Source organism: Panicum virgatum, chromosome 4N (genome assembly GCF_016808335.1).
Source record: "Panicum virgatum strain AP13 chromosome 4N, P.virgatum_v5, whole genome shotgun sequence".
In the NCBI taxonomy this organism is placed as follows: Eukaryota; Viridiplantae; Streptophyta; class Magnoliopsida; order Poales; family Poaceae; genus Panicum; species Panicum virgatum.
This window is the reverse complement of record NC_053148.1, coordinates 18,125,826-18,196,279: the sequence shown is the minus strand read 5'-3', so window position 1 is coordinate 18,196,279 and position 70,454 is coordinate 18,125,826. Positions and strand designations below refer to the sequence as shown.

The following is a 70,454-nucleotide window of genomic DNA, read 5'->3' as shown; positions in this document are numbered from 1 at the left end:
TAAAATTGCTTTCTGTAGTAGTGATAAGCGACTAGCTACCATCAATATCGGATCTAACTTTGGTATGTATATACATGGTGGGTGGACGGAAGGATATTTCTCCAGTAGTAACCTTCTTATTAATTAGCAGGTGGACATAGGTACCGTCATATCAACCAGGTGTTAATTAAACCACCAAATCTCTAGACATTATTACCCTCTCACAAGCCATAGTATGTTGGAGGCGCCGAAGCATTATTATTGGCGCGTATTCTACATCGCCATCACACGTATGCTTTCGGGCCATACAATTTCCGTAATAATGATTCATCGAACAACAACGACCAGTGACCTACGCGATCGATGCTGTCGTTGACCGAAACTGACGATAATCCTAGCTGTACAGTGTAAGCGTTGCTGTTTGGCCCTATAAATAGCCACCTGCCGGGCACGAATAGGGAGACACAAAGCTAGTCCAAACTGGTACGGCGCGATGCACAAGCTCAACATGGATGCCATGGCGTCACTCGTTATAGTGCTCCTCCTGGTGAGTGTGTATATTTATGCATATTTGTAGCGGCGAGAGTACCGCAAAATGGTACCATTTTTCGCAACCGCGCCTGAGCACGTTTTTTATTGATAAAAGGAGAAAATATAGTACAAAAGACAGGTTGGTTTCATGATGAAACCAGCCCATGTATTCATATATACATCCCTGCATTACGGGTGACCGTTCCGTTCCGTTCCATTTTCATTTTCGAATTCAAACGGTCCGTGCCATATACCTATTGGCAGTAGATCGAGAAAGGCTTGTTCTAACCAGGTAAATACATTTCATTATTTTAATTATTATACTAATGTATATGGATGCCGCATGCGTGCAGGTTACTGGAGCAGGAGCAAGCAAAGATGTAGATCGCCCGGCTGCTGCGGCTGCGGCTGCCGTGACGTCGTCGTCTAGAACGATGGCGCCAATGGAGTATTGGCGAGCAGTGCTTCCCCTGACTCCGATACCCCAAGCCATACACGACCTGTTGACCCATTCTACAGGTATATGTTAATACTTCCTCCGTTCTAAATTATAAGTCATTCCAAGAATCTTGGAGGATCAAACCATCTCAAAGTTTGACTAAAATTATAGAGAGAAACACAAAGATTTATGACATCAAATAGGTATACTATGAAAATATAGCTAACAAAGAATCTAATGATATTTAATTGGTATCATAAATGTTATTATGTTGTCATATAAATTTGGTCAAATTTGAAAAACTTTGACTTTTTAAGATTTTTGGAATGACTTATAATTTAGAACGGAGGGAGTATGTAATATGAGCCTCTCTCTCTCTCACACACACATCGAGTGACTAAAATAATCTTTGCTACCTCTAGCTATCTTAGTTTACTTCTGCAAACTGGGTCATGTCAGACAATAAGCTATGCCTTGTTCCAGCAATAGTTTCCTGAACTATATATGGACATGATAACATGGGTTTGCATATGCGGACGACTATATATCGCCAGCTACACTTGTGACGCCAGAAGAGTCTTCCATGTAGGCCAACTAAGGGAACTAGCCAGGTTGGCACGCTATGCGCATCTATACCAAAAAAAAATTGGTCTAAAGTAAAATAGGAAACTACTATTCATTTAAAGCAACATCATATGGATGTATTGAATCAAATCTAAAAGTTACAGTAAATAGGCATACTAGTTTAGAGTCTGAGAGCGCGCTAATTCCAAACTTTTAGTACAGAGGTACATATAATTTTTGTAGAAATTCACTACTTTTTAGTGTCAGTAGGTATAGTTTATGGATTGGATTACATTGGTTATTGAGTTTAGTAGAAAAAAATTAGATTAGCAATGAATGAATAATTCAATTATATTTTATATAAAAATAGAGGGCTACCACGTGTGAATATGGTATACAAAATCTAGTTATTATTTTTATATAGAGAGAATAATTAAATATATTTATATTTTCAAATAATGGAAGAATCACAATAGAACCGTGGATCCCACCAATCAATGTGCGTGGATCCCATTTGAATAGTATATGAGTCCCACGTAAAATAGTACGTGGGTCTCATATAAATAGTACGTGAGTGCCACGTTAACAGTTTGTGTGGATCCCACGTGGAGCCACAGCGTGAGCCGTTACTTCAAATCTTGGAGCTTTAGTATATACAGTAAAATTCAGCCTGAAGAATGAACTTGTGCTCATCACATGTTCGGCCCAATCTGGCTGGCTGATAGGCCACCGGACCAATCTGTTAATGGGCCAAATTTTCTTTCTACAAGTAAACATTAACATTAATACTCAGACATCAATATCATTACATTACAGCAAAAAAAATTACACTATCTTGGTCTTGGGTGAAGTGCATGGGTACGTTGATCTATCCTTCGTTGGCGTAAAGTATTTCTTCGTTTTCCTTTCTTTCTTCTTTTCCTTTTATTTTCTTATTGGTTCTTGATTATTCCTGTTTATTTTTTATTTCACATGAGATGGTATCATTAATTTCCTTAGGTTACATATCAATCTTGAGATTCGTTGTGATTTGTGAATCCCAACCCAACAATGGGCTGGCTGGTGGACACTAGGCCTACAGCAAACTATTATGAGCGGCCTGAGTAAAGCATGTGGACCAGCGGGCTAGCTGGGATGCACACTTCCGCAGGACGGAAACTTTTTTTTTTTGTCACAGAAGTGATGCATAATCGCACCCTTTACATGTACCCATATTTTGCTAATAACAGAATCTTTTTCTAGTGCACTGTCATAGAAGGAGACTAGAAAGGGCTGCCCCGTTATGATTTTAGAAGGTAGCAGGCTAGCAGCCGTTATGATTTTAGAAGGTAGCAGGGGTCCAACCAGCTTTGCTGGCCGAGAGCAAACTCCGATCGCAAGTAGCTTGCAAGAGCATCTGCATTGAGTATGGTTAAGGAAAAGTTTTAATGGATATGAAAGTACTTTCTCCAATCATGGAATAGTGATCAATAACAGGGGTAAAATTTAGGTTATTTATAAAAAATTATCTATCATTTACAAAAATTAAATTCAAATTATTTTTGAATGAATTTCAATTCTGCACTGTCCAAAACTTTTCTAGGTCAACTATTTCTATAACATATTACTACTATTAAAATTACATTCATTAGGAAGTTGCTTTGAAAATGAATCCAATTTATTTCATGGCATGCAAATGGGTGCCTGGATGTAGTGATTAGGTGGTCTCAGTAGCACTCCTTAGGTCCTAGGTTCGACTCTCCGTCGAAGCGAATTTAAGGATGAGGTTAAAAAATCCCCTCGCATGTCCTCGCACCAAAGCACATGGAGGCAGTGGCCCGAAGGACGGCCTATTCTCACGAGGGCAATGACAAGCGGTTTGTGTAAGGGTGGGGGCAGGAGTTCGTGGGTTCATGGATTTTCTCGGCCTGCGTGAGAAGGCCTCTTATTACATGTAATGCCCGGGGGTGCTTACCCCTCGCACGACGAGTTTTTTTATCAATTTCATGACACATATATAATTTACATATTGTGAACCAATTATTAGTAAAACTATAGGATCAGATAGTAACAAACTATCATAAAGGTGTATTGTATAGTTATCCATGCTTCATTTAAATACTAGAAATTCTCCAAATTTCATAATAATGCACTCCATCCAGTATATCTATATTTGTCTGATTTAGTTTTCTATGTACAAAGCTTTCTATTTGCATTTGTCGTTAGTTTTCTATGTACAAAGCTTTCTATTTGCATTTGTCCGGGTTTATTTTTTGTTTCCATTATAGTTGGCTTATTTTTCAACATTATATTCAAATTGATGGTAGCTAGGTTAGTGTTATTACAATTTGGTTTTCTAGTTTCATAGGTCATGACTGATAGTAACATGTTTGATATAAGGATTTAAATGGAATTCGTAACAAAAAGTTTCATATTTCATATTCCTAACTATAAGTTGTGTTCAAATTTGTATTATGCCCACTAATCCAACTATTTTAATTTTCATGGGACAAAAGCCAAAGAGGACTTAAGGAAGATTTCAACATCATATACCTCCCAAATTCAGAAGGATCCAAGAAAGACCATAGAATCCTATGGATATCAAGGTAATGAAGATGATCTAAGAAAGGCCACCATATCATACAGATCTAAAGGTGAGGACAACCTAAGATCGATAAGCACATCATATGGTTCCCAAGGTGAGGACATAAGAACGATCAGCACATCATATGAGTCCCAAGGTGATGGCTTAATAAAGATCAGCACATCATATGGGCCCCAAGGTGAGGATGACTTAAGAACGATAAGCACATCATATGGGTCGCAAGGTGAGGACATAAGAACGATTAGCACATCATATGGGTCTCAAGGTGATGACTTAAGAAAAATCAGCACATCATATGGGTCCCAAGGTGAGGACTTAAAGAAGATCAGCACATCATATGGGTCCCAAGGTGAGGACTTAAGGAAGATTAGCACATTATATGGGTCCCAAGGTGAGGACATAAGAACGATCAGCACATCATATGGATCCCAAGGTGACGACTTAAGAAAGATCAGCACATCATATGGGTCCCAAGGTGAGGACTTAAGGAAGATCAGCACATCATATGGGTCCCAAGGTGAGGACTTAAAAAAGATCAACACATCATATGGGTCCCAAGGTGAGGACATAAGAACGATCAGCACATCATATGGGTCCCAAGGTGATGATGTAAGAAAGATCAGCACATCATATGGGTCCCAAGGTGAGAACTTAAGGAAGATCAGCACATCTTATGGGTCCCAAGGTAAGGATTTAAGGAAGATTAGCACATCATATGGGTCCCAAGGTGAGGACTTCAGAACAATCAGCACAACATATGGGTCACAAGATGAGGACATAAGAACGATTAGCACATCATATGGATCCCAAGGTGATGATTTAAGGAAGATTAGCACATCATATGGGTCCCAAGGTAAGGACTTAAGAACTATTAGCACATCATATGGGTCCCAAGGTAAGGACATAAGAACGATCAGCACATCATATGAATCTCAAGGTGATGATTTAAGGAAGATCAGCACATCGTATGAGTCCCAAGGTGAGGATTTAAGAAAGATCAGCACATCATATGATTCTCAAAAAGAGGACCCTTCATCAATGGTCACCGCATGTGACCACAAACGGGGTGTAAGTGAGAAAGGTGAAGCAAGCAAAGGTGAGTCCCTTTTTTGGAAAATGGTCATTTACTTTATTATTGTTTTATTCACTTCGTACTAGCTAGCAAGTGCGTATAAAACCATTCCAGGTCTAAATTTTTATGTAATGTCAATATTATTTTGAGTTAAGCATGCTATGATATATATGACACCATAAAACAAGTAACTTGTTGTTTGTGTCCAACAAAGATGACAAAATGACACCTAACTCTTTTGGGCGAGCATTTGTTGTACATATAGGGGAATGCTTTTTAATCCAAAGTCAATTTTGACTAAATTCTTAATTATACACTTTTAGTATATATCATCATATTAAGTAGAGGAATACTCCAATAACAGTTAATTGCATGATGATGTTGTAGGTCTGTAATTTAGTGCTTTACAAATGTTATGTAAATTGGTACTTCTGAAATGGGATACAATTTATGCCCTCAAACTTGTTTCAGGGGATAGGCATGCCCATGAGCACGTTCACAACCACAACAACGTCAACAGGCTAGCAGACGTGTTTTTCTTCCAGGACGTCCTACGGCCAGGGTCCGTGGTCACGCCGACCATCCCAGTGACTACCACCCTGCCATCGCTGCTACCGCGCCGTGAGGCCGACTCCCTCCCATTCTCCACGGCGCGATTGCGCGACATCCTTGCCATGTTCGCTCCGGCATCCCTCGCCATGGCAGATGAGATACGGTCGACTCTCGACTCCTGCGAGCACCCACGTCCACTCCCAGGCGAGAAGGCCGGCTGCGCCACCTCCCTCGAGTCCCTCGCCAAGCTCCCTGCTGCCCTCCTCGGCACACGCAACGTTCGCGCTTTCTCCGGCGACATGCCCGTCGACCCGGCGGGCACGGCGGCTCGACGGGGGAGGTACAACGTCACGGCCGTGCGGAAGCTATCCGAGTCGCCGGTCGCCGCGACGTGCCATGACCTGACCTACCCCTATGCGGTGTTCTACTGCCACACGACCAACCAGGTGGCGACGTACCAGGTGACGCTGGCGGCCGAGGACGGCAGGGCGCCGGCGATGGAGGCGCTGGCAGTGTGCCACCTCGACACATCACAATGGACCCCCAGGCAACCGTTCTTAGTGGCGCATAACCTAAAGCCAGGTGATGTGGCGGTTTGCCATTTTCTTTCTAAGCTCAGCATCACCTGGGTCCCGGCCGGCGAGCAAGGAGGCGCACGTGAAGCCTGGTAGAACACGGAGTACCCGAGAGCATTTGTGTGAGCTCTGATCTGTGGCTTTTGTTTATAACGCGTATGGAACACAACGTGGCTCCAGTACTAAATAAAAGCCGCGTGAACACGTATTGTAATTGTGATTTGTTTAATAAGAAACAGGTTGTGATTGTGGTTTGGCTAAACAATTAGTCATATCAGTTTGTATTTACCTAAGCAAGTGGAGGTTAAGATTTCAGACTTCTCTTCAGGTATAGCCGTAGGAATTCCGATGCCATACCAATAAAGTATTAAATAATAACGTAAGAAATCATGGGCTACGAGCTTAGCGGAGGCCATCCAAAACTACTAGTGCGCTCTAGCGTCCCCTATTGCGTCGCTACGACGTAGCAGAACAAACGTGAGACTTAACATCAACCTTTTGTCTTCTCCCGTCCTTATCCTGATCTCACGTTGGCTCCTACCCCACGACATAAGGGCGAGTGTGAAGGGTCGGGTCCGACTTAAGGTGGGTCCCATGTCAGATTGAGGCCAGCTATGTTATGTATAATAAGGCCACTGTAGCTCTTAAGGTGAATCCCGCTTCAAAGTTAAAATAGTCTATCCATCCTGTCTCATCTGTCTCAGTCTGCACTCTCCTGCTGGTTGTTGCTCCACACGAGCTGAACTCCCGTGAGCATATCATGGCCCCACAACTATCCTTTCTTTGATTCCTTTTCAGCTTAAGATCGGACCTCAAGCTTGAGGTGGGGTTCTAAACATTTTGGGCTTAAGACCTCCTTGGGACCCCTCTCTTATGCATAAGGTTGACCTTATTAATCGTCTAGTCGTACCTTATCTCCGTGCTGCCCGATGTTTCTGCTGCTGCACAAGCTCCCGTGAGTTGTGACGTGAGGCAGGAGGCAGGAGGCAGGAGGCAGGAGGCAGAGCAAACAAGTGGTGGTGGCGGCGGAGGGCCTGATGTCCTGCGCTGGCTGGGATACTTGCGCCACAGCCCGTGACAACAACTCGGTCCTCATGTGGCACTTCTCAGGCAACGTCTATCGGAAAGTCGTCTCCTATAATAGAAGGTGTATTTCTATATTACGCCTCAGTTACCTATATTTACTTGCTGTAACGGTTAAACTGTAACCGCTTAATTCGCGTTGACTTGCTGTAAAAACAAACCGGAAGTAGCAAGGATTTTAAGTCCTAGTGCGCCGGGGAGGGAACGCAAGAAGCAGATCTACCAACTATAATTATTGTTCTTCCTGCATAGGTGTAGCTTTTATTGCATTTTCTTTTGGATTTACTTTTAATCCATAGAATTAGTTCCAGTTGGATCGATCGGATCCTAACAAGGGTATGAGAGCTCCATCGTTATCCTCAGAAGCAAATCTTAGAGAAAATTTGGGAGTGGGGCAGTTCAGGCTTACCTGGTGAAATCCCACCCTACCCTCTCTCTCCGATCCCCCCTTTTCTTCTTTGTCGACCAATCTTTTAGGGATCGGCGATTCAAGCTTACCCTGCAGGAATCCCGTCCGTTCTTCCCCAAATTTTTCGTCGGTCGCGAGATTCTTGTCCCACAATCATTGTACACAACGATCAGTGTGGCTAGGGTTGTGTGGCATCTATTCGTGCGCAAAATTCCGAGTGCCAATCTGGTCATTGTTCCGGAGGTGTTGGAAGGGAAGCACATCTAGATTTGGGTTACGAAGCTAGTAGAAATTCGTTTTTGCCTAATTCCTCCCATTGATCGTCTTCCTCAATACAACGTGGAGGAGCTGCCACGGTGCGTCAGCCACCACCCAATCTAGCGTGACGCCCATGCTACGAGGACCAAATGACTCAGCCGCCTCCCCCTGTGTCGCTCTTTACTCAGTCGGGTCCCCATACAGGACTCTGCAAAATTCTAAAGTATGATCTAGTAAACTATCGAAATAGAACAATCAAATATTGAATATAATACAATATATTATATAAGAATGGAACATGCAAAGAATTGTACCTATTTATCTTAGTTGCACAATCTTTACTTAATTTTTTTTTATTTTTATTGTATTTCTTAAAATAAAATATTCAATGATATATAATCAATCTTCTCCAACATCTCTGAAGTGCCATCATGATCAAATCATTAAGTATGATTTGTTGGAATCATATTTTCTAGAACACTTTGCAAAAAATATGACATCAAGCGATCTTTATATCACAAAAGATGAATGTGTGAGCATGAGTGGTGATGTCGTGATTGCGTAAAGATGAATCGGCGGCTGCCAAGACTCGGAGTAGCATTTTGGCCAGCGTAGCCTCAAAATTTAGCCTGGATAATCTAAAGGCTGGGCACTAAACGGGTTGGTCCCTAAAAGGATTGGGCTCTATTATTATATAATTTTGATCTAAAAATATTTAAGAGCCAAATTGGATTGTGAAAGGCTACCAAAGATATGATCCGTTACCACACCCCTAGTTATATTTGGGCTGCCAAGTTAGGAACAATGTATCTAGTTAATAATTATTGGACTAATGAGCATAAACATGATAGACTACGTAAAAATTTTGGCGCCCAAGAAAATGGGGCCTGTGCGGCCGCACGGCCGCACACCCTTCCGCCCGGCTCTAAATTCAATGGCAAGGCATGATCAGAGTTCCCGGAGCTCCCCATAGCACTCCAACGGCTGCGGGTAGGAATATGAGATAGGGACGCTAAAAATCTGATGCCGCTACAACATTTAGCAGATAAAAGTGGTGCAATAGCGGCTTTAGCTCCAGCAGCCACGAGTACAGAAAATATCTTTAGTTCTAGTCGGGAAAATCTGTAGTCCTGATTTCTCAACCGGAATTACCAATCCGTCCTGCACTTCCCGGATAATCAGCAACAGGTTGTGACTCCTTCCATTTCAGGCAGTTGTTCTTGTGGTGGCCCATTACATTGCAGATGAAACACACTTTATCTTTTGGGTATATCCCCACAAAGTGGCCTGACTCCCCGCAATTGAAGCAAGCTCCTATACATATGAGACCTTTACGACGTGGAATAGAAAAAGCATCGAACGGCGGTTTACCAAGTCTGATAATCGGACGGCAGCCCTTGATAGATGGCGATACAAAGATCGCACGCGGGGTCACTCGCGCGACGAGGCACCATCGTCTCCTCTAATTTATTAGTTGTATACTAGATGTGTGCCCGGGCGGGTGAAATAATTTTTCTCCATGAGCATCAATGTGTATGAAAGCATATATTTAGCTTTCCTACAAGATTGGAAGAATAAAGTGTACAATACCACTTACAAAAAATGAAACTTGGTAACACTGATGGACCTTCGCATGGACCTTTCTTGTCCCCTCCACCTTTAGTCAGTCCACCCAACAACTCCCCTCTAGGCACCTCTGCATGTACTTATAGTATATATCGCAAGGTGAACCAAACAATTAATGAACTAATCAAACTATCAAATAAACACCAGAAAAGAGGTAGATAGCAACTGCAGCAGCTTCTTGCAAAAATTTCATCAATTACCCTGTAATCAGATTGTGACAAAATTTGAAATAAAAGGAGAAACATGGAACATCTTTATCTGAAACAGTAAACCAAAGGAAATATGACGATTATTTATCTGCAAAATTACACCATGAGATTATTAAGTGAGTGTTCCAATTGATGCTAGAGCTTGCCATCAGTTCAAAGATCTGTTGGTTAATTCATCTTCCCCTTCTTTTGCACATCTGCAAATGTCACAGAATAAATCAATTATAATCTAAATTGAACCTAAAACGCAATTATTAATCTACAGTTTATTTCTGACCGATTGCACTCACAGCTTGGTGCCAAACATACATCCAGTAAACTTTTGCATATTCGATTGCGTAATATGGAGACCTCTTTGACAACAGGGTAGAAACCTGAAATGCAAGGACAGGAAAATAATCCATGAAAACTATTTGGAGAACTAAAATACGCACTGTCAAATATTTAGCTAGCTTGACACCATCATTTGATCACATGCCTGCAGTGCCTGGTTTGCATAGTATCTTACATCCACATCAGAATCCTCGCTGAGCTCACCAAGGCATGGCCTCACGGTCTTCTCCACAACCTGCAGTGTAACCATTGATGATACTCCCCAATAACAGGAACTTCAAGTATTGCACCTTAAATTAGGATGGTATAGAAACCATAAGAACTCACGGATTGATCGAGGATCGATATAAGCGACTGCAGTACTTTTGCAACATTGAACTTGATGTTAGGAACCCTGAAAATTTAGACCGTGTTAGTGAGACATTGAAGAGATGTGAATCTCTCTCAGAATGCTATGGTCACTCACATGTCCTTTGAGAAATTAATGATGACTGGAAGCAGCTTTTGACAGGTGATTTCTGCACCCATTACAGGGGCCAGCAATGAGATAGCTTGCAGAATTGTCATGCAATACCGGTAGTGCGGGTTGTTGATCTTTTCCAGCAATTGAAATATCCAACAAATGAGTTTTTTTTACTGGCAGAAATTCCATGCAACGCAACAAAGTGAATGCGAATCCAACACGTGTTCAGATAGTAGATAAATAACCTGAGGAATTATATGCTGCATCGCCCACTAAGGATCCAACTCCTCTGCAAGCCGCTTCAAGTTGTTAGCAACATCTCTGATTGAGAAGACCTGGAAATTCAAATTGTTGTTAGTTAATCACACTGATCCAACCATCAGTCAATACATTACAATGTCGTATATGCACTAAGGGATATAAGTAGAGATGCAAGAGAAATCCCCATGGAACTATAGTTATGATATCGAGCACATCCATAGCTGTAATAATACAAATCTTATCTTCCAACCATTGCATGCAGAGTGCACCCCACCCAACTTGTCATCAAGATACCCCACACCTAACTGACTTGCCAACAATGGGATGTACTCAATTGTTGCAAGCCAGACTCTCCGGTGCCTATCCTCTGCAAGTTGTACAATGGCTAGTAGCAATGATTAAGACAGCAAATCAATTTCAATAACCTGAAAGATCAAACAAATAAAATTCACCAATCATCATCCAATTTGAAAAGTGTACGCAAGGAACCCAACATACTTGTAGCTGGTAAAAGAACAGCGAACTTAAAGATACACGGAAAGAAAGCAAAACAAAAGTAATAAATATTTTTTGATTAGCGACATCAGGGCGCGCGGCGATGGAAGGCGTGCGTGCGACTGTAGGGAGAGCAGCCGCCGTCGGACGCGGAGGTATGCCGGCGATCTCACGTGGAGGCGGCTTTCAAGGCAGAACACCCGGAGATCTAGACGCGAAGAACATTTGACGCAACCAGATCAAGTGATGAGGGAAACACATCTAACCCGTACCTGGAGCTGCTTGGCCTTGACGAGCAGGTCCTTGGTGACGGCGAAGGCCTTGGCGACAAGCTTGGTGGCGTCGAGCACCTTCCCGCCCATCTTCTCGGCGGCGACCGTGAGCCGCTCGACTGCCTCCGCGACGAACTCCTCATAAGCCACGATGGCTGGATCAGCGGCCGCCGGAAGCCGATGAACCCGGAGGGGAGCGCCCGTGCTGGTTTCCTCCTCGCCAATGATGGACGGCGTCGTGGTGGGTGCTGTTGGTGGAAGCGGCGGCGGATGAACTCCGCCAGCTTGATCTGCCCACGGCTCACGCCCAGGCAGGGGCGGGCCCAGGATTTAAAAGGTGGGTATTCAAAATTTCAAATGACGTAAAAAATTTTGACAACCCAAAGTTATTTCAGACTGGGTACCGACAATATAAATTGTTCTTCTCTCCTGCTTCAAACGTTCCGAGCGATTCTTCACACGTTGTTGCGTCATACCGTTTTGTAAAAACATCATCGATTAATCAGCAGCCTCGCCGGGAGTCGTCGACCAGCAGCGTTGTCACTAGCGTCGAGCAGGTGACCTCGTGGCTATGTTTACCAACACATCTAGGCTTCAGGTCGCACGTATATACAAATTTTGGTTCAGTGACGCTCTTTATTTCAGATGTATAGCGATCTGTGCATCAGTCCCATGCATGCCTCCAAATTTCCTAGCATAGTTCATCACTCATCGGTTATACTCCTATTCTCGATTGTCAGGATAATGAAATTGCTAGATGAATGGCTTGTCACTTGTTTTTGTGATGTTTCAGACTGAGTTGTTTCTATGTTGTTTAACTGTTTCAGCACAAGAGATTGCAGTCAAATTCTAGGAGTTTTAGGCAGTGGCATATGAATATCATCGTCAGTTCGACACTTCTGTTTCAGTTAATATATGGAACTCGTGGGCACTCACCTTGCCGCTTGTTTCTCTGTTTTTTAACTAACCAATTTTCTTATCTTGTAACTGGACTTCCTAGCACCACGTACTGTGAAGAGTCTTTGGCCCTCAGCAGGCCTGGCCCTCACCCTTATAATGTTACTAAAACTTACAGAACCTATGCTTGTTAGTTACCATGAAGAGCATTTAATTTCCGAATTTTATGTCATATATGCTATTTCTCATCTCATGATCCTCTTCACTGAACTGGATCTTTGGCTTACCATGAAGAGCATTTAATTTCCGAATTTTATGTCATATATGCTATTTCTCATCTCATGATCCTCTTCACTGAACTGGATCTTTGGCTTCACCAAGCAACTATCATGAATTGCAATGACAGTGTTCAGAAAAAAATGGGCGAATTATCACTAACCTTGATGTTTGCCGGCTTGGCCCTTGCTTGAAATCTTTGAATGCTTGCGCGTTGCGCCTGTTGCTGCCGCGGTGCTGCCTCCGGCCTGCCTGCTAGATGCGGCGCTGCGCCGCTGCCACCGCCAGCCTGCAGCCTGCGCCTGGCCGCCGCCCGCAGCCAAGCCGAGGTGCTGAGCAGCCGTCGCACGTGCCCCGTGGCCCCTTCGCGGCCGCCACGGCCGCGCGCATGCGCCCAGCACGCCCCGGTCTACGCTTGCCTTCAAGTCGCGGCCTCGTGGCTTGCCGCGCTTGGCGCTTGAGCATCCGCCGCCGAGCGTCCGCCCGGCCGCCGCGACGCTAGGGTTAGCTGCTGCTGCTCGGCTGCTCGCGCCGCGCGGGTGTCGACCTGACGCCGAGGGAGAGGGCGTGGGAGGAGGGGGCGTCGGGGGATAGGGATGGGCCGGTGAAAGGGCCTGGGGGATAAGATGGCAGGCCAATTGGGCTGTTTTTTGGGTTGCTCGGCCCATTTCTAGAAAGAATACTAAGATCCATAAGATTTTCTCTGTTTTCTCATTTCTTTTGAATATACATACATGTATACACTATATATACTTGATTTTTTTTAAAAAATAATAGGTATTCAGTTGAATACCCTTGAATTCAATGGGGCCCGCCCCTGCGCCCAGGCGGCGCGGCGGAGGAGGAGCAGGCCCGCGGCCACGGAGGAGGAGGCGGGGGTGCCGAGCGAGCGCGGTTGGTGGCGGCGGGCGTTGCAGACGGGAGTGTTTTACCGTATGCCCTTATGTAAATTTCACTTGACCCCTATACCCATAAAATGTTTGGTGTTACTTCTATGTCCTGCCACCAAATTTTTTTTACCTCTGTAGCCTTTTGGATGGAATGGCATGTTATGGAGACTAACGGACTTGCAAAAAGACCATTTTACCCTTAGCTTAGATGAGAGAGCTGCTGTACAGGGAGGGAAGAGGCGCACGGGTCTGTGAGGCGCAGAGTCTGTTCGCAGGGCTGTTTGGCATGCCCAGTACTTAGGGTCTCACATGAGGGAGCCAAACTAGGTTGTTTTGATTTTATTTATTTAATTTCAGAGGTAATGAAAAATAAGGAAAACAATGGAATTAAATTAAAAATAAAAAACACATAACAGCAATCATGAGGAGTCCGTGAGGAAGATGAGCCTGTCATATTGTGCTATTTTTTTAAGAGTTTCAAATATAACAGCAATAAGGCCATACCAAATACTTGTTCATTTCACCAACATATCACTAACATAAGTACTAGGTATGCAAGCCAGAAGTGCCTTAAAGTACATGACCATGACATGAGACATCATAACAAAAGAAATAGTTCCTCCAGACCATAAGTACTGCACATGCCAAAAGAAACTCATAAAAGTACTCTCAAAATAACACTGAGGAATCACACTTTATTCAAGCTGAAGTTGCTTCTTGCTTCTGGTATTTGAAGCTGGGCTGGATGGGCTGGGTACTACAACTAGAGCCCTCCTTGGTGTAAGCTTTTTCTTAACAGCACATTTCTTCTTTGGTGTATGCACTGTCTGTTATATGACTTCAGGGCACCCAATGTCATGAAGAAGAGGTGCAGGGTACACCACTTGGACAGGAAGAGGGTCATTGGATCCAGTTCCAGATCTTGTATACAAAGTAAGAAACATGTATCGGTGAGGTGATTGTAAAGGACAAAGTAGTGAAAAGCAAGAACAGATTAAGCCCACACCTGGTAGACCTGGTATCGGCAGTAATTGTTGAAGTAGTGGTTGCTGGCCCCTTCTTTTTTGTGACACCTGTTTTTGTAGATGATTTTCTCTTCCTTATCTTGTGGGTAGCATTGGCCACTGCCTCATTGTGTGGGAAGACCATCCCTGAAGCAGGAGTGGGCAGTGGGCACAACAATACTAGACTCTGTGTGTACAAGTAGTTGCTTTCTTGAGCTTTTTCTTTGGTGGACCCCTGAAATAAAAAATTTATTTGATATACAGGTGTAGTTATTAAAGCTAGAGAGGTAAAGTGAAGTAATGTATATGAAGTTTACCTCACAGCCTCCATTGCAGCTATATCTTCTGGGTTCCCATTCTTACATTTGTACCAGTGGTGCCCAAAGTCATGGCATATTGGACACTTCTTTCTCTTCTTGCTGGTACTACCTCCCTCCAAAGCTGACTTCATCCTATTCTTTCTCCTTCCTCCAGCAGTTGACTTGAGCAATGGAGGATGCATGAAGAAGCCATGTGCGCCTTTGGGCCACATGGACTTGTCTGGAATACTAGGGATAGAACCTTCATATGCAACTCTGAATTTCTCAACTGAGTAATACTCATCGACATAGTCTTCTAAGTGAGCCCCAGAAATTGATGTGATGTAGGCAATGGCATGTTTGCATGGTATTCCTGACCCTTGCCAAGCTCTGCAGGTGCATGTCCTCTCAACTAAGTTGACTACAAATCTGTATGCAGTGGCCTCACGCTCCATAGCACAAATTTCAGCAATGCCATCAGGTGAGCTTGTAATCACTTCAATGTCAAGGTTGTAGCTGTCATCCCTCAACTTTTGGACTATATGAGGCAAAATCTTGCCTTCAAATTTTTGGACAATCCTTTTCCTTTGATTCCATTTAATCAATATCATCTGTCTAATTGTATCCATCAGATCATCCAGGTTCTTGCTCTTGTGCTCCTTTACCTGCGAATATAGCAATCAATGGTTAGCAATTAATGCAAAAGATCTATTGCAACAGAAAGTGATCTAAAATTGAACTTATTGCTTACCCATTTGTTGAAGGCCTCAGCCAAGTTATTGGTAATATAATCCACCTTTGACAGGGTGGAAAACTGGCTCCTGGTCCACAGTTTCTTGTGAGTTTCCTGAAGATATTTCATTGACTCTGGATTGTGTGCAGCCATTGCTTGATAATGTTTCTCAAACATGTAAGGATTCCAAGAATATGCAGATTGCCACAAATGCTTATAAAAAATCTCACCACTGTACCTCTTCTTGAAATTCTGAACTAGGTGGTACATACACTCTCTATGTTCAGCTTGTGGAAAAACCTCACTGACCCCATTCATCACTGCCTGCCCACAATCAGTGCTGAATGTTAGGCCAACAGGGGTGCCTATAGCTTCCTTCAACCTCTCCATGAACCATACCCAATTTTCATTCGTTTCTGAGTCAATGACACCAATAGCTACTGGGTACATCCAGTTATGCCCATCAACTGCACAAGTTACGCACAACTGGCCTTTGAACCTCCCATTCAAAAATGTACTATCTACAGCAAGATATGGCCTACAACCTCTTAGGAAGCCATCAACACAGGGTTTCAAAGCAAAAAAGAGCCTATTGAATCTTATTTTGTTGTCGATGGTTTGGTGATCAATTACAACAAAGGATTCAGGACTGCTTTTCTCTATCCCAGCCTTAAATCTATAAAGGTTGTCAAAATTCTTGTTCCAAGGGCCATAAATTTTATCCATAGCAAGATGTTTACCTAGGTACACTTTCCTGTAGGTGATGTCAACTTTGTGAGTTTCCTTCAGCTTCTTTCTCAGCTCTGTGGGTCCCAAATTTCCATCTTCCTTTAGCCAATCAATCACTTGGTCACAAACCCAAAACTTTGTCACCCCTACACATGTGCCTGCCCTTCTAGTGCTATGACACTCCTCATGAGGGTATGGGTTCCTCCTCACCTGCCAATAAATCAAATCAATGGTTATTTAAGAAAAAAATATCAATCCATGCAAAATATGGACAATATAAAAATTACCTTTACTGTTACCCTGTCGCCTAGTGTAGAGGCATGAAGTCTCCACCTGCAGCCCACATCTCTACCACTGCAGTATACAGTGTGCCGAGTTTTATCACTCTTTTCAATATTATAATGAAACTCATATTTGGTAGCATGGGAAGCTAAAGCCAGCTTAAAAGCATCCATGTTCGAATACAAAGTGCCCACAATCATAGGAGGATCACTTTTGTCATAATTAGCATCAGGATTCTCTGGTGGCAAACTGTCTGTGATAACCTCATCTATGTCATCTAATTCATCTTCCTCATCAGACGAAGATTCATCATCACCCTCTGAATCATGGCTTCTGTCTGACTGGGATGTTTAAGGCTCTTTTTGGCTGTGAGGATTGGCAGGTTTTGGATTTTGGGGACCAATGTCAATATACAACTGTAACACCCTAAAAACTCACTAATTTAAATCGTGTGCTAAAACCATTTCTCGTCGTTGAGCTCGACTCGTCCTAAAACCCCGAACCCTAATTCCCAGGGTTTCTCCTGAACAACCCGACACCCGAATTCAATTCACGTCCCATCTTTATCCCATCCAACGCGACGCGTCGCGTCCGGCCGCCGCGAATCTCGCCCCCTCTTTTTCCCTCTCTCCTTTTTCCTCCCTCCCCTCCTGGCCGTGTGCCCCATCTCCCGTGGCCCGCGCTCGCGTGGCGACGCCATGCGTGGCCGACCGCGGCCGCAGTCGCCGCTGGCGCGCACCGCCCCTCCCCTCTCCTTTTCCTTTCCCTCTTTCCCTTTTCCCCATTTTCTTCATTTATTTTTCCTTTCCTTTTTTTTCCTCCCCCTTTTCTCTTTTCTTTTCTCCCTTTCTTCTTCCCCGGTCGCACAGCTCGGCCGCGCCCCCCTCCAAGCGCTGCTCAGTCGCGCCGCTCTGCTCCCGTGCGCACGCCCCGGTTCCCGCACGCGCGCGCACGCCGCGACACGCGCACGAGCTCACCACGCCGAGCTGTGCCACGCCCCGGCCCGGCCTCGTCCTCACTCGCGTGCCACGCACACACGAGCTCGCTCGGCTCGCTCCCCGTTCACGCGCACGCCACGACGTCGCGGCCTCCCGGTTCGCGCCCGAGCCGCGCACGCCCCGAGCCCGCACCGCGTGCGCGCACACCCGCGCGTGCCCCGCGTGCCCGCACCCCGCCGCTGCCACCCCGCGTGGCCACGCTGCGCGCCGAGCTGCAGCGACGCGAGCTCCGCCGAGCCACGTGCGCCGCCCTGCCACCATTGCTGCCGCCTCCCTGTGCCGCACAGCGCCACCGGCCCCGCTCGCCGCCTGCCCGAGCAGTCAAATCGCCGCTGTGCCACCTCGCCAGTCGCGCCGCCGCGTCCCGACGCCAGCAAGCGGCCGGAGCGCCATAACTTCGCCCTGCACCGCTCGCCGGACGCCCCCCTGGCCACACCTACCTGCCATCACCGCGCTCGACCTCCCCGACCGCCTTAGCTCGGCTATAAAAGGGCCCCCGAGCTCCACGGCCATCCCCACAACCTCACCCGCCGGCCCTAGCCCCCCCTCCTAACCTGCAGCGCCGCCGCCGCAGCCATTCCCGCCCGCCGCCGCCGGCTCACGTCACCCCGCCTCTGCGCACCACCCCAGCCTAAGGTGAGGTCGGGATCCCCACCAGAGCACCTCCCTTCCCCTTTCCCCCTCGTTCCCGGCCGCCGCCCAAGCCCAGCGCGCCCGAATCGGGCCGCCACCGGCAAACCGGCGCCCTTCCCCTATTCTGCAACGGGAGGAAGGGGTTGAGTGTCCGTTTTGCGTTTAGGCCCTCCCTCTCCTCCCATTCTATTAAAGAACCCTTTCCCTTATAACCCTTTTTCCAAAAAGAACCCTGCCCTTTGTTCTAATTTCAAGTAAACCCTTCCATATAAAAACATAATTCCAAGTATACCCTTGACCCTTCCAGTTTAGTCCAAAGGTTTCTAGAAATTACAAATAGGCCCCTGCCTTCTCAAGAAATAATTACCACTAGATCCCTGATTCCTGATTTAGCCCCTGAACCCTTACAAAACCTATTATTTCATGCGCCAAAACAACTTCGATCGACCCCAAACTTTACCATACCATTTCTAATATAATTTTGGTCCGTACCTTTAGCAAACCACTCAAAGATGTTACTTCTATCTCCATATTTTATGTGTTCCCGATTCGAGCTCAACGATAGATCTTTGTTTCCTGTGTATTGATTGGGTGCTTGTTTGTGTGCGCTGTAGACCGCGGAGTGAACGAAGGAGAGCCTGCTAACGAGCAGTACTGCGAGCAAGGGAACGAGGACCAGTTCCGCGACCCCGAGCCCGAAGGACAGGACTTCCCCGAAGGCTACGAAGTCGGCAAGTTCAATCCCATCCTTTGATGCATGTTTCTGTCCTAGTTTTTATAAACACAACCCAATGGCCTGTTTTTATAAAATTGCATATGTTTTGCTTGCATGAAAACACGGTTGGATAGCCACCCCTTGATTGTGATGACCATTCCTTGACCACCTAGATTAATGTCTGATTTTGCTGGGACGTTAATCGATATTAGAAGGCTTAGGACTTTTCTCATAATACTATTTTATAAAGAAAATGTGTGCGTGTGGGATGGGATAAATGTGGTGTTTTGTAAAGAAAGTGTAGACGGGATGGATGGCATTTCTACGGATTTGCCTTTTGGCGTGCTCGTGCCAATGTGGCAGGGCAAAGAAGGGAGATATCCATCTTGTCGTGTCTAAGGACCGAGTTGATGTGTCATCTCACCTAACTCCACTATCGTGCAAACCACTCGACCGTTGAATGGGCAACGGCGTAGCATAAATCCCACTAGTTGGTGTGATAGCCATCAGGAGGGCTGAGAGCAACGGGTGACCAAGGAGAAGGGATATACTCAGTGTGACTTATACCCCGGTTATACCTCAGAGATAGGTCGATGACCCCTTGGTGAATCCCGTGATGGCTAGTCAGGCTTAGCTAAGGTGGGTAATGGCTATGTTGGGATCTACACCGACACGACGGTGTTCGAGTTGTGGTATCCTACTTGTGGGTAAAGTTGCACACCTCTGCAGAGTTAAAAAGCTATTCGAATAGCCGTGCCCACGGTATTGGGCGAGTTACGGTGTGGTCACATAACTAGTGTTTCATTGAGATGGGCTGGTGTGAGTTGTTTTGGAATTGTGTCCGGCAGTTGTGCCGTGTGCTACGACGGACGGGGAGTCCGGTAGCAGTTTAAAACCTGAACTCCGTGTTACTCAATACAAAAACTGGTTTTCTGAAATATTTTCTACCAAACAAACCCCTGCATCAAAATTTAGCTTTCTGCAAACTAAACCGTAACCTTATCCTTGATTTACCCGTGCATGTTGTTCTGATGTAACCCCTCCGTGGGTGTGGTTGGACTTGCTGAGTACGTTTGTACTCACCCCATTCTTACTTTTTACAGAGGAAGACCCAGACTTCGTACCTGACGACGCTGAGTAGGGTTATCGTTCTGCACCCAACCTTGCCTGTGGAACCGGCCTTGTCGAGATGCCTTCGCTGTCGCAGTACTCTGAGCCCGCGCTAGACCCCATGTGGTTTGCGGTCTGGTGTTATGTCGTAGCTTGGCTACTTATTATTATTATCTGTATCGAGTGTCCTCCAAGGTTTGTACGGTTTTGAACCATCTGATGTAATAAATGTGGCACCAGCCTCCTGGGACTGGTGTTTTGTATCACAGTTAAGTCTTCTCTTATGAGGGGACGCTTCAGGTGGTATCAGAGCCGTAGGTTGGCCGTAGGACGTGACCCTAGGAGCGAAACCCATTTTCAGACCATTTACCTTAGGACTTTTCTATCCATAACCCTTTCTTGACACAAACACTTACCTTTGGTTCTTGCCCTGTTCCAGATGGCTGACAATGGATGGATTGGCGGAATCTGTCACGCAGAGCCCGGCCTTCCAAAGTTGTTGATACTCAGTCTGGAACGAATCGGAGTTGTGGATCCACCAGAGTTTCTCTATCGAGAGTACGACTCCAAGGGCACTCTTCGGTGTGACCTGATGATCTTCATAGCAAGAAGCACCCGCTACCCTGATGTGGACCCTTGGTTCATCTCCACCACTGGATTCCGTTTCCCGGATACCTATCGGAAAGCCGCCCGTAAAGCCATGCGACGGCTCCGAATGATCTACAAACATCACCTTCAGCGGACTCCTATGGGATTCTTCCCGCCAACCGAAGGAAGTGGACGCACCTGGATCGCCAGAATGAGAGGACTCGGAAGAGAAGAAGAAGACCTAGAAGACACAGTATCCCACCTGTCCATCTATCTCACCGGCCTGGATGAGCTCTACCGCGAGCAAGCAGCACAACTAAAGCAACAAGTCCACAGAGCAGAAAAGGCAACCCAGGAGCTGGATGAACAACGGACATGGACCGTACACGCCGAGTATTCCCTAGCCGCCCTCCAAGTCCAAATGGAAGAAAAAGAGGCAGAACTGGAAGAGCAGCGGGCAAGGGCCACACGTGCCGAGAATTCGCTAGCCGCTCTCCAAGCTCGGATGCAGAGGTACGAGGCTCGCTGGGGAATAGGTGGATGGATAGAGGAAGACGAAGAGGAAGATCCCGTAGAGACTCACTGGGATGTAGGCACTCAGACCGAAGAAGAAGAGCCCGAGGAAACCCATTGGGATAAGGGTACTCAGACCGATGGCACCATAGAACAGTGCCTCCCACTGAAGAAGCGCCCCATTCGGAGTGAGGAAGAATCCCCATACTAGGAGTAGTACCCAAGCTAGGACCTTTGCCCTTAATAATCGTGTAACCATGCAATCTGTACCCCACCATGTTGTAATAAATATCATCTACTCCTTTGGTGTACCCCAAATAATTGTGCAAGTTTTTTCACCCTATCTTTGTTTTCAGATGGCTGAGGAAGGATGGACCCAGGGCGACTGCCAAGCTGCACCTGGCTTCCCCAGCCTGTTGATCAACGCCCTGGAGAGTCTTGGCGTTACGGAACGCCCAAGGTACTATAGTAGAGAGTACGAGCACCATGGCACTCTCCGCTGCAGGGTGATCCTAGTCATCGCCAGAAGTGAACGCCACCCCGACATCCAGCACTGGCGAGTGACCGCTACAGGGTTTAGGCACCAAGACACCTATCCCTTGGCCGTCAGAAAGGCACTTCGATACCTGTGCCGGATTTTCGAGGAGCACCTAGCCCCCACACCAATGAGGTTCTTCCCGCCGGCCATCAAAACCCCTGTTTGGGAAGCTCGCATGAGAAGCCTGGAACGGCGCCGCCATGAAGAGGACCCTCTGTATCAATTGGCTAACTACCTAGCCGCTTTGGATCAGCTCTTCGATGAACAAGCCCACCTGCTGAGGGAGCAGACCCATCGTGCTGAGCAAGTTGAACTCGCGGTGAGGCTCCAACAGGTCCGAGCAGCCGAAGCCGAGGCAAGAGCCGCAGCCGCGATCAGCAGTGAGGCAGTTGCACAGGAGAGCCTCAGACAAGCCCGAGACTGGCGCATGCAAGAATGGACCAGAAGTGGGACACCAGTTCCGGCCATCGGAGAAGACCATGTTCTACTCGGGACACCCGTCATTGGATGGGGAACGCTCTTTGAAAGCCCTCAAGCCCCACCCGAGAACCCTGGCAGGTCTACCACCGCCACCACAAGAGAAGCCATTACACAGCCCCTGGAGAACGGGAACCCGGAGGACGGCGAGCCGTCTGTTTCCCCAGAAGAAGTCTCGCCTCGCGAGTAGGATGACCGACGCTACCCTAGTATGGTACCCTGCTAGTCTTTCGGTTTGAGTTATGTCTCTAGTATGAACTTGTACCCGGACGAGTAGTACGCGTTCTAGTCGTGTCCCCGTGTTGTACCCTGCCTCGCTTTAGTAAAAGTTGCTTGTTTGCCTTGTTGTGTGCTTGTTGTGTGTGTGCCTTTCGGCGGAAGGTTGATTCTGCCTTGTTTCGCGAATTAAACAACTTAAACATCACCTAATCTTAACCCCAACCCACTTATTCTACAGATGGTTTCCCAAAGCGTTACGAGGGCCTCCCGCGTCCGGGACCCTGCAGCCGCTGATGCAGGAGTACGTCCTAACGGGCAAAACCATCCTCAGGAAGAGCAAGAAGTGAGTCAGGGCAGAGGAGAAAATCATAATGCACAGCTGCCACCACCACCACCCTTCACAGACCTGGCACAAATAATCCATAACCAGACTCATACTGGAGACACTGGCTAATGCTCTAGTGAACAGGCAGCCACGAGAGCAGACCTTTAATGACAAGCTGACAGCTTTTCTGAGGGCCAAGCCACCCACTTTTGCCGGATCCAGCAACCCCTTGGATGCAGATGATTGGCTCCGCGTGATCCAAAGGAAGCTCGAGCCGTTTGGGTGCCAGGATCGAGATAAAGTCCTTCTGGCAGCACATCAACTCACCGGGACTGCCTTAGCCTGGTGGGAAAATTACTGCGCTGCTGCCAGAGATGCCTCCACCATCACCTGGAATGAATTCGTGAGGGAGTTCCGCCGTTACCACATCCCTTCGGCCACCATGAAGCGCAAGGCAGATGAATTCCACGCACTTCAGCAGGGGAGTATGTCGGTGGAAGAGTATACCCACCAGTTTATGGAGCTGGCTCGCTATGCACCAGAAGAAGTGAACAACGACGAGAAAAAGTAGGATATGTTCAAAAAGGGACTAAACCCAGAACTCAGGACCCTGCTCACCCCTCAGATCTATCCTGATTTCAACACCTTGATGAACAAGGCAATCCTTACAGAGAAGGCCAAGATTGATGAAAGAAAGGATAACAAGCGCAAGTTCTTGGAGAGCAAGTCACGCCAGCAGGATCGTTTCCAGAAGCCCAGAAGCTTCAGCTACAACGCACCAAGGTCCCAAGACCCAATGCAGTACAGAACTCAGTCTCAAGTGACAGGACCACGGGCCCCTAACACCCAGCTCAGAAGCCATAACACCATGAGGGCCCCGCAGAGTAATGCAAGCCAGGTCACCACTAACAACAGCAACGTGAGGGCCTGCTTCAACTGCCGAGAGGCAGGGCATTTTATCGCCGACTGCCCTTATGCCAAGAACAAGCCGCTACGTCAGCTTTTTCCAACACAGTGAACGGACCCAAGCCAGTGCTGACCGGTGCCAACCGAGTGCCCCTTCGAGGCAACAGCAACAACAACAACAACCAGCAGAGGCAACCCCAGCAGTCTTTTGGACGAGCCCGCGTCAACCACATCGACGCGCAGGAAGCTCAAGGAGCTCAGGGCGTAGTACTCGGTGAGTACCTAGTCAGCTCAACTCTTGCAATAGTACTGTTTGATTCTGGAGCATCACACTCATTCATATCCTCGAGTTTTGTGGAGAAACATAAAATACCTACAGTACTACTAAAAACACCCCTATTAACCCGGACGCCCGGAGGAGACATCAGGTGTCAACTGGGTTGTCTACGGGTGAGGATCAATTTAAGTGGGGTAAATTTTCTAGCAGATCTAGTAGTACTTAAGTCAGAAGGGATAGATGTGATCCTTGGAATGGACTGGCTGAGCAAACACAATGGCCTCATAGGTTGTACGGACAAGGTAGTACATCTAACAAACCCAGAGGGAGTCCGAGTGACCTGTCACACCCGGGAAAGTGGAGCAAACCCGATGGTATTCAGTATGGAAACCAAGACCTTGGAAGAAGTCCCAGTAGTGAATGAGTACCCCGATGTCTTTCCCGAAGAACTTCCCGGTATGCCACCAGATAGGGACGTAGAATTTGTCATTGATCTTGTTCCTGGAACCGCCCCCATAGCCAAAAGACCTTATAGGATGGCAGCCTCCAAGTTGGCGGAGTTAAAGAAACAACTAGAGGAGTTACAACGGATCGGCTTCATCAGGCCAAGTTCGTCACCTTGGGGAGCCCCGGTTCTATTTGTCAAGAAGAAGGACAGGAGTATGAGGTTATGTGTGGATTACCGGGCACTAAACGAAGTCACTATCAAGAACAAGTACTCTCTCCCCAGGATCGATGATCTTTTTGACCAGTTAAAAGGAGCCAGGTACTTTTCCAAGATTGACCTGAGGTCCGGCTATTTTCAGCTCAAGATCAGGGAGAGCAACATTCCGAAAATAGCTTTTGTCACCCGGTATGGGCAGTTTGAGTTTACGGTGATGTCTTTTGGACTGACAAATGCACCTGCCTATTTCATGAACCTCATGAACAAAGTGTTTATGGACGAGTTAGATAAGTTTGTCGTAGTCTTCATTGACGACATACTTATTTACTCGAAGAGTATTCAGGAGCACGAGCAGCACCTGAGGGTAGTTTTGGAAAAGCTAAGAATGCATAGGCTATACGCCAAGTTCGGCAAGTGTGAGTTCTGGCTGGAGAAAGTAGCCTTCCTTGGTCATATTTTGACCGCCGAAGGAGTAGTCGTAGACCCCGAAAAGGTCAAAGCATTATCCAACTGGCAGCAACCAACCAATGTCAATGAGATCAGGAGTTTCCTCGGATTAGCTGGGTACTATCGGAGATTCGTTGAGGGATTTTCTAAGATAGCCCGGCCCATGACAGAGCTGCTCAAGAAAGAGAAGTTCACTTGGACGGAGTCGTGTGAAAGGAGCTTCCAGGAGTTGAAGCGAAAATTGACGACAGCCCTAGTGCTAACCCTGCCGGATATTCATCGGGATTTTGTCATCTATTGTGATGCGTCCCGACAAGGATTGAGTTGTGTACTAATGCAAGATGGGAAAGTCGTTGCATATGCTTCCCGTCAGCTCAGGACCCATGAGCAAAACTACCCGACCCATGATTTGGAGCTTGCAGCCGTAGTGCACGCACTTAAGATTTGGAGGCATTATTTGATTGGAAATAAGTGCGAAATCTTTACCGACCATAAAAGTCTGAAGTATATCTTCACCCAGCCAGACTTGAACTTGAGACAGAGAAGATGGCTGGAATTAGTCAAAGATTATAATCTGGAAATCCATTATCACCCTGGTAAAGCAAATGTAGTAGCCGATGCCCTAAGTCGGAAATCCTACGGGCCCAAGAATGACCATTTACAAGAGGAAATGGCACGATTAAATGTGCACATTGTCCCTCGAGGCTCCAGTCAAGTGTTGAACGTCCAATCCACTCTGGAAGAATGAATCAGAAAAGCCCAAAGATCGGACAAAGGACTGATGGAAATCCGGAGGCAGACCGGAGAAAATAAGGCACCAGACTTTAGAGTGGATAATAGAGGAACGCTATGGTATAAAGATAGAATTTGTGTGCCCCAGAAAGGAGATTTCAGGCAAATAATCATGGATGAAGCCCACAACTCGGCCTACTCCATTCACCCAGGATCCACCAAAATGTATATGGACTTAAGACAGAAATATTGGTGGAATGGGATGAAGGCAGATATTGCACGATTTGTCGCCCATTGCGATACTTGCCAGAGAATCAAAGCTGAACACCAGAAGCCGGCAGGATTGTTGCAACCCCTACCCATCCCGGTTTGGAAATGGGATGAAATAGAAATGGACTTTGTAGTAGGCTTGCCCAGAACCCAGAAAGGACACGATTCCATATGGGTAATAGTGGACCGACTCACTAAAGCGGCTCACTTCATACCCGTACGGACCAACTACGGCGGAGAAAAGCTAGCCAAGCTTTATGTGGAAAATATAGTGAAGTTACATGGTGTGCCCAGTCGAATTGTTTCAGATAGAGGGACCCAGTTCACCTCTAGATTTTGGAAGAGTTTGCATAAAGCCATGGGCACCAAGCTAGACTTTAGCTCCACTTATCACCCACAGACAGATGGTCAGACAGAAAGGGTGAACCAGATTATGGAAGATATGTTGAGAGCGTGTGTCCTCACTTATGGCAGGGATTGGGAACAGAGTCTACCCTATGCCGAGTTCTCATACAACAACGTGTATCAAGCAAGCTTGGGCATGTCGCCGTTCGAAGCTCTTTACGGAAGGAAATGCAGGACCCCTCTGATGTGGTCAGAAGTTGGAGAACGTGCCCTAGTCGGGCCCGCACTCATAAAAGAAGCAGAAGAAAGAGTAGCCGAGATTAGAGAGAAACTGAAGGCAGCCCAGTCCCGACAGAAGAGCTACGTAGACAAGAAAAGACGGGAAATTTGTTTCAACCCGGGGGATTTCGTGTATCTCAAGGTATCACCCATTCGAGGAACCCGAAGATTTCAGGTACAAGGAAAATTGGCCCCTCGATACATTGGACCATACCGAGTTCTGAAGAAAGTTGGAGCAGTAGCATACCGTTTGGAGCTACCAGAAGAAATGTCAGATATACATCCAGTATTCCACGTCTCGCAGCTAAGAAGATGTTTGAGGGTACCCGAAGCGGAACATGTGCCAGTAGAAACGATAGATCTACAGCCAGACCTGCGATATCAGGAAGTACAGGTCAAGATTCTAGACACTGTCACTAGGAGAACCAGAAACTCCGAAGTACGGATATGCAGAGTTCAGTGGAGTAGACACGGAGTAGAAGAAGCAACGTGGGAACGCGAAGACGCTCTGAAGAAGGAATTTCCCCACCTGTTTAGGAACCAGCCGAATCTCGAGGACGAGATTCATTTTAAGTGGGGTAGGTTTGTAACACCCTAAAAACTCACTAATTTAAATCGTGCGCTAAAACCGTTTCTCGTCGTTGAGCTCGACTCCTCCTAAAACCCCGAACCCTAATTCCCAGGGTTTCTCCTAAACAACCCGACACCCGAATTCAATTCACGTCCCATCTTTATCCCATCCAATGCGACGCGTCGCGTCCGGCCGCCGCGAATCTCGCCCCCTCTTTTTCCCTCTCTCCTTTTTCCTCCCTCCCCTCCTGGCCGTGTGCCCCATCTCCCGTGGCCCACGCTCGCGTGGCGACGCCACGCGTGGCTGACCGCGGCCGCAGTCGCCGCTGGCGCGCACCGCCCCTCCCCTCTCCTTTTCCTTTCCCTCTTTCCCTTTTCCCCATTTTCTTTTTCCTTTTCTTTTTTTCCTCCCCCTTTTCTCTTTTCTTTTCTCCCTTTCTTCTTCCCCGGCCGCGCAGCTCGGCCGCGCCCCCTCTCCAAGCGCTGCTCAGTCGCGCCGCTCTGCTCCCGTGCGCACGCCCCGGTTCCCGCACGCGCGCGCACGCCGAGCTGTGCCACGCCCCAGCCCGGCCTCGTCCTCACTCGCGCGCCGCGCCCACACGAGCTCGCTCGGCTCGCTCCCCGTTCACGCGCAAGCCACGACGTCACGGCCTCCCGGTTCGCGCCCGAGCCGCGCACGGCCCGAGCCCGCACCGCGTGTGCGCACACCCGCGCGTGCCCCGCGTGCCCGCACCCCGCCGCTGCCACCCCGCGTGGCCACGCTGCGCGCCGAGCCGTAGCGATGCGAGCTCCACCGAGCCACGTGCGCCACCCCGCCACCATTGCTGCCGCCTCCCTGTGCCGCACAGCGCCTCCGGCCCCGCTCGCCGCCTGCCCGAGCGGTCAAATCGCCGCTGTGCCACCTCACCGGCCGCACCGCCGCGTCCCGACGCCAGCAAGCGGCCGGAGCGCCATAACTTCGCCCCGCACCGCTCGCCGGACGCCCCCCTGGCCACACCTACCCGCCATCACCGCGCTCGACCTCCCCGACCGCCTTAGCTCGGCTATAAAAGGGCCCCCGAGCTCCACGGCCATCCCCACAACCTCACCCGCCGGCCCTAGCCCCCCTCCTAACCTGCAGCGCCGCCGCCGTAGCCATTCCCGCCCGCCGCTGCCAGCTCACGTCGCCCCGCCTCTGCGCACCACCCCAGCCTAAGGTGAGGTCGGGATCCCCACCAGAGCACCTCCCTTCCCCTTTCCCCCTTGTTCCCGGCCGCCGCCCAAGCCCAGCGCGCCCGAATCGGGCCGCCACCGGCAAACCGGCGCCCTTCCCCTATTCTGCGACGGGAGGAAGGGGTTGAGTGTCCGTTTTGCATTTAGGCCCTCCCTCTCCTCCCATTCTATTAAAGAACCCTTTCCCTTATAACCCTTTTTCCAAAAAGAACCCTGCCCTTTGTTCTAATTTCAAGTAAACCCTTCCATATAAAAACATAATTCCAAGTATACCCTTGACCCTTCCAGTTTAGTCCAAAGGTTTCTAGAAATTACAAATATGCCCCTGCCTTCTCAAGAAATAATTACCACTAGATCCCTGATTCCTGATTTAGCCCCTGAACCCTTACAAAACCTATCATTTCATGCGCCAAAACAACTTCGATCGACCCCAAACATTACCATACCATTTCTAATATAATTTTGGTCCGTACCTTTAGCAAACCACTCAAAGATGTTACTTCTATCTCCATATTTTATGTGTTCCCGATTCGAGCTCAACGATAGATCTTTGTTTGTGTGCGCTGTAGACCGCGGAGTGAACGAAGGAGAGCCCGCTAACGAGCAGTACTGCGAGCAAGGGAACGAGAACCAGTTCCGCGACCCCGAGCCCGAAGGACAGGACTTCCCCGAAGGCTACGAAGTCGGCAAGTTCAATCCCATCCTTTGATGCATGTTTCTGTCCTAGTTTTTATAAACACAACCCAATGGCCTGTTTTTATAAAATTGCATATGTTTTGCTTGCATGAAAACACGGTTGGATAGCCACCCCTTGATTGTGATGACCATTCCTTGACCACCTAGATTAATGTCTGATTTTGCTGGGACGTTAATCGATATTAGAAGGCTTAGGACTTTTCTCATAATACTATTTTATAAAGAAAATGTGTGCGTGTGGGATGGGATAAATGTGGTGTTTTGTAAAGAAAGTGTAGACGGGATGGATGGCATTTCTACGGATTTGCCTTTTGGCGTGCTCGTGCCAATGTGGCAGGGCAAAGAAGGGAGATATCCATCTTGTCGTGTCTAAGGACCGAGTTGATGTGTCATCTCACCTAACTCCACTATCGTGCAAACCACTCGACCGTTGAATGGGCAACGGCGTAGCATAAATCCCACTAGTTGGTGTGATAGCCATCAGGAGGGCTGAGAGCAACGGGTGACCAAGGAGAAGGGATATACTCAGTGTGACTTATACCCCGGTTATACCTCAGAGATAGGTCGATGACCCCTTGGTGAATCCCGTGATGGTTAGTCAGGCTTAGCTAAGGTGGGTAATGGCTATGTTGGGATCTACACCGACACGACGGTGTTCGAGTTGTGGTATCCTACTTGTGGGTAAAGTTGCACACCTCTGCAGAGTTAAAAAGCTATTCGAATAGCCGTGCCCACGGTATTGGGCGAGTTACGGTGTGGTCACATAACTAGTGTTTCATTGAGATGGGCTGGTGTGAGTTGTTTTAGAATTGTGTCCGGCAGTTGTGCCGTGTGCTACGACGGACGGGGAGTCCGGTAGCAGTTTAAAACCTGAACTCCGTGTTACTCAATACAAAAACTGGTTTTCTGAAATATTTTCTACCAAACAAACCCCTGCATCAAAATTTAGCTTTCTGCAAACTAAACCGTAACCTTATCCTTGATTTACCCGTGCATGTTGTTCTGATGTAACCCCTCCGTGGGTGTGGTTGGACTTGCTGAGTACGTTTGTACTCACCCCATTCTTACTTTTTACAGAGGAAGACCCAGACTTCGTACCTGACGACGCTGAGTAGGGTTATCGTTCTGCACCCAACCTTGCCTGTGGAACCGGCCTTGTCGAGATGCCTTCGCTGTCGCAGTACTCTGAGCCCGCGCTAGACCCCATGTGGTTTGCGGTCTGGTGTTATGTCGTAGCTTGGCTACTTATTATTATTATCTGTATCGAGTGTCCTCCAAGGTTTGTACGGTTTTGAACCATCTGATGTAATAAATGTGGCATCAGCCTCCTGGGACTGGTGTTTTGTATCACAGTTAAGTCTTCTCTTATGAGCTCAACAACCCTTCTCCATCACATTGAAACTCAACACATGAGTTTGGTTTAGGTATCTTTTCAGTTTCATCACATTGAGTATGAGTTTTAAGGCTTGATTCTGCTAGGCTAGGACATGCCATTGAAGGGGTCAATGGAACTTGCACTGACTGGCCAGTACTACTAACATCCCATGTAGGAATCTCAGGAGGCTCACTATCAGGGCTATGATAACAGAAAGTCAGAAAGCAGCACTTTGAAGCTTTATGTTTTCCAAACATTTCAACCAAATCTTGGTCACAGCAAACTGGGATGTGGCTCTTTGTATCCATGCACGTGTGAAATAGTTTCACTAAGTCTCCATAATAGGGAGGAAACTTGTAAACAATTTCATTAATCAAATCTCTGAAATTGGTGAAGTCAGCATCTACGACTTTGTCCAAACAGTACCACCTACCACGACTTTTGGAATCAACAATCCGAATTTCTAGATTGAACTGACTATTTTCGTCCATCCTACAGATGAATAAAAGAGCCGAACATTACAATTCTGCAGTACATTCAAGTAAATGAAACAATCTAGAATGCCATCTAAAATTAATTACAAGAAGAACATCCTAACAATTTTTTGTTTCTACATTCATTTGGAACACATCTTAGTCTAGTACCACAGAAATTACTGCTCCCGCATCAAGAACAAAATCAATGCTTAGAGAATAAATTAGATGTGTACATACCTCAAAGAAGCAGAGTAGCTCGCACGGCGGCCGGGGCGAGGGCGCAACCAGCGGCGCCCAGCTCGGGGCGGATCCACCGCCTGTGCCTCCCCGCGTGGCGGCTCCCCCGCGTGGCGCGGCCTCCCGCGCCCCCCCCCGCGTGGCGTGGCCTCCCGCGGCCCCCCGCTCCCGGCGTTGCGCGGCCCCCCGTGGCTCCCAGTGGCGCGGCCCCCCGCGGCTCCCCGCGTGGCGCGGCCCCGCGCAGCGCGAGGGCCCCACGCATGCACTGCGCGCCCGCGCGGCACTGCGTGCCTGCCCGCCTGCCTGGCGCGCGGGGCGAGGAGCCCGCCCGCCCGGGGAGCGCAGATCTGGGGCGGCGGCGGCTGTGGGCAGCGCCGACGGCGGCCGCCTAGAGTTCGTCGATAGAGAAGGGAGTGGCAGAGGGATTTCAACGGAGACGAATGGGAGGTGGCCGGCTCGGCCCGGTTACGAGCTGGGCATTTTACTCAAAGGGGCACAATGGACATTTTACCAAATATTTTAGGGGTATAAAGGTCAAGTGAAATTTACATAAGGGCATACGGGTAAAAGACTCTGCAGATGGAGTCTGCCGGCTCGATCCGCACGTGGCTTGCCCGAAGAGATTCACGGCCCACACCTTCCCCTTCCCCACCCGAAAGCCCATTTGGCAGTTTGGACTCAGCTGGGCCTCACGGCTCCCTTGACGGCCAACTCGTGAACGACGACGACGACTCAGTCTCCTCAGTCCTCCGGCCTCCCGCTTCCCCCAGCCGCACTCCCGGCCAATCCCGCACTCCCGGCCAGTCCTCCGGCCTCCCGCTTCCCCCAGCCGCACTCCCGGCCAATCCCGCACTCCCGGCCAATCCCTAGGCGGCGCGACCAGGCTGCCGGCGGCCGGCGCCTCGGCGAGCAGGTGGCGACGCGCGAGCTGCGACAGCCTGCGGCCCCGCACTCCCGCAACTGCAGGGCACAGGCTCTCCGTGGCAGGCGGCCGACTGTGGCCGAGCAGCTGCCGCACGCTAGGCGCCCCGGCCCCCGCCGCCCCGCTGTCCGCGCAGGGGCTCCACGACGGCAAGCGCGGCTCCGCCAGCGCAACGGCAGCCGCCGAGGCGCGGTTCCGGCCACATCGGACAGAATTTTTTTCATCCTTCAAAGATTTTGAATACCCATACCTCAAATCCTCTCCCCGTCGCTCCGCTCACTCCGCTGCTGCGTCTCCTCCCAATCCCCGACCCTGCCTGCCGCGGCTCCTCCCATCAAGCTGCTCGTCTCCTCCTACCCTCGATCCCTCCGACCTTCTCAGTCACAGCATAACCCCTCCGCCGCGGCCGGACGAAGGCGTTCGCGTGGGAGTTGAGGGAGTGCCGGCGGCGTCGCATCCGGCGAATCGGCTAGGGCAGCCCGCGACCGTTCAGGTGGCTGCGGCTGCAGGGCTCAAGAGCAGGCAGCGACCAGCCACACGAGCTGGACCTGGGACGAGGTATGCCGCTCATCTTCTTAAGTTATAATTCCTTTCTTTGAGATTTGTCCTTTTTGTGTGAATACTTGGATTATGCTCGGCTTGAGGTATGCCTCTCGTCTTCCTAAGTTATTCTTCCTTTCTTGTGATTGTCCTTTTTGTGTGAATACATGGATTAAGCTCAGGTCCAAGGATTGACAAGCCCACTGAAGAATATTACTTGATGTTGTGTTACTACATACTTTTCTACCCTGCAGTTATATTCTGAATTATAAAATATCAAGCAGCCATTGTCACTTCTAGTGTAGCTAAATTTGTGTAACGGGCAGGATGAGAAGCTTAGTTGTGTACTATATGAAGTACTGGCACAGCTCAACTGCTTGAAACTTACAGGCTAAAATTTAAATGTGTTGAAGATGACTGGGATTCTTCTCAACACAAAAAGGTTCAAAAACACATACGCGTATTTCAGGCTACACAAATAATATTCTAGTTCCGTACTTGGCCTATGATGAGATGGGTCTATTGTAATATTAGATATTGGACTTGCATGACCTCACTGAATACTAATATGGGTTCATTTCATGAATTTTTGGGCCAGCATCAAACAGGGAATGGAAAGGGGTTCTGCTGCGGAGTGCAGTGAGGTAAAGGCTGTGTTAGGCAGCAATGAGGAGAAAAAGGCCCAGAAAAGCAAGAAAGACAAGGGCCAGAGAAAGAGGAAGAAAGACAAGGCCAAGGGTCACGGAGGTGATGGTGATAGATTAATTCAATCTGACGACAAGAATCATAGTGTTGACATGGAGCATGCTGAAGTGTCAGCCAAGATGACTGAAAGACCGTGCTTGGAGAATACAGAGGTCATCATGAGCAAAAGGGATGTGAAGAAAGACAGGAAAAAAAATAAAAAAAATAAAGAGGTTGATACTATCAGCCAGAAGCAGACACTTGATGCTAATGATGGAACTGTTGGGTCAGAGTATTTAGAAATGAACGAAGGAGAAGGAGCACATGATAGCAAGTCAAAGAAGGGCAAAAGAAAGCACCGGGATGGCGAGACTTCCTCAAATGGTTCTTCTCATGATCAAATTGTTTCAGGGGGTGATAAGAAGAGGAAAAGGAAGGAACCTTCAATTCCTTTGGTAGAGGGCAATGAAGTTGACACATCAAAGATCTGGCAAAACACAAAGGGCATGAAAAAGAGGAGCAAGGAGAGAGATAATATTGGTGTGGACCTAAGTCTGAATACACCAGCTGGAGATGGCAAGAATTACAACAAAGAGAAAAATACAAGTAAGGATGACAATGATGGTGGCAAAAGCAGAAAAGTTAACATGGCACATCGAAAGGACAAGGGTAGACGAGTGAGCTTCACTGATGATGTGGAGGTGTTTAATATAGATGGTGGTGATGATCATCAAGAGGGTGATGGGAGTGGTGATTCTGGACTGGTGCATGGCAAACGGTTTACCCCTGAGGAAGATGCGAAACTAATGGAAGCCATCGAGAAATATGCAGAGGTGTCTTCTCTTGCCTTATAGTCTGTATTTATTGTTCACTCAATAAGTCATGTGTGTTTCTGGATAGTGCTTTTGCTTGCTAATAAGCGTAGAATCATGTATTAGGCTATTAGCATCCTTAATTGAATGGAAAGTAGGACCTAGACATGGAAGTATGAGACAGAGCTTACTATTGTTTGTTACTTGGTGATGTTGTTCTTTAACTTACATAGATGGATTGTGAAAATTCTTTTTCCAAATCAACCTATTTACTTTGAGACTATTGCAAACTATTTGTTGAAATGTTAAACATATTGATGAAGTGTACTTGTCGTGTTGCACTTATATTTGCGTGTACTGTTTTGTATAAGAAACTTCAACTGAGCCTTCAACATTCATGTAATCCAGCTTTTGTTATGCTTATTTATTTCCTTCATCTTTTGTGTTACCTTCAATGGTGGAGTTCGGGATGTTATTTACAGAGTTTTAACATGACCTTTTTGGTAATTTGTGTTCCATATTTGGATAGTAACCTTTATTACGTGTATTAATTATTTTGGATCTTGATGTTATGTCATTCTTCCTACTTTCTTCTATTTATCAAATAAATAAGTCAGTGACTTAGACATTCTCAGTGTGGTCCAAATTTCAATTCTGTTAATTTATTTCTTGGTATAGATGAAGCAATTGGGAGACAAAGGGTTAGAGATGATTGGTGCTAGCATGAAACATCCAGAGATCAGGGGTTGCTGGGCTGAAATAGGTAAGCCAAAAATATCTAAGGCTATCTGTTTTACATTCTCTTATGTTGCCTTTCCTTTTTATGATAATATCAGTTACATATGTAAATCTGGAACTACAAATGGAAATCAGTCTTTATGCTCATATTCTTTGATTGCAAACTTCGTTCTCACAGAATATGTACTTTGCATATACTTTGGGAGATCAGCTAGTGAATAATGTAACATTGCTTGAATCTTGTTAGTGTACGTTTTCCTGATCTGGGTAGCAGATGTCGGATGACTTATTAATGATTTTCCATTGCAGCAACATCATTACCTCATAGACCACAGATGGCCGTATACAAACGAGCGCGAATTTTACTTTATAGAAGTGCTGAACGTAAATGGACTCAAGAGGAGTACGAGATAGTTAAACGGTATCATAAATTTCTCCTTCTGAGATCATATGAACTTTATTTTATTTTGTCCATTTTCATGTTAGCGTTACTTATTTGATGTTGATAAAGAATCATATTATTCTCTAATATGGTTTGCCTGAGTTTCTATACTTTTGTGTTTTAGCTGTGGAACTCAACCAAAAAGTCAGACTGCATGAACACTAGTCCTTAACTCTGTCTTGATTCTTTACCATTCAAAATTGTGCTAAGAGATGAAGAGATAACTACTAGCATCACTGCATTTTAAAGTCAAATTAACTACAATGGCATATTGGCATGTATGGTAATATGCTATATAGCTCTGTGACTTCCCTATCTATAGCCTTGAGTTATTTACTTTGGTACTTTCTGTATAATATTAGAATTTTCTTTAAGAAGTTGAGTTTTCTTTGTAACTGATGCTTTTACTTAGATATGTTATTTTATTTCTCGGTACCACTGTCATGTACATACTACGCAATACTTCGAGTTTTCCCTAGCTGTTGCACACCTCCTTACTGCAGTATACTTTCTTGGTATTTATCTTGAGAAGTAATCTTACGCTTCTCCAATGTATAGTATCAGGCACATTAAATGATCTGCCATGTAGGATTTTTGCTGACTTGGTAGTAAATTGATGAGAGCAAGGAAAGTTGCATCTTCCTGGAGATACAGCTTAAGTCCAACTATTGGAAACTGCACAGTAGCACTTGGTGGGGGGGGGGTTATTTCCTTGATACTTGTTTTGGGTTCATTGTCATAGACAAAACATCATCCAGCAATTAATTGCATTGGTAGTTGGAAGGAACAAAATTTTGTATCATTCTTGTATTGGGACCTGGAGTAGCCTTAAGATCTTGTTTCCGACTGGCTTGATGTGACTAAGATTGCCATGCATGACACAGGTTTGTTGAAAGGAATGGCACAAGTTGGAAGGAACTGGCAACAGACCTTGGAAAAAGTGAAATCCATGTAAAAGATACATGGAGACGAATGAAACCAAAAAATTTAAAAAAAGGTGTTTGTCGCTGCTATGACTTATAAGATTATCATAATTTAACAGACTCATACGTGTTTCACCAAACCTGATTCTTTAACGTATAAATGTTTATTTTCATTATTGCAATTATAAATCTCTACATTATTCTGCCTGCTGTACACTCTACCGGAACTTGCATTATTTCTGTGTCACTCAGGTAAATTGGTTTAGTAAAAAACAAGATTCTGGGATTTAGCTGTAGAGCAACTTTTTTTACTTAAGTTTATTTTGTGATATTTCTGATTTCATTAGAAGAGATAATTTTATACAATCTGCTTATGGTTTGTAGTTTATCATTTACTAGCCAATATGCCTGTGCGTTGCCACGGCTGAAGGTCCCATATAGATCCTTTTTTTTTGCAATGGGATTTTCTTCAACACGAATTTTGTTGTGTTTTCACGTTCACATTATATTTGAGCCCATTTGGTTACAATATAGTGTAGTTGTTTGATTCTCGTTATATACACTTCTGGTCCACCCGTCAATGATACTTGTTGGGCCAAGCCAAAATTTCTGGTTGAAACGCTGCGTGCTTTAGTATACTAGGTAAAGAAAATAAGTATGAACCAGGGTTCTCATAGTTTTACCTGCATCTTTGGAGTGGGTATTCCTTATTTCGGTGGATATGGTTGGCCATGTATCTTCGAAATTGCAGGCACATTTTTGGAGAAAATGTCAAACCATAGTTACTTTGTATGACATGGTTAGGCTTCATGTGGATTTGTATCTTAAGTTAGTAGTTGTTTTGTTAGTCAAATGAAAAGATAGGTCATAAATTTCAAGGGATGCTGAGTAAACAGGGCTTCACAATGCAAAATATGGGTTCTATGATTTTTCTACCATGAATGAAGTTCATTATATAATATAAGAGTTAGAATTAGTTTACCAACTTATCCATCATGGTGCCCTCTTTAACTGGTGATATTCAGGGGCTTGGACTCAGGATGAATACCAAAACTTGTTTGATCTGGTAAATTTGGACTTGCGTGTGAAAGCTCACCAAAAGATCGCTCCTAGTCATCGCCAGGTGTGTGATTCTTTATCGGTTTATTATCCTTGTCCATAATATGCTTTTGACACCAGATCTCATGTTTACAATCTTCCATCAGTGCTCTTTCATATTGTTTCATTCCTGCATACCATACAATCAATTGATTTGTTTACTTTTGTGGCAGCTAAGAGATAACATTTCCTGGGAGGCCATCAGTGAAAAATTAACCACCCGTAGTAACAAGGACTGCTGCTTGAAGTGGTTAGTTTGCTAGCCATTTGATGCATAACATAATTTCCTCTTTGAATCCACGCCTAATTTTGCACTCCCTCTGGTTTTAAATATATGATTTGTTAGAGCATCTCCAACTGTTTCTTATATTTTCTTCCCCAAACTTGTTGTTTGCCAACTCCCCAAATAGGTATAGGAAAGGGAAAAAGTATCCATCTCCAACAATTCCCCATTTTTCTCCCAACAATCAAAATTGTGGACCTACAGTGCCTCTGCTCCGACGATCCCTTCCCCGTCGCGTCGCGCCAAAACGATTCTTCTCCCCAACTACTCTAGCTCACCACGGCATCTCCTTCATGGCGTTGTCCGCTTGCTGCTACGCACCGGCATCGGACCACAGCGCTGCGTTGGTCAAGGGACGAGGGGGATTATCCATTATCCTCGTGCGGCTAGCTGATGTGCTCGGCCGGACTCCGGAGAACTGGGCCGGCATCTTCGTCTCGCCAGCCAGCCGATGGGCGCCCTGGTCGCTGGGTTGGTGTGGTGACACGAGCGCAGCACGCGGTTGGCGGGGGCGGTGCTGGACGGCGCGGCGCAGGCGAAGCAGGGCTGAAACGTGGGGCGCCCCCGAGCACGGCGAGCATGGAGCAGCTCCATTCGGCGCACCGTCTTGGCCTCGAACTCATAGGCGTCCGCGGGGTCGACGTCGGGGCCGGCGGCGGCGGCGGCGGCGCAAACCTGGATGTCGAGAAGAAGTGGCACGCGCGTCACCCTATCGCCGGTCCTCTGTGTCGAGAAGAGCTGGATGTCGAGAAGAAGCTGGATGTCGGCAAGAAGTGGCTTGCGACGAGCTCCCCTGCGCCGCCTGCCCTTGGGGTAGCGCCGGCGGCGGCAGCGGCCGGGCTCCCTCCACCGAGCCTCCCTCCGCCTCGCCTTCCCCGCCCGCGCCTTGCTCCCCTGCCCTGCGGCGGCCTCCCTTCCTCCTTCCTTCCCTCGGCGCGAGCCCAAGGAAGAAGACCGGCAAAAGTCGATGCAAAATCAGGATGGGGAAGAAGTCGCGATGCGCATATATGTGCGCGGAGGGGGGAGGTTTGGGAATTGTTAGCGGATGGGGAATAGATCTGGGGAACTGTTGGAGAGGTTTTTTCTTCATTTTTTCCAAAAACATAAGATGGGGAATTCATTTGGGGAGCTCTTGGAGATGCTCTTAAAGAAACTGATTAAGTTGTCCAGACGTCATAATTTAAAACCGGAGGGAGTAGTTTTATATTGGTCTGCGTTTGTCTTTCTCAAACACATTGAGACATCTTTGGAGCTGAATGTCCATGCATGGCATCACTTCTGTCTGTTTAAGTTTGAACACACTATTTAGTGCAATGTTGAGTATCTCTTCGATGTATTTGATTGTTAGACATTTTCCAGCGAGGCTAGGGCTGGCACATGGCACTGGTACAGATTCTGCCAGGAATTGAATCATTAGAATTGCTTATGAATTATCTTCCGCATTTTTTAGCTAACATGCTTTGTATTGACACTTTTGTCAAATGCTTATTAAATTCAAAATGTTTATGGTTTTTTTTTTCTCGAATATGCAGGAGAGCTGCGTATCTTTGTATTAATAGAGAGAGAAAAATCGGCCCCTTACAAGCAGCACACCTCACTCCGAGCCGAGCTGTGAGTGGCTGAGATACAAAATTGTATGTTTCCTAAAAATAAAAGAACACTTGACCACGAGACCCACAAAGGACACAAATAAAAAACTTATCCTAGTCCAATGGCTTGACCAGCACTCAAGGAGTTAAGGCTCCGAGCGCCTGCAAGACACCACAAATGGTGTTCATCCTTGAAAGCCTGAAGCAAGATGTCCAAGTTTGGTCTAGCACCCTCAAAGATGCATGCATTTCGGTGTTTCCAAATGATCCAAGCACCCAACATGACCAAAGTATTAAACCCTTTCCATTTGTCTTTCTGGATCTTTTTGACACTCTTCCTCCACCATTCTGAGAAAGAGAGTTCCTGTCTTGAGGGGACACAAAGCTGCAAACCAAAACTTGATAGGACGCGAAACCAGAAATCTCTGGTGAAAACACAAGTGGTGAGTATATGTTGGATATCTTCGGCTTCCTGATCACAAAGTAGACAGCGTTCAGGATGAGGAAGATTTCTCCTAGCCAAACGGTCTGCTGTCCAACATCTATTTCTTACAGCTAGCCACAAGAAAATTCTGCACTTTGCAGGTGCCCATGTTTTCCAGATTCGGCGCCAAGGTTCAAATGCAATTGCTCCATTGAAAAAGGCCAAGTATGCCGACTTAGCTGTATACTGTCCTGAGACATCCAATCTCCAAATGTGAATGCCATCTTCTTGAGTGAGTACAAAGTCAGATAGAATATCAGCCACCTGGAACAATTCATATAACCCAATTAAAGATAATCCTCCTTGTATGTCCCGTGTCATCTGTGATCAACCAAAGCATCTGCTACTAGGCGCATGTTACGAGCACGTGTCGGGACCGCAGTGCGAGATCATTGATCGAGCTACCATGAATCCATCTGTCTGTTCAGAATTTAGTAGTAGAATCCGCTACCAATTGTTGTATGCAAAGCAATCTGAAAAAGTGCAGCCACATTGGCATGCATAGGAATATCCAGGGACAGCCATGGTTTGCTTGTATCAGTTTTTCGGAGCCAAAGCCATCTCACCTGTAAAGCCCAACCCATGATCTCAAGATTCGGAATCCCCAAGCCACCCAAATCTAGTGGTCTTTGCACCTTTTCCCAAGCTACCAAGCAGCACCCCCCTGTACTTCTTTCCTTCTATTCCAAAGAAAAGCTTTCCGAATCTTGTTAATCGCTTTGATGAACCATTTAGGGACATTTAGAGCAATCAGAACATGTATTGGGAGAGCTGAGATCACATACCGCACCCAAACTGCCCGACCCGCCATGTTCATCAGATTAGCCTTCCAACTAGGCAACTTGTCGCCGATCCTTTCCACCCAAGGCAGAAGGTCCGTTTTCGTTAGTTTCTTGTTGGATATTGGTAGACCCAAGTAGGTACATGGGAATTCGGCAACCGAGCAGGCCAATGTTGAAGCTATTTCTGTGGTTCCAGTTTCTTCACATCTGATGGGAATGATGCAGCTCTTCTGAAAATTGGTACGGAGTCCTGATGCTTTCCCAAACACTTCTAATATTTGTGTGGTCAGAGTCATCTCGTCTTCAGTTGGCCGAATGAATAATGCAACATCATCCGCGTACAGAGAAATCCGCTGTCCATTATTACCTCTTGTCAATGGCTGTAACAATCCCAGCCCCTCTGCCTTGGTGAATAGGCTGTTTAAGACGTCCATGACCAAAATAAATAGCATAGGCGATAAAGGATCGCCTTGCCGGAGGCCACGCTGATGGCCGGAGACCAAAATGTTTATGGTTTTATGATAGTGTTGGCTTGACATACGTTTACCAATGAACCCAATACTTGGTACTCCTAATTTTGTTGTCTGTCCTTATTTTTCAGCTTATATATAAATTAACTATCATCACACATAGTCACTAAATGAAACTTATGCATACCAGGTACCAGCAATTAGCATCACCACTGGTTAAAGAAGGAATCTGGGCAGATACTGATGATTATCTGTTGATGGAAGCGTAAGTTATATGGGTTATATATTGAATTCTATGTCATAATTAAATGTTACATATGATCTCCAAGATGTTTGTGTTATGATTATGATCTGACCTAAAGTGCCTACTAAATATAAATATATTATTTGAGTAAGGAAAAAGCCTATATTTGGTCTCTATGCTTTTGATTTAGTCCAACTTGCCCATATACTCTAGAACTGGGTGAATAATCCTCTCTACCTCCATACCAATTCCAAATGAGTCTAATACTGCATTCAGGTGATTTCATGACCCTTTCATTTAGTTTACTCTTTTTTTCGTGCACAAACTCTCAATGAATAGAGTGAAGTACAAGTTTCTTTTAGAGGAAGGGGGTTTGGTTAATTTGTGTTATCTAAACAATAAGCTGCTATCTTGTTCAAACAATGTGTGGATGGTATGTTCAGATTATATGTATATTTCTCCCTGTTTTCACCTACTCCATTTTTTCCTGGTAGAATTTTTTTCCTTTTAGATATATGTTATCATGATACATTATGTATATCCTGCACTGAATTTTCTTAACAATAAACCAGGCTTCAAAAGGTTGATGCTGTTTGTGTTGAAGATGTTGACTGGGAGAGACTTCTTGATCACAGGTACTTCTGATTGCTGACTTTGCTTCAACAGTCTGTTGGTATTATCTAGTAGTTTTCATAAATGGTCCATATTTATTAGAACAGCTGGTATTTGTCCACTTAAGCTACAATGATGGGTTATTTCACTTACTCAGATCTGGGGAGCTTTGCCGTCAACGGTGGAACCAGATGGTCCACATGATCGGTGGCCACAGAGAGAAGCCTTTTATCGAGCAAGTGGAAGTGCTTGCAAGGCGGTACTGCCCAGAAATGCTTGATTACAGGAAAGCTGAATCGTCCGACAAACTTACTGGAGGAACTGACTAGTGACGAAGAGCATAACCCTCTTACTTTTTAAAAAAGCAAGCATAACCCTCTTACATCTGCCCTGTAAATGTTTGGTTTTGTTTTGTATGGCATGTGGAAATATTGGCAATATATGGTTCAAGCACCTGCGAAGAATGCAAACATGTCGCATTTTGAGGAACAAAATATATTGTTTAGGGATTGAAAGAAGTCTACGTGAACTACCAACCTATTACAAGTAGACTACTTAACCCTCAAACTATAAAACCAAATGTTTTACCCACTAATCTTTGCAAAGATCGTTCAAATGACCCATAGGGGTAGTTTCTATAGTAGTCTTTGCCACCATGGCATATTGGCATGCCACGCTGGTATGAGCTCACTGATCAGGACGGAGATATACACCCTTTGGTCAACTGCAACTTCGTCACTTTCGTGTACCCATCGTTTGTAAAACGGAAGTGCTAGTGCCCGGACTTTCGATCCATTGAACGCTGTTGCTGCATTTAACATAAAAAAGTAATATCGGTAACAAATGAAACAAACATCTGCAACAGTGAAATTCATCGCTTGCAACATTCAAAAATCAAATACATCTTTGCAACCGAATTCAGGAAAAAATTCCCACCACAATATTTGCACCATGTTTCTTGCAACATTCATCAATAGCTGAAGGGAAAAATATTGCAACATCCAAAAATCATAATTACAACATCAAATATCTACGTAAACTTCCTACTGCAACATCCTCAACATCTCAAATCAACCATTGCGATATTCAAAAAAATTCTACTACAACACCATGCGGACCTTGTCGTGCTCGGATCTCCAGCCGCCGGTCCGGAGCCACCCCCGATCTCAGGCGCCACCCCCACCCCAGAGCTCCTGCAGTCAGGCCTCCCGCGGGGCTCGCCGCCGACCTCGGGCGCCGCCGCGGTGGAGCTCCCGCGCCGGGCGGCGGAGGTGGCCGGAGCGGCTCGCCCCTGGCGAGGGAGCGGCGACTGGGATGAGGAAGGCGCCGGGAGCGGCAACTCGGCCCCCACTGCATGCATCTCGCTGCCCGGAGCTGCCCCCATGGCCGCTGCCCGGAGCGCCTCCGGCGGTTGGCACGGGGGAAGCTGCAGGGGAGCGGCGGCCGACGCAGCCAGGGGCGGAGAGAGGGGGGGGCGGCGGACAGGGGCCTGGCCCCCATGATCCTCAAATTTACACTAGAAATTTAAATTTTGATTAAATTTTTATATAAATTTGTATGGTTGGCCCCCATAACAATGAAAAAAACGACTTCCTGGCTCCGCCCCTAAACGCAGCTCACCCTCACCGCAGGAGCGGCGGCCAGTGCGGAGTGCACGTGGCGCGGGTGCGCCCGGCGTTCGAGCTCGCCGGTGGCCAACACGGCTCGCACCTGGCGGCGCAGCGAGGATCTCCGACGCTGACTGCGTATGTGATTGTGGAAGGTGAGAGGCTGGGAGCGAGCTCATCCATTCTGATTTTTCTAACTGGTCGATGGTGGGTCCAAAAACAGCAGCGAAAATGGATGAGCGCAGCTGGACGGTGGAAGGCTGGAAGGTGGGACCAAGCAGCGTCCGATTTGTCGGACGGCCGGACAGTAGCATTACCGTTCATAAAACGCAAATCCTTTTGGTATGAACTTATCCTTCGTACTCTCTTCTGTCTGTTTTCACTCCTTTTAGCTGCTGGAGTTGTTTAGCTTCCTTCCATGCGCTTGGCATATGCTACGTCGAAACGGAGAAACCCGAGATCATTAGGAGAGGAACCTATACCTTTTACATTTATTCGTCGCTACGTCAAAACAGTGATACCTCAGATCATCATCAGGAGAGGAACCTATATTTTTTTCACATTTATTTGTTGGAAGGATCGACTCTCTAAGAAGACTCTTGAAGTGGGCGAACACTCGGCCCAGCGGGCGAACATGCCGGCTCCAGCTCCGCGCACCTAGTCCCTACTACTAATAGCGGTGCCATTCTTAGATCCCCTACCCTCGTAGCCACTGCCTTTTCACACTTTGATGAGGCAGGCTGACCCAGAGAGGAAGAGAAGTAAAAAATAACGGCGCTCACATACTATGAGGAGGTCATGTTTGGTTGCCAACCACATTTTGCCACATTTAAGGTTAGGCAAGTGTGGCAAATGTGGCAAAAAATTTGGTCACCACACTTTTCTTGCCTATGAAATCTTGCCACACTTTTTCTAGTCTATGCCATGTGGAGCCAAAAAGAATCTTGCATAAGCTACCAACTAAATACCTTCCAACTTGATCAAACCTACCTAAGGTTAGGTGTGGTAAAGTATGGCTAGGAACCAAACTCCAACCCATCCCGGTAGGTTATTTAAATAGTTTTTTAAAGTTGTGTGGGTCAATACATGGTTTTATAAATGAGGGGGACATAGTCGACCCTTAATGTATTAGGGGTTATATGGACTTCCTCCTTTAGTGATATAGACTTTAGCTATTTCTGTATTTGAATATTGCTGTTGCTCCACTGGATGTTGTTCTAGATCTGTATGTAGATTCTGAATGATTTTCAAAAGGTACCATCATATCCTATGTCCTCTGTCAAGTATTGCCACATGATTTCAAATATGAAGGTGAATTCCAAGATATGCACTTAGGTCCCTATCCTTCATCTTCCGTGTATCCGGCGATGTCCACTGCTTCAGGAAACCCTATCGCCATGAAAAATTACCAAATCCAGACTCGAGTCGCAGTTCCCACAAACAGAAGACTCCACAAATGTGAAGGCTGCAAAAGAGACGTTGTATGGTCAACCAATGTGGGGAGTAAATGACGCCGGAATGATGCTGAAAGCACATTGGCTATATCTTTTGAAGGTTGAACCGACCATAAGATTCGACGCCACCATTGGTCGTCACCAGTGGCAGCCGGAAGGGCTGCAACCACCTCTAGTAGTACCAGCGGCCGGAAGGACACCAAAGAGGAAAATAGATCCAATCCCTCCTCAAAGAGAACTAGACCAACGTAACTCGATCCCTCTATGAAGAACATGCCGCCTTTCGAGAAAGCAACCCAACCCCTGGAGGAAATCCAATACGGGATAGAAAGCCAGATCGAATATATAGAAATGATGATCCAAACACTAGTCCAATTGTTCTGGAGGAAAGGCAAAATTATTGAAAAAAAACTAAACGAAGTAGTAGATCTACTAGAGGGTGGAGGCGAGGAGAAACGGGTGCCAGAGGGGGCGGCAATGGTAGAAACTCGGCGGCGTAGGAGGGAGCTGCCCGAGTCACCCTTTTTAGGGCGACATGAGGGGTTTTGAGTGATGGTGTTGGTGTCTGCCAACTTAGTACGTTTGGAGATCAAATGTTTTTACTTCCAAGAAAGCCTATCTTTAGCTGCTGGGATCTCAGGCCCCCTATCCTCTGTTTAAGTGGATGGCGAAGTCTTGTTGTTGGGGCAAACATAAGTTCTTCTTCTAGCTATTATTAAGGGATCGACTGAACATGAGGAACATGTTGAGGCGAAAGCATACGTTTCTAGAAGATTACACTTGTGTTCTCTGCACCTCTGCATTTGAAGAAACTCTTTGTCATTTGTTCTTTTCATTGCGATTTCAGCTAGCAGTGTTGGTCCCTCATTAGCATACATTGGCCTTTAAACTTGGCTCCATTGGATATGATCATTACGGAGAGAAAAGCCTATTGAAGATCCATTTCCAGAGAAATAATGATGGTTGCTTCCTGGAGTATTTGGTGCCATAGGAACACCATCATTTTTTACAATGGTAGAATATTGCTACAAGGTTGGAAGTCCTTCTTTGTCCGGGAATTGTCTTTGGTTGTGGTTAAGGCCAAGCCATCGGTGTAAGTTCACCTTTCTAATTGGCTGAGTAGTTTTTGATGTGAAAACTCTTTTTCCTTTAAGCATGAGGCTTGTGTAAAATCTCTTGTACATACTTCATACTCTTTATAAATAAAAAATAGGTAGAGATCTTCCCTATCGAAGGTAAAAAAAGAAACAAGCGCGCTGTTAGCACCCCTTTCTAGTTGGATATAGAATATAGAAGGATCGACGACACCTCTTTGCACGATAGTTTTTTTAGACCGACCTTATGTCTATATCCCTTGCCCGACCTACTTTATTAGTCTCCGTCTCATTTTTCCCATTACAAGTCCAAACGCCACAAAGTTATCCACGCTGGACTTGTTCCCACGCTCCCAACACAGGCGATAGCTCCATCCTCACTCGCTTTGAGGACTCTAGCTACCCCCGTCCTCACTTCCTCGCCCAAGCCTTCTCCACCTTCAACTCTCCACCAAATACAAATAGCTCGCACGGGTTGCCTCGTGGGGTGAGAAGTTGGTTCCACTACCACCTTCTTTGTCCTAATGCAGGAAGGAGGACTGGAGTAGTAGGGAGCAGCTGGATGGAGCGGGGACGAGGGCAATTCGCGTGAGGTCGACCTCGATCTGATACGGAGGTAGCAATTCAAGCAAGAGAAGCTCGATTTCGTTGAGAACACTGATATGCGTGAGCTCCTCTGCAAGGAGGTCGATCTTGGCGTCAGGACATCGAGCTTGTGGTTGCTACAGTAAGGTTCGCTAGCTATGATCTCAACCTTTCTCTTGAGGGAATTTCTTAGGAAAGCTGTAGCTAACTGTCAGTTGTAGGAAACTCGAGGTCGCCTCCGTAGGGTCGACAGTTTGATCTGCTCTGCGTGAAGATCAAATGTTGGATACTGAGGAGGAAGCTAAGAGGAAAAGGGAGATCTACTCAATGTGCAGGTCAAACATTGGATACCGAAAATGAAGTTTTAGCTCATGTTTATACAAGATTTGCACACTCCAGGCAGGAAGAGAGTGTGGTCCTCATGGAACTCAATTCCTACCGAGATGTTCCTTGATGAGGAGCAAAGGGATCTAAAGTTAGCATAATCATGACCCCTCAGAATCTCAGATTCTTTTCTATGTTTTCTAAAGTTGTTCACTGATTTTGTTCTTTTAAGCTAGGTCTTCTTATTGTGCCAGCAAAATCCAAGCAAGAGCTATAATCCGATATGCTACAACGATCAACAAGTGGGCGCTTGCTTCGTGTGGTGAGGATGAAGTGATCATCTAGGATGAACATATTACAATAGGATACTTGACATATAAGAAGCAGATACAAAGAACCCATAAGCCTACTCCATTGCTAATCCACGTCCTTCAAATAGTGTCACTTCCTTTTGTAAGACATATTTAAGCAAAATTAGGAGCACTTGACACAATGTAGCGGATCATCGCAGGAGATAAACAACTGAGACATAGTTCAAAGTAGTGTTTAAAATAGCAGGCTAAGGCATCTCCTACACTATATGGCAACCTTGTCATCTCCTACTTGAGACCTCTTACGCCATGGTATGGCAAGAGGAGAGGGGACCACCCCTATTTATAAGACTCCATGGCATATGGTTTTGCCATGTGTTCATCTTCTACACACTTGTTTATAAAATATCTAAGTCTAGAATTTTCTCATGTTTATCTAACCATACAAATATCTAATTTCTAGAATATTCCATATTTTTACCATGAAGCATGGTAACCATGGTTCATGCATACTCTCTAATCTTCTAGAAGTTTCCCATAATTATGCATTTTTACTTCAACACCAAGCATATATCTATGAGTAATTTTGTATATAAACATGAAATCAAGAAAATTTCATGTATTGAAATATGTCTTACGTTGTAGGCTCCATTCCCTCGTTACATCGCTGACGAAATATTATGAAGTTCAATACTAAACTAACAATAAATAAAGACTAATTATATGGTTTAGCTGGCTAAATAACCCTTAATTTTGCAGCTATAGCTGGATATAGCCGGGAATTAGCAGATTTAGCCTTTAAGATCTAACAGATGGATATCCTAGCCTTTTCCTCTCCCAAAGGCTATAACATGCTATAGCGAGTATGAGCCATGGATTCCTATAAATAAGGGTGCTCCATGGATATGTTGCATATGTGTTTCATATGTGTTTCCTCTACACATATGTGTTTCCTATAAATAAGGGTGCTCCATGGATATGTTGCCTTTTCCTCTACACATGTTGCATATGTGTTTCATTTTCTTGGTGGAGTCCAACTGTAGTGGGGAATTGGGCCGAGAAGAAAGAATAGGGAGAAATACTAATGTGTTTGCCTTTCTAGATGAAAAATATGAAAAAAAATCAAAATCTTACTATTCCAAAATTTAGCATGTGAAAGAGTGGTTTTCTTATAGTAGTTTAAGTCCCAAAAAAAGAAACACAAAAAAGTATTAGCATTGTAGTTCTTGAGATGGTAAGACGAGGCAAGGCGTGGTGAATCATCCCCTTCCAAATGCCTAGACGCTAGTAAGTTGAGGGGAAGCAATGCCAAACCACCCTAAGTAGAGCAGGTAAGCAACAACAGAACATCAGTAGGAAATGGAAGAATGAAGAAGAAAAAGGAGGCAAACAAGGAATGGGGGAGAAAAGGACAAGGGGAAGGGACTGGGCTGCCCCAGACCATAGGTCAGCCCCCAAATCCCTACTCACCCGAACCACTCGATGCTATGAACGGATCCATAGTGCCGCTGTTGGTTGGCTCGTTATCTCTCTCTCCAAATAGCTAGCGATCTCTGCTGCTCCCGTGCCCCTGCCTTTGCCTTGCTACCCTCACTATGTTGTCCCTCACAATGACCTACCCCTCAGATCCTAACTACGTTTCCCCTTGGATGCACCGCTTCCACTATCTTATCTCAAGATTGATCGCTGTTGTAGCTGTCTGATAATATTGTGTTGGCCACCAGCTCCATAGTATGCATGGATAGCGCAGTCAGTAGCTGCTGGCCTTGGTCGGTTTCCCTTCCATTTTTAATGCTCCGTCCCTCCCTCTCTTTTATTGCCTTGTAGTCACTAGTCATGCGACGGGGTGCCTGGATACTTAGGAAAAGCTTTGAAAACCATGATTGGGTGTATTTGTATCACATTAAGCTCTAGCTTTGCCCATGGTTTTTAAATTATAGTGTTTGGTGTCAACAAATGAAAGGGGCTAACTCTCTTCTCTATAGAGGAGAAATGGGCGGGCAAGTTCAGGTCTTGTTTGTGTGGCACCCACTGGGTAAAATGATTGTAGGAGGAACCATTATGGAATAGAGGAGCCACAAGGCTATGTTTACATATGGAATACATCAATGCCAACTGGGATGATAATTCTAAAATCTGTATTAAGGTAAGTACTAAGTGATGCCTAACTAACTCAATTACGCTGCATGCTTCAATGACATGGATCTTTATGGAATCATAAATTATCATCTAATCTCTTGTGTATAGGGCTCTGCAGCTGATGTTGTACGTTTATCATGGATGGAGAATAAAAATCTTGTGCTGCACCAAAGATGGACATTTTTATGTTATTCAAGTGGAAATGAGTGGTAGTCACTGTGTTCTAGCAACACACTGTTGACGCTCATTAACGATCTATTCTGAGCATCAATAATGTCAAAATAAATAGATGAGCTCGCATTTCTTACACTCATGTTGCTAATAAATCACCGAATTCCACATGTCCTTGTAGAATTTTATGAGTGCAGGTTTTTGGATGAGAATAGAGGGCAATCATACCCTTTGATCCAAGGAGCATGTAACATCCCGGATTTTTCTGGAGTGTTCTAAAATTGAAAATTGTGAATTTCAAAATTTTTTGTGGTAGTGCTATGGTTTTACTCACTTAAGTAGGATTTCTGCCTCTCTAAAATCCTAGCAATTAAAATTTAGATTTAAATTAAGGATTAATAATTTGCTAGTGTGAAAATATTTGGATTTAATTGGATCTTTTGGTTCTACCTTGTTAATTTGAGTTCGAGTTGAACTTATTTTCTTCTGTGCAAATTGTGTGGAATTTGAATTGAGTGTGCCCCTCAATTCAAATTCAAATGCTAACTCTAACTCGGGCTTAAACCCACTAAAAAATCCTACCCTGACTCGATCCAAAACCCTAACTCGTCATCCAAACCGACCTGCTATCCGGACCAACCCTAACCTGGACCCGTTACCAAAACCCTAAACCTACCCAGATCCAAAGCCAGCCAAACCCAGACCATTTGTGGCCTGCTCACCCTAACAGGCCTGCTATTAGCTTAAAACCGGCCCAACTTGGCGCCCTGCACCAGCCCAGCACGGCCTAGCGGCCAAAGGCCGAGTTTGGCCTGCCAGCAGCCCAGCTTCTGGCCCAACTCGAAGCCCCGCCGTGGCCTGCGTCGGCCTGCTCTGCCAACCCGGGCCAGGTGAGCCGGCCCACGCTAAGCAGCCCAAACTCCAGCCCAACCTTCCCAAATGACAGCACCCCCACGCCTTCCCTTCCCGGTCTATGACAGGTGAGCCTGCCCTGTCAACGTCACTATTTCCTTTTCCCCAATCTCCCTCCGCCTTCCCTCTGTCCTGACGCCGCTCGCCCGCTCGCTCTGCGCGACGACGCCGCCCCGCTCCACTTGCGTCAGCCGCCTGCCCCGTGCACTCCCCCACTTCGCGACAAGACGCGGACGCCGCCGTGCCTGCTTTTTCCACCGTGCAGAGCCCCACGAACCCTAGCCTATGCGCGCCCCTGGATGCCGCCACACGTCCCTGAGCCTGCGTCGAACGCCCACGGCCGTCCATCGGCGTCCGTGCCCCAGCCATGCGCCGCCTATAAAGGTCGTGCCCCAGCCGTCTTCAACCCTAGCGCCGCCTCCCTGTGGCCACCGCCAATTTCCCCTGCCCACCGCTCCTACCCTAGTCGGGCACAGCGTCGCTGCCTGCGCGCCATCCGCGGCCGCGTCGCCCGGCCTTCGCCAGGCCCCCGCGCGTAGCCGTCGCCGCCTTGGCGTGCAACAGCCGCCGGGCCTCGCGCGTGCCGCCGCCTGCGCGCGGCCTCGTGTACGCCAGGAGCACCAGCGTCGCCGCAGGTAGCCACCACCGTGGCCGCGTGGAGAAAAGGGGGACGTCGACGCTGGGAAAATCGAAGAAGGAAGGAGGAGCCACCGCTGGGGGAACCACACAGCGTCTCTGCCGCGCCAGAGCAGAGGAGCAAGGAGGAGCACGCCGCCGCCGCTTCTAGAGCCGAGAAAGAAGAGGAGCAGAGCCCGTCGAGGAGAGAACGCTGCCGTCGAAGCCTCTGCACCACGGTGGTGCTCAATCGACGACCGCGCGACACAGCACTGCCCTCGCCTGCATCAAACCGCCGGTAGGTCCCATGCCTGTCGCCCCCAGCCTCCTTGCTACCGGTGAGCAATGTCGGTGCCGATGACCCCTCTGTAGCGTAGCCATAGGAGTCCCCATCCTATGTTCTTGCAGGAGCCCGATGCCCGCGTGCAGCCGTAGCTAGCCTCCGCCGAACCACCTTGCCGGTGTCGTGCCAGCATGCCGCGGTCCCTGGAATGCAGGACCATCGCGGGCACGACCGCGCACACCCCGCCACGAGCCAAAGACCCAGCCTTTGGGCTTGCCTTGCGCTGACGTTTGCGCATCCGGTGCGAACCCAATCGCTCAACCTCACCACAGCCATGCACGCCATGCACGCTGCACGAAGTCGCGGCAAGGAGCGCACGAGGGCCACCACGGCATCTAACCGAGCACCTTGCGCGCGTCCGGCCGCTAGCTTCCAACCGCGCACACTCGAGTCCAAGGCCGCACCTTGACCTCGCCATGGCCATCGTGACCTCACTTCGCCGTTACCCACGCTCTGCCCGCAGCCAAGCGCCGTCGCGGCCAGTTCGCCGGAGGTCCGCGAGCGCTGCGGCCGTGCCATGGCCTTGGCCCTGCCACGGCCTTGGCCCTGCCGAGGGCCTACGCACGCGCAACCCGGGCCGCCAACGACCCCAAGGCCAGGCCTTGTACCGCCGTAGCCCTGGCCTTGCCACGCCGTCACTGTACCCGACCTCGCCGCGGTATGGACGTCGCGTTCCTCTGTCATTGGCGAAGCTCAGTACCGCCTGAAAGCATGTAGGCATTTAATCTGAGTTTTGGTAATTAATGATAATATTTATGGACTAACGATTTCATTTGAGATGATAATCATATGTTAGTCCATGGATAAATGAGGTTGTATCATGTTCGTGGAACATGTTGGAGATGATATGCAAAGCTTGGGCTCAAGACAAAGGTATTATATAGGGGTTTTGCATTTTACCGGTCATAAGGTGATTAGTGGATGAAAAATGACCGGATTTATACGATAGATAGCCATGCAATCAAGAGGGGTCTTTGCACTCGTGTTTGACGGGTCTCTAGTACCATTTTGCTCAAAAGTACTTGTTGCATGCATGAGGGCTAACTTCATCTTGAAAAATTTAAAAACAAGGTTTGAAAAACTTGTGCTGACTACCAGGGGTGGACAGTCCGGCCCAGATGGGCGGACAGTCCGCCACACACTAGAGAAAATCGTCCAGAAAACTTGCCAGGGGCGCGGACGGTCCGCAGGCATCTCTATGTTTTTGACCAGAGAGGTTGCAAGTCTAGTTGGGCTCAAAGGTTGAACGGTCGACAATCCGCCCCTAGGGCGCGGACAGTCCGCCGGTCCTTTAGAGAAAACGTCCAGAGAGGTTGTTTCTCTGGTAGGGGTTTAAAGTTATAACGGCGGACGGTCCGCCCCTGGGGCGTGGCCGGTCTGTTGCAGAAAATGTCCAGAGACGTTTTCATCTCTGGTGGGTTGGAATTTTTAACCGCGGACGGTCCGCCCCTACGGCGCGGACGGTCCGCCCTGGCTGTAACGGCTAGTTCTGACATATAATAATTGCACTCTGACTCACTGGTTTATAAGGGCGGACGGTCCGGTTTTTGAACCGCGGACGGACCGCGATTACGCAGAAAAGAGTATAACGGCTAGTTTTTGAGGGAAAGTCTATATATACCCTTTGGCCGGCAATTTGAGGGCTCTCTTGGCCATTTGGAAAGCACACTTGACATATTAGAACTGGTCTTCCCCTCTCTCTCACTCTCTTTGCTTAGGGATTGCATTCTTGTTAGTGTGAGAGGCTCCTAGTGTATTGCATCAAGAGTTTGAGCTTTGTGGCACTAGAAAAACTTCAAGCAAGCGTCATAGACTTGTTACTCTTGGGAGTTGCCGCTTCCTAGACAACTTGGAGGAGTGGATTTCGTGGAGCACCTCCAAGAAGATTGTTGAGGAGCCCCGAAATTGGTTGTGAGAGATATTGTGCTCACCTCACCGGAGTGGTGAAGAGCAACTCTAGTGGAATCGAGGTTTGGAGCGATTCCTTGATTCAAGCTGGCTCAAGATCAAGAGATTTCTTGATAGAAGAGCGTTTGATTCTTGGAATCCACTTCAACGTGGATTAGGGGTGACCGGCAAGTCATCGACACCACGGGAAAAAGTTCTTGTGTCAAGCTTGGTTACTTATCTTGCTCACTTTGTTTATTGCATTTATTTTGAGCAATTTACTTTACTAAAGCTTGATTTGTATCTTGTCATCCTAGGTTGCAAACCCAAACTAAAAATAGTTGTAGCATGATATAGGGCTCTCTTGTCTTACTAATTAAAATTTTCTAGTATTTGTGATTTTAGTTTTAAACCGCCTATTCACCCCCCTCTAGTCGGTGTTCTTGATCCTACACCGCCGCCACTCCGAGAGGGGAATGAGCCAAGGAGTACGACCGCCACCGTTACCGGAGCATTCTCGCCGAGCCAGGAAGAGGAGCCCAGAGCCGAGAAGAAGAGTAAGAGGATGAGGGAACGTCATCACCGCCGAGACATCGACATCGTGCTAGTGCCCACGTTCGACTACGATGGCGACCTGGTTCAGCCCGCGTGGCCCCGACCCAACATGGCCTCACCGAGCGCATGCACACATGCGTGCCCGTACGCGCCCTTCTCTCTGCCTAGTCCCGCTTGGCCTTGCCTCTCCGGAACAGTGCCGCCCGCGCCATGCACGGCTGTCGCGAGACTTCACCGCGAATGCCATGCGCACGACGCCGTGCGCACACGAACCTATAGCCCTGACCGTTCCGACGCAAACACAACGTCGCACACCAGCGCCGCGACACCGCGGACACGTTGTGGCCGACCCAAGGGGGTGTTACGTCGAGCACCTCGCGTGCGCCCCTGGCTGCACCCCTCACCGGCCATCCACACACATGCACTGCACGAGCCCGATCCGCACGGGATCAATCATGGTCGCACCGGATCCGGGGCATCACTGACACTCGGGCCCCACCCGTCAGTGAACGAGTGGGACCGCTGACCTGTGGGCCAGCCATGGCAGTGAGGAGAGAGTAAAGAGTGAGGAAAGAAAGAGCCCGGGGAAGACTGGGCCGAATCCTGCTCAGGGAGCCCAGCTGTTGAGCCGACCCACAGGCCGGCCTGCTGAGCCATCCTTCGGGCCCAGCCGACTACCTTTAAGCCGCCTTCTAAGCCGAGCCGACCACTTCTGGGTTGGGCGGAGCCGACGTTGGATTTTCGGCCCAAAAACCTAGTTAACCTTCTCCTTTTTTGTTTTTGTTTTCAAACCCTGACGCATGGGCCTCGACCGTCAGCCTTGCCATCAGACTGACCTGCGGGCCCGTCTGACCCATGGACCCCACTAACCTGCTGACATGGTCAACGGTCAATGCTGACGTCAACAGGGCCCACTGCTGATGTCAGCAGACCAGACCCACCTGCTGATGTCATACTAACGTCATGCTGGCGTCAACATGCCACATGGCGCAACCTGGAGTTGCCACGTGTCACCCTATGTGTTTTATTTTTTGATAATCATTTATTAATTCCAGAAATTGATTTAATCTTCAAAAAAATCATAATAAATTAACCGGACCTTCGAAAATTATGAAAACAGTTTCATAATTCTTCTAAAATCAAGAACTACCTGTTAGAATAGGTTTGGTTGTGAGTTTTATCTTACTTGGACAATTTTGTGAATTTTACACTTTGGCCCCTATGTTTATACGTAATTACAATTAGGCCCCTATGAGAAGGAGTTGGTTGACGACTTGGACTCCCAGAAGACCCTGGAGGACTTCCCCAATGCCGAGAAGTCCTAGGACGTCTCAGACCAGAAGACCCTGGAAGACCTAAGAAGTCTACGATGAAACGCCAGGTTCACGCCCATCTATGTTTTGAATATCTATTAGGCATTTTATGATAGAACTGCTATCGCTTTACTTTATGAGTTGATGAGATGAACCTACATAGCCTGCTTTACTACCTATTCCTTGAAATACCTACTCTACCATATTGAATGGTTGAGATACCTACTTACATGTGTATGTGTGCATATATGGGATACTATGACGATAGTCTTGGCGTGAGTGGAGATCCACCTGTGAGGAGACGTGGATATGATTTTAGGGGGGGATGGTTTTGGGGGGGTGGGCGGGTGCCGGGGGGGGGGGAGGGTTTGTGGTGGGGGGGGGGGGGGGGGTGAGCGACCAGCCTGATCTTTGGATCAGGGAGCTAGGGGTATGTGTTAGGACACCCTACGAGGCACCTGTGGTAAGTGCATGAGTGTCGGAGGACATCGGTTGATGGAGTTTGGAGAGGCGATACCTATAATGGGTGCCTTAGGTGGACCGCTAATGGCGGATACGCATTTGGACGAAGATGCTCGCCCCGGCATCATGGATCGAGAGAGTGGACTTGGTGACGGAACTATGTTAAACATGCACGCCACTTAGCCCGATGGGCGGAGGTTCAAGTCATTCCTAGCTGTGCGGTACCAGGACTGTAGGAGCTATGTGTCAGGAGAGAGTGGTGGTTGGCACACCCCTAAGAGATCGGGCTGTGCCGAACTTGTCTCCGAGACTCTCGAAGCCCATTGGCCAGGTTAGAGATTCACAGTCCCGGGTCATTAGTTGTGCCGAATGTCCCTAACCCTGGGAAAGCAGGATGGTACCGTATCAGTTAGAGAGTCATGGGTGTGGGTTGTGTCTCAGTCGGCTAGCTCTCGACTTGCAGCCCGAGTGGGTACAGGTGTACAAGCTTTGCAGAGTTAAAACTATACGTATAGTAGCGTACTCGGTCATGTAAGACTCTGGATCCGGCTTAGCTCTCATAGTGTAGTTTCGCCTGATGTTTCTACCTCCCTCTAGTCTTATTTCCTGCTCGGATAGCAGTTGAGATACGAGGAGTGGGAGTTCTCGTACCGCCTTGGGTGGGTTATACGTAGCTGGAAGGTGTGTGTGGATCGGGAGTCCGGAATGCCGGAATGGCCCATGTCAAGAGATTTGGCCGATGCTATGTACTTGTTGCTGTCGCATAGGAAAACCCCCAGCCTTATCCTTTGATACCTTTCTTACCCTTGCATCCACTTAAAGCTACATATGGATGGTGATGTGAGCCTATCCCGTCCTTGGGGATAGTTTGTTAGATACAAGATCTGACGTGGAGATCAAGTCTGACGTTGAAGAATGAAGCTGAGGATCCGACGTTTCAGTTGGTATCCGACTCGAGGATCAAGCTAGATGACGAAGGATGCAGTTAAGGACGGTTCGTGCTACGCTCAAGTTTGCCTGTGGAGGAGAGTCATCAAGATGAAGGATGGCCCAGAAGATTAGCTAGGGCTTCCGATTCTCTGATTGTTTCCTTTTAGCCCAAGAGGCTTGTATCAGAATTCGTATCACAGATCCTCTAGATTTATGTAATAAATAAACCCATGTATGTATCTGAGATGTTGTACGACTGTGATATGTAATTGAAATGAGTTATGTATGTGATAACTATTTATCCAGGGACTATCATGACGATACAGTGAGTCGGGTTCTCCTTTCGGAAACCCGATTCATTTTAGAGCAAAAGCGTCGTCCAATCACGCATCGCCACATAGGCATCACATGGATTGCAGGGCCCACTAGTGAAGAAAATCGACGTTACAAAGGCTCTAGCACATGGCAATGCTTCAAGAAACTTTGTAGATGATCACTGACCAATGGCGGTGGCCAGTGGCCAGTGGCCTGGCCCACTGGTCGGTTGAGCACCATGGTCGGCCGACCAGTGAGGCAGGCCACCGACCTTCCCCTTTGGAAGGAAGCTTCCTGGAGACATCCTTAAGCCAGTTCAAGGTGCCACACGCGCATAATTGAGGCGAAGCTACTGGTTTTGCCCCTCTATAAATATGAGAGGGGGGCTCCTAAATGGGTAGAGACAACAAGATGTAACCATTCCTCACTTGTAAACCTTTAGGGAGTAGAATTCAGGTTTGGAGTTGTAATTCAAGGAGTTAGAATCTTCATGGAGAGTTGGTACGTCTTGTATCTTCTCTTTATGTAATGCCTTGACTTTGTTCTAGATGTTTATTTCACTCAACTTGGTATGTGTTGGTATTTCTTAACTCTCACAGCGAAGTCCGCAAGTGCACGGAAATACTACTGTAGCACTTCACTAGGGAGTATTCAGGGTATCGTAATTTCCACGGGGAACAGGAGTGCGACTATCTTCTAACTAGGTTACCCTGAGGAAGATGAGAGATAGAGAGGCCTTAGGGCAGTGTGGTTCTAGTCTAAGGATGGGTTTAAGAAAGATAAACTCTTGCTATCACTCGTTCACTTTGGGCACCGGTCTGACCCTGGTCTGCCAAGGACCTCCGGCTATTGCACTACTGCTGAACCCGAACGTCGGGGTCTTCGTAAACGCAACAACTGTTGTTACACCGGATGGATGGAGTTGTCACCACCTTCCGTCTACCCCTTTCACACCATGGAGCTTAGAGCAAACAAAGATAATCTCTGGCCTAGACACCACGTCTACACCGTCGATTACTACTCTAGAGTCAATCAGGGTTATCCCGTCTTTATCAGGGGCCCTCCTCTAGAGCATCCGTTACTAGAACGAATGATGATCCCGCAAATGAATGAAAACAAAAGAATAACTTAACTTAAACTCACCGAATAGACGAACTCGAATACTTACTCAAGTGGATCGTATCCGTCGAGGTACAAAGCCGAAGAGACGCCGACAAGTCTGCCTCTTCTCCGCACTCTCTCCTTCACACTCCCTAGCTAAGGATACAAGTGGTGGAGCCTCCCTACTCTACTCCTCCGTGAATGGTGGATGATGGAATGAGAATGGTTTGAGGGGGTGAGGGAGGCCCTATTTATACTACTTGGAGGTCGCTTCCCGCCACACGCATATATGGAAGGTAATCAGGAAGAGTAGGTGCTACTCCAAGTCGAAATGCACCTGGACGGGAGCCCGTCTGGGTGCGGGCGACACTAGGGATCGGCCGCCCCCAGATGGCACTCCCCCAGGCCCTCCTTCGTCTGGCTGGCTGATAGGTGGGTCTTGATCTTATCCCTTGGGTGCATGTGCCTTGGCCTGCCCGTTTCCTCTAGTTTGTGGGCCCTTCTTGTAAGTGAAATACAGGAATGGATCATCTGTGCGTTTCTTTGCGTGTTCACTTGTGTTTATGCCCGAATGCAACAATGGGTGCCTGCAGATCACAATTCACCAAAACTTGTGGAATTGGTTAGCTATAAGCCCTATATCTAACTTTGGTGCTGAAAAGTTTTGAAATGTTGCAGGAGTTGATGGTCAATTTTAGCACTTAAGGACCGTCAACAGTATGTTTGGATCATATGCTTGGTTATGTATGTGATCCTTTCATGGTAATATTTTGAGTAGTTTGTCTTGCATGTCAACTTGAGTTATTAAGATAACAACACAATTTGGTTTCATCTCCCTTAATTGGGTGCTCTAGAACTAAGGCTCCTGATAGAGACAGATGTCCTTGCAAAAGACTAGAGTAGAGACTAGAGTAGTAATCGTTAAAGTAGACGTGTTGTCTGGGTTAAAGTTTATGTTTGAATATCGCCCTTTCCAATGGTTTGTAGAGGTAGCCTGCAGGTGGTGAAAGCCATGTTTAGTGTCATCGTAATCCTCCACGTTAGGTTAGGGGGGGGGGGGGTAGGATGTGCATAAATGTCCATGATGGCCAGACATTCATATCTGCCTGACATACATGGTTCTCCCCGTTGTGTCATGAATCTTTAGTCCTTTTTGACAATGATCTGGATAAACAACTCTGATATGTCTCATGCATGCTAAAGTTGATGAAATGTTTCTAGTACCCTTGTCTTGCTTTTCATTCCTCTGCTGCCCATAAATGTTATATCTTTATAAGCTCATCTTGTCTCACACTACCTCTGCTATTATTATCACTTATCCCTGTTCAGACCTAAATATTAATTCAGTAGCAGTTCCCCCTAACTTAATAATATCTTTACACCGCCGCCTTCCCTGCGGAAATATAAATGACACCCCGGTATACTCACGGGGTAAAATGCTACACTGGTATATTTTGTGCGCTTATGGAATAGTTCATGATTCTGAAATACTCATGTTCCTCAGTAATTGTGCTAAGATATGTTCATCATTTCTTGGTGCCGTTACTAGAATAGGTATTTTAATTATGTATCTAGAGTTAACATTATGAAATACCAACACACACCATGACAACACAAATGCAGAAATCAATTTTGTCAAATGACACCTTAGTAATTCTAATTACTTCATTTGTGGTGGACGTCGTGGTTTAGAGGTCAGATTCAATCCTCTAACCTTTAGTTTCTGCTTATTGTTCATTACATATAATCAATGTATCTAATTAACAATCCAATATCACAGATATATCACTTTAACGAGATCCGACAAGATTTTATAGGGAATATTGAGAAAGCTGCAGTAAGGTAATCTTTTCATCTTTAGTTTGGTTGGTATTGATAAATAATTTGGCATTGATTCAATTCTTTATGTGTGCAGACATCACATATTTGACTTTTGCGTTTATATGACTGCAGAAGAAGCACAACAGCTGCAGCTGGAATCTATTTTGATCCACATAATAGTGATGGATCTGAATTCATTTTGTTCAAGTATGCTTATTTATATACTTGAATTTTGCTTGGATAATATTTAAGAAAATAACTGCAGAATTTCTAAAGTATGTTCCCTAATATAGGTTCTTGGGAGGCATTAAAACATGGAAATTAAATATAACAAAAGACTAAATGAGATGTGATCTCATTAGATATGGACTTCCCGACAAAATTGATCTGCAATACACTTATGCATCCTCTTTTAACTAATGCAATACACTTTTAAATTTATTTTTCCAGACAACGAAATGTTTGCATCAGCATCTTTAGATGACATCGTCAAGTTATGGAAGATCGATGATATCACAGATTACACCTGCCTGACTGATGAATCTAATCCAGAGTAGGCCAGTATGAGCTAGAAGGCGTAATCTAATCCTGCGTAGTGGAAAATGCTGAAGGAGAAGACTTTTTTTTTTTGAAAAGGACGGCGGCGACAATTGAATAGTTAGTAGACGGAGAAGACAATAGACTAGTACCCTCGTGTAGTTAGATGACACAATTAAGGTTGAGAGCTATGAGTGGGCACCAAAACAAACACCTCCTTTCGTTTAATGTTATATTTCTTCTCCTAGGACACCTGCCTTGGTGCGTTATGGTGTACCCGGAAGAACCAACACGCTCATAAACCTAGACTTGATGCTTTGGGAAACTTTTATTTGATTATGTAAAATTCTAGGTTATCTGGCCTTATATGCCTTTTATGCTAGGTCAGGTAACGCAGCAATATAGTAGTGCTATTTGAATTTGCTAGAACTTAGGATATCGTTTCCTGATATCCACACTATTTATAGGACTCCATGGCTCATATGGTTTTGTTGTGTGTCCATCTTCTACACACTTATTTACGAAATATCTAAGTCTAGAATTTTTCTCATGCTTATCTAACCATACAAATGTCTAATTTCTAGAGTATTCCATATTTCACCATGAAGTATGGTAACCATGGTTTATGCATACTCTCTAATCTTCTAGAAGCTTCTCACAATTATACATTTCTATTTCAACACCATACATAAATCTATGAGTAATTTTACATATATACATGAAATCAAGAAAATTTCATGTACTTAAATACGTCTTACGTCTTAGGCTTCATTCCCTCGTTACATCGTTGACGAAATACTATGAAGTTAGATACTAAACTAACAATAAATAAATACTAATTATATGTTTTAGCTGGCTAAATAACCCTTAATTTAGTATCTATACGAGGATATAGTCAGCAATTAGCAGATTTAGCTTTTAAGAGCTAACAGATGGATATCTGTTGACTCTTGCTAGAGACCAATTTCAAGTGTCCATTTGATTAGAAACTCTTAAGAGTCTAAATAATTCACATGCATATTTATCCAAAATAGAGTCTACACCCACTATGCTCCTAGAAATTATACAATGTTGGAAAAAGAGCTAAAATGCAGATTGTGAGCACCTTATGATCCATGGGAAAAATTGTCGACCAATCAGAGTGCAGAATTTCAGGTTCACATGGATCAAAGGGCCCACTTACAGCACCAAACCGACTTACCAAAGGTCCAGGCACATGGGAAACAAATTAGACGACACGTGGTGGCTTACCGGAACAAGGGGAGGCCGGTGGAGTGATAAGAACACGGCGACGGTGTCCGAGAATGTGCCCGATCTTTCACGGTACTAGTAGAGAGAAATAATGTATATTTCTGTCCTATCCAGCTATTTATACTAGCAAATTGGCGGCTGAGCAGCACTAATAATATATGTGTAAAAATGGATATGGAGCACGAACAAGCAGCTCGCCAACAAATCGAGATAGATCTGAATATTTAAAACCAAGAGCTGCCTGTAGTAACACTTTTCCGGCAGGATAATCAGAATCCTTTGATTAATCTCCCACAAAAGCAATAACGATGTAATGGATCAAATCCTCAGATTTCTTGCAGCGGCAATTAAAGTAGCTGATATGTCTCACGGCAATAATACACCTCAACCAATAAAATATTTCAATCTCCCGTAAGCAATATAACCAAGATGAGTAAATAATTTGCTTATTCAAGCAAACACCAGCAGTAGCGAACAATTGACAAATAGTAGCAGCAATAGGTAGATAGATTCGGCTTACAAGACTGCAATCCAAACCCTAGATAATTACCGTCATTAGATTACTGTAGTTAATCATCGATTAATTACCGTCATTAGATTCGTCGCGAAAAGTTACACCCATATCTAAAAAGGTTTTGCAAATAGACTTCATTTAGTACTTCATGCATGCGAGATTCTCTTCTCGAGAATTGTGCGCACTAGTTTTGTTGCCAAACCAAACAAGGCCCTGAGACGGCGGCGGACGATGGCGCGAAGGAGGCGGTGCCGGAAAAAAAAAAGCCCGCGGGAGTCGATCGGGAGTCAGCAGATCGTGCGCATTTTTACTCGCAATGATAAGCAATATGTCAATTGTTAGGAGATGGGGAGTTGAGATAGGATACTATTGCAGACTATTTTTTTCCTTTTTTTTTCAAAAAAAATAAAGATGGGAAAGAGGGATAAGAAGCTCTTGGAGATGCTCTTAGACACCCATTTATTAACTTGGTGTCTCCTCAATAATTTCAACCTGCATGAGACCAATAAAAATATATTTTCTGGACTTCTCTATATTCTCACGTAAGTTAGCTCCAACAAATTTCATCTTGGGCCAAGAAGTAGGCACAACTGAGAGTAATTTGTTCATGTTCTTGCCATATTTTCCATCAGAAGATAAAATACCAAGCTGCATAATAGCACTTATCCCATAATTACCATTGCCAATAGCTGAATTATTATTGCAGGTAATTCTAGAATTCTCAACATCATCCTCTCCCTTTTGAAACAAAGCCGTCCTTGGCTTTGACATATATTGAATAGCTCTTGTCTGCCCTCTCTAGTGAAGTATCAGGGCAGTCCCAATGAAAGAAACTACTATAGTATAGGATATTGTGTTAGAAAACTAGTCTCCCTAGTGCAGAAATTTCTTCCGGTGTCCTAATAAAACTCTGACCAATTATTCACCGTTTCCGCATCTCCACCCCAAGGATCCTCTACGCAGGTCGCAGGTTTGCTGGTGGCCGTACGGTGCGAGCTCCAAGCTAGGCGGCCCGCAGCCTTACAGAATGATTGACTCCACATGGACGCAGCAGATCTGAAGGAGAGAGATGATAGAAACTGCTCGTTTCTCCCCAACGGCCTTTCACTCGTTTCTTACTGCATCGATTCACGCGAAGACATCGTTCCTCCGATAGGAAACGATTTCTTGCTTCTGTAGTCTCTCTCTAAGTTATCTTGTTTGCCACATCAGCAAATTGCTGAGTGCTGTAATTAAGAGGGATAGAAACTATCATCAATGTACCATTGGGACTGCCCTCAAAAGTCAGATCTATATAATCTGTTTTAGGAACAACACGTGTTGCCAGAACATCCTCCATGACATCATTTTTATTTATAGAAGAATCAATGATACTAGTATTAATTATTGGACCTGGAACAAGCACATTATAGAGCCCACCAACCGGTCAGCCGACCAGCATTGTCGGCCGACTGGCCCGGCCAGGGGCGCCACCAACCTATCCCCTCTGCAGGCAGGTTTGTGGCAACTTCCCTATGGCGGGTCCAAGTGCTAGGCCGGCTGCAAACCTGCTGAAGACCCCCCATTTACACCCTCTATAAATATGGGGGGTTAAGAATAGGACACACCACAAGTTGAAGCTCTAGCTCAAACACTCTCTTGTAACTCTAGGCTAGTGGAGTTTAGGTGATGCAGTTGTCAGGTCCCCGGACGTGCTTCGGAGAATAGATATGTGTTCGCTACTAGTTCTCTTTAGTAATATTCGATCCTATGTAATAGACTTATCTTACAGTTTATTGTATTTGCATGATTTATGTCCTGCGGTGTCAGACATAGATTTCATGATTAGTTTGCTTTGTTACTATATGCTTTGCCTGGTTTGAGATTTAGTTATAGTTAACTCTTACGTGCTCCAATATTCGTATCTTTGCTCTAGTATGATGTCTGTCCATCCGAAGGGTGGGGGCTCCGCGCGGGATACTAGAGTATCGCTTGCTAGTGTAGACATGGTGTCTGGGTTAGTTAAGTGTTGCTGGATGTCACCCTTTCCCATGGTTTGTAGAGGTAGCCTGCAGGTGTGACAGTCTTGTTTAGTGCCTTCATAATTCTCCACGTTAGGTGGGTAGGAGGATTATAAAATACTATGATGGCCAGACAGTCATATCTGTCAGCCATTTGCACAGTTCTCCTGTGTATTAGGAATAACTAGATAGAGGCTAATCATATCTTGTGCAAAGTATAAAGTGCTAGTAATCTATATAAATGCTTTAAGAACATTAGAGAGACCCGATTAACTAACTTCTACCTAACTCCCTGCCTCTTTTTACTTTTAATAGACCTGAGTTTACTTGTGTGTCACACTATCTTTATCCATACTTATCTTACCCCTATTTATGCATATGAATATTCCATTGTAATTAGTTCATTTTGCCTACCTACACAATTTGGTCGCCGTCTTTCCTGCGGAATTATAAATGACACTCCGAAATATTCTCTAGGTAAAATGTTGCACCGGTGATTCTGTCCGCTTGCGGAATGATTCATGGTTCATGATATCTTGGTTTCCAGTAATTGCTATATGAAATGTCGAGGCATTGTTGGCGCCGATGCCGGGCATTTCTGATGCCGTTACAGGAATCATGCTGAACAACCTTGTATCTGAAGTAGACGTTACAAAATACCAACAATATCCTACCTTTTTCATCTCCCAAAGGCTATAACATACTATAGCGGGTATGAGCCATGGAGACATATGAATAAGGGCGCTCCGTGGATATGGCCCCAATCCTCTACTCATGTTGCATATGTGTTTCATTTTCTTGGTGGAGTCCAACTGTAGTGGGGAATTGGACCGAGAAGAAAAACAGGGAGAAATACATAGGTGTTTGCCATTCTAGATGAAAAATATGAAAAACAAAATCAAAATCTTACTGTTCCAAAATTTAGCATGTGAACGAAGTGGTTTTCTTACAGTAGTTTAAGTCCCAAAAAAATAAACATAAAAAAGTATTGGCCTTGTAGTTCTTAAGATGGTAAGACGAGGCGAGGCGAATCATCCCTTCCAAATGCCTAGGCGCTAGTAAGGCGAGGGAAGCGACGCCATACCCTTAAGCAGAGCAGGTAAGCAACAACAGAGCATCAGCAGGAAATGGAGGAAAGAAGAACAAAAAGGAAACAAAAAAGGAAAGGGGGAGAAAAGGACAAGGGGAAGGGACTGGGCTGCCCCAGACCATAGGTCAGCCCCAAACCCCTACTCACCTGAACCACTCGATGCTATGCACCGATCCACAATGCAGCTATTGGTTGGCTCCTCATCTCTCTCTCCAAACAGCTAGCGATCTCTACTGCTTCCGTGCCCCTGCCCCTGCCTCTCAACCCTCACTAGGTTGTCCCTCCCAATGACCTACCCTTCTGATCCTAACTATGTTGCCCCTTGGATGCACCGCTGCCGCTATCTTATCTTCAGATCGACTGCTGATGTAGCTGTCGATTGTGACACCCTAGGTGTTTAAAATTGCATAATTAAGCCAACTCAATTTAATTACACCATAATAATGAGAGAAAATAATTATGGGAGGCAACACATTTGAATTTAAACTTAAATCAAATTCCAAACTAGTCACAAAAATAAATGTGACTGAAAACTAGTACAATTAGTGACATGTGCTCAATTGAGGATTCAGCCAAAATCCATTCAAACACCCATCAAATTTGAAGCCCTTTTATGCAAATTGCCATATTTAAATTAGTTTGAAAATTTTAGATCAAATGAAAAAGTGCATGAAATAAAAGTTATAGATCTTGAAAAACTAAACAAAAATGTTATTCAAAAGTTTTTCATTTGAGGCCAGAAAGAGGGAGAAAATATTTGTTTTCAGTTCAGTCCCTAAGTCTTTAGAAATTGCAACCAAGTCCCCGACACTCCCTCCTCTCTCCCCCTCCTCTTTGTTTCATGGCGCCGTATGCCGGCATCGCTGAGGGAGCGCCCCTAGGCGCCAGCTGGCCGGCCAAGTGGCCCCAGCTCTCACGGTTTGCCCCCAAACCGCTCACCCTGGTGCTCCCTCCGCGCGACACGCACCCAGGACGCGCTGGCGCGCTACCACACCGCCTCCGCCGTCCGCCGCGCCGCCACCTCGCCGTCGGGCGCCTCCTGGCCAATAGACCTCCCCAAGAGCTCAAGCCCTTCGCCCTTAAGCCTTCTGTCCTATAAATAGGACCCCAAGTTGAGCCGCGCGCGTTCTCCACTGTTTCCCCTCTACGCCGCCGCCATTTGCTCCGGCGAGCTCGAGCTCGCCGTGGAGCCACCTCCTCCGCCCCGCATTGCCTCAATCGACCCCTCCATCGTCTTCCACATTGCTCGGTGGTGCTCTGGAGCTCGAAGCCCGACGTCCAGGACCACCGAAGCACCCTCACCGGCATCGACCGAGCCTGACCGCCGCTCCTCACCGCCGACGAGCTCCTTCCCGGCCACTCGGCCCCGATTCCTAGCACCAAAAGGTGCGCACAGCTTCCCTCTACCTCTTCCCCCACCTAGCCCCCGCCGCCGAGGCTGGGCCTCGCCAGAAACCGAAGCTCTACTCGAGCTCCGACGACCAGGGACCTCGTTGTAATTAAAAAACTTGATTCCAGGGGTTAGAATGCAAAAAAATACATGAACTTCTTAGATTTGAATCAGTGAACTTGTAAAATCGATATAAAATCGTAGAAAAATCCTAAAAATTCAAACTCAAATGGTTGAACTCTCGGAACTGAAATCTACAACTTTGTCAATATCCACTTTGGCTGAATCTAAATAATTTTATCTCTAAGTTAAATGCAAGATTAAATATGGTATATTTGTTCCATGATTTTGGTTTAGTATTTTTAGCTGGTTTTTGGCTGGAATGCACCACATGTTAGTTCTAGCACATGGTAAAAATTTGAGCCCCAATGCATCCCTGTAGCTAGTTGAAACTTTACTCTTTATAGATCTACTAGTGAAATTCACATTTTATTTATGATAGAGCTACTTGAGTTATGTGCATGAAACTTTTTCCATGTGTTAGGCTTGCTAAATTCACACCTATGCGCAAGTTTGAACATTTTTAGATCTGAGAATATTTATCTGTGATTTGATCCATGTTAAGTAGCACTTATTTGTGATAAATAGTTCCTGTCCCTAGAAAAATTCGGTAAATTTTGTAGTACTTCATTATTGTCAAATGAACTTGCCTACTAAGTTTGAAATCTAGAGGATGAGTAGAATATGAGTTACATTTTGTTCTTGCTATCACATGGCTAGTTTTGTCATTTTTGCTCTGGTTAAAATACTCCATGGTGCTCTACAAAAAGTTTGATAGGCTTTACGGAACAGCAAGTAGCCCAAATGTTTTTTTGCATGTGTTCATGTTAATAAATGCCATGCAAAATTAATTATTAGAATTAATTGCTGATATTTTTACTGAAGCATGTGTAGGAGTGGATTTATCTCTGGTAAAATGTTGGTACATAGAAACCTTATGAAACTCTCTATAGAAATTAGTTTTGCCATGTACATGCTTAATTTTTCCAATTTATTACTCCTGGGATATGCTTAGATAAATTCTGGTCAATTTACAGTGACAAGAATATCATGTGTAGGAGGTACTGTAAAAATTTGAGCTCCAAAATCTTGGTAGATCATTTTGTAGAAATTTTGTTTGATCTTAACATGCTCGATTTTATTCATTTTTCATGCTTGCGTCCTTTACTTTTTTTTATCTGGAAATTTTACCATAAATTCCTGAGTATATGTTCTGCATTGTGTAAAATTTATAGCACCAGATCATGTCCCTAGCTTTTTCTTTAGATTTTTGAACATATCCTTATGTTTATTAAGTAGCAAATGAAAACCCCCACCCAGCTCATTTCATGAAGTAAAGGAAACATATTAACTACTCCATAAATGACTCCCCAATAAATAAAATTAAACAGATCATCACCAAAGTTACTTGTTTGTTGGATTACAACCTTATAGTGAAGTAAAAAAAGATTTATATCATGTTGTAATAAAGATCATTTTGCATTCATATTGAAACGGTCTATCTGTCCGACGGTGTGTATGAATTAACTCCTGCCAGGGATTCTGTTGTTGAAGGGTGTTCTCTAAATTTAACTGAGCTGAACCAAGACCCAGAACAACATTCGGAAGAGCCCAAGGCTGTTTGTGATAGTGCCCAAGAAGGCAAGCCCCAGTGCATAAATCCCATTATTTTCGTGTGTATTTATATCTAATTATTCAATATCTATTGTAATAAATTTATTTGTGCATTTATGCTCTTAAGAGTTGATTTAAACCGTAGTTGCATGCTCCTAGGTACCTATGTACTGTTTACCTAGTTCATCTGCAACTAGTTGCCCCGCTAACTAGGCACGGTAGAAGTCGAGTGATTTCTTGCCTCTCGCGAGAATATAGGAGTTGACTGACTTTACTTACTGTTGCAATATAAGGACAATGGGTGGGGTTGTGTAGTTGTCATACCCTGTCGGCATAGTGAAAATTGGTTAAGGTCGCGGTGTGTGGCACATTTGGTTAAGCTTTTGAAAGTACTAGCCACTTGACAAGAAATATGGTAATCGGTATGCTTAAGTACCTGATTGGACCAGCGAGTGGAACAACCTCGCACTCTCATTTGGACTGGGTCCAGGATGAGCGCAACATGCGGCTGCAGAGTGGTCGGACTCTGTAGTCAAGGGGAATGCTCCGGATCCACGGACTGGAAAGAAAGGAAAAATTTGTGTGGGTGGCGTAGTTCCCCATACGTGTGTGTTAGGTTTGCCTTGTAAGGTTAAGAAACTCGATTCGAATCGTCCGCCTCTCACGGTCTGAGACTGCTTAACAATTTCTGTCACGTAGTGTAACAAGTGAAAGATGATGGAAGGAAATATGGTTGTATGATTAACTATTTGGACAACCGTGTATGCTTAGAAACAGGTGCTCACTTAGGACATTTAATCAACCTAGAACTTGAAAGCTATAATCTGAAATTAAGGAACTACTCTTTGTTGCTTTTCAGCATAATAAACCCAGAGCCATATCAGCCTTGCATGTCAAGTTAAGTGGACTAAGTATATCCGTTGACGGGTAAGCCTTGTTGAGTATTAGTATACTAAGTCTTGCTTGTGGCACTGTTTTCAGGTACTAACTTTGAGGACATGATTGCTGGACTCACTTGGCCGTGTACTTTGCCTCCGGGCTGGTCTGTAGAGTGGGATGGTCCCTCAGCAGGCGCTGACACCCCTCCCACTGATTGATGTCTCGTATGGGCTTATCGAGACACCATCGTTTCGCTACTTGTCGTTTTTGCCTCTTCCGCCGTAATGATGAGACTTTAAGAATTTATGTAGCATAAGACTCTGTAGTACTCTGCTACTTTTCAGAACTTGGTTTTTAATAAATAATTTTCTGCTGCAACTCTGAGATGTATGAAATGATCTGTGTTGTAATCTCTGGGCTCACCTTTGTGTGGGTGTTGTCTGTTTTGATCCTGGAAAGCATGGCTTTAATCAAGACTTTACTTGAGGAACTACCGGTGTAGTGCGAGTTGGATCAGAGTTGCCTAGCAACAATGATTAGCGCACCCGGGCCTAGTTTATTTTGGGTGGTTCCGCCACACTGATAATACTGTGCTGGCCACCAGCTCCATAGTATGCATGGATAGTGCAGTCAGCAGCTGCTGGCCTTGTTGTTGGGTTTCCCTTCAATTTTTAATGCTCCATCTCTCCCTCTCTTTTTTTGCGTTGTAGTCACTAGTCATGCGATGGGGTGCCTGGATACCTACGAAAAGCCTTGAAAAGCACGATTGGGCGTATTTGTATCACATTCAGCTCTAGCTTTGCCCGTGGTTATTAAATTATAGTGTTTGGTATCAACAAATGAAAGGGGCTAACTCTCTTCTCTATAGATGAGAAATGGGCGGGCAAGTTCAAGTCTTGTTTGTGGCACCCACTGGGTAAAATGATTGCAGGAGGAACTATTTTTGGAATAGAAGAGTCACAAGGCTATGTTTACATATGGAATACATCAATGGCAACTCGGATGAACATTCTAAAATCTGTATTAAGGTATGTACTAAGTAATGCCTAACTAACTCAATTACGCTGCATGCTTCAATGACATGGATCTTTATGGAATCATAAATTATCATCTAATCTCTTGTGTACAGGGCTCTGCAGC

General features: G+C 46.2%; 4 protein-coding genes across 17 annotated transcripts; 2 read left to right on the top strand and 2 right to left on the bottom strand.

Annotated features, from left to right (window-relative positions):
- The first annotated feature begins 453 nt into the window (after positions 1-453).
- Positions 454-6,589, top strand: LOC120670239 (BURP domain-containing protein 12-like). The gene is made up of 4 exons (XM_039950308.1): positions 454-526; positions 864-1,029; positions 4,009-5,193; positions 5,641-6,589. Exons 1-4 carry the CDS (start codon positions 473-475, stop codon positions 6,390-6,392), a joined length of 2,157 nt encoding a protein of 718 aa, XP_039806242.1. The 5' UTR covers positions 454-472; the 3' UTR covers positions 6,393-6,589.
- A 3,238-nt stretch (positions 6,590-9,827) lies between these two features.
- Positions 9,828-32,120, bottom strand: LOC120671495 (protein phosphatase PP2A regulatory subunit A-like). Of its 12 annotated transcripts, none has more exons than XM_039951846.1 (8): positions 11,706-12,012; positions 11,189-11,363; positions 10,923-11,012; positions 10,681-10,820; positions 10,542-10,608; positions 10,360-10,449; positions 10,172-10,255; positions 9,828-10,078 (listed from the first exon to the last, which is right to left on the bottom strand). In XM_039951846.1, exons 3-8 carry the CDS (start codon positions 10,941-10,943, stop codon positions 10,055-10,057), a joined length of 426 nt encoding a protein of 141 aa, XP_039807780.1. In that variant the 5' UTR covers positions 10,944-11,012; positions 11,189-11,363; positions 11,706-12,012; the 3' UTR covers positions 9,828-10,054. The 12 variants fall into 12 exon arrangements, 9 of the variants coding, with proteins under 9 accessions (XP_039807780.1, XP_039807783.1, XP_039807778.1 ...); XM_039951849.1 differs by having other exon boundaries at positions 10,681-10,808; XM_039951844.1 differs by having other exon boundaries at positions 10,923-11,363.
- On the bottom strand, positions 14,945-16,456 carry LOC120671494. Its single transcript, XM_039951840.1, has 3 exons — positions 15,823-16,456; positions 15,090-15,736; positions 14,945-15,007 (listed from the first exon to the last, which is right to left on the bottom strand). Exons 1-3 carry the CDS (start codon positions 16,252-16,254, stop codon positions 14,953-14,955), a joined length of 1,134 nt encoding a protein of 377 aa, XP_039807774.1. The 5' UTR covers positions 16,255-16,456; the 3' UTR covers positions 14,945-14,952.
- Positions 32,121-32,142: 22 nt separating the features above from the next.
- Positions 32,143-42,558, top strand: LOC120671493 (RNA polymerase I termination factor-like). 3 transcript variants are annotated; one of them, XR_005673661.1, is made up of 11 exons: positions 32,143-32,897; positions 33,478-34,396; positions 35,054-35,138; positions 35,423-35,534; positions 36,440-36,552; positions 37,504-37,601; positions 37,750-37,826; positions 39,392-39,470; positions 41,375-41,449; positions 42,001-42,063; positions 42,198-42,558. XR_005673661.1 is itself a non-coding variant. In XM_039951838.1 (10 exons), the coding sequence occupies exons 2-10, from the start codon at positions 33,491-33,493 to the stop codon at positions 42,367-42,369; spliced, it is 1,701 nt and encodes a 566-aa protein (XP_039807772.1). In that variant the 5' UTR covers positions 32,143-32,897; positions 33,478-33,490; the 3' UTR covers positions 42,370-42,558. The 3 variants fall into 3 exon arrangements, 2 of the variants coding, with proteins under 2 accessions (XP_039807772.1, XP_039807773.1); XM_039951838.1 differs by lacking the exon at positions 39,392-39,470; XM_039951839.1 differs by lacking the exon at positions 39,392-39,470 and having other exon boundaries at positions 32,258-32,897; positions 33,488-34,396.
- Positions 42,559-70,454: the final 27,896 nt, after the last annotated feature.

Excerpts from the sequence above, each read along its gene's own strand:
- LOC120670239 (XM_039950308.1), top strand. The coding sequence starts at position 473 with ATGCACAAGCTCAACATGGATGCCATGGCGTCACTCGTTATAGTGCTC. Across the intron at positions 527-863 it reads TCGTTATAGTGCTCCTCCTG|GTTACTGGAGCAGGAGCAAG; the intron begins GTGAGTGTGTAT and ends GCATGCGTGCAG. Across the intron at positions 5,194-5,640 it reads GAAAGGTGAAGCAAGCAAAG|GGGATAGGCATGCCCATGAG; the intron begins GTGAGTCCCTTT and ends AACTTGTTTCAG.
- LOC120671494 (XM_039951840.1), bottom strand. The coding sequence starts at position 16,254 with ATGTACCCAGTAGCTATTGGTGTCATTGACTCAGAAACGAATGAAAAT. Across the intron at positions 15,737-15,822 it reads CTGAGGCCTTCAACAAATGG|GTAAAGGAGCACAAGAGCAA; the intron begins GTAAGCAATAAG and ends CTATATTCGCAG. Across the intron at positions 15,008-15,089 it reads GCTGCAATGGAGGCTGTGAG|GGGTCCACCAAAGAAAAAGC; the intron begins GTAAACTTCATA and ends TTTTTATTTCAG.
- LOC120671495 (XM_039951841.1), bottom strand. The coding sequence starts at position 32,081 with ATGGGCTTTCGGGTGGGGAAGGGGAAGGTGTGGGCCGTGAATCTCTTC. Across the intron at positions 12,019-13,707 it reads TGCTCCTCCTCCGCCGCGCC|GCCTGGGCGTGAGCCGTGGG; the intron begins GCCTGGGCGCAG and ends GGGCCCGCCCCT. Across the intron at positions 11,013-11,705 it reads TCAAGGCCAAGCAGCTCCAG|GTCTTCTCAATCAGAGATGT; the intron begins GTACGGGTTAGA and ends TTGAATTTCCAG.
- LOC120671493 (XM_039951838.1), top strand. The coding sequence starts at position 33,491 with ATGGAAAGGGGTTCTGCTGCGGAGTGCAGTGAGGTAAAGGCTGTGTTA. Across the intron at positions 36,553-37,503 it reads ACCAAAAAATTTAAAAAAAG|GGGCTTGGACTCAGGATGAA; the intron begins GTGTTTGTCGCT and ends GGTGATATTCAG. Across the intron at positions 42,064-42,197 it reads GAGAGACTTCTTGATCACAG|ATCTGGGGAGCTTTGCCGTC; the intron begins GTACTTCTGATT and ends TCACTTACTCAG.